At 50.1% G+C, this 71,899-nt stretch overlaps 2 long non-coding RNA genes across 4 annotated transcripts; both read right to left on the reverse strand.

Moving 5' to 3' along the window:
* Positions 1-6,163: 6,163 nt before the first annotated feature.
* LOC308631691 lies at positions 6,164-45,023 on the reverse strand. 3 transcript variants are annotated; one of them, XR_014018302.1, is made up of 4 exons: positions 44,651-45,023; positions 10,490-13,751; positions 6,699-6,816; positions 6,164-6,287 (listed from the first exon to the last, which is right to left on the reverse strand). It is a non-coding gene; the product is annotated as an uncharacterized lncRNA (long non-coding RNA). The 3 variants fall into 3 exon arrangements; XR_014018303.1 differs by having other exon boundaries at positions 6,170-6,816; positions 10,490-10,560; positions 12,732-13,751; XR_014018304.1 differs by having other exon boundaries at positions 6,170-6,816.
* LOC308631692 lies at positions 29,308-32,410 on the reverse strand. The gene is made up of 3 exons (XR_014018305.1): positions 31,622-32,410; positions 30,524-30,619; positions 29,308-30,368 (listed from the first exon to the last, which is right to left on the reverse strand). It is a non-coding gene; the product is annotated as an uncharacterized lncRNA (long non-coding RNA).
* Positions 45,024-71,899: the final 26,876 nt, after the last annotated feature.

Here is a 71,899-nt window from a genome sequence, read left to right on the forward strand (position 1 = left end):
TAAAAGCCGCTGAGGATTCTCAGCCCCAAACTCTACAAGCTTAGGGTCTGAGGGAATGGCAAACTGGAAGAGTGTGCCCAGTCGTTCATGAAAACAGGGCTCCCGGGAGCAGCAGACCTGGCGTGTAGCCAGTATTGTGGTGAGTGGCACCCGTGAGAGGGGCCTGGCTAGAGAAAAAGTGGGAAGTGACTAGACACAAGAGGAGGCCCTAGACACTCAGGATTGGAGACTCGCCCAGTCTGGGAGGAGCTGCTGCACAGTGATTGGTTCCCACGTATTGACAGGAGAAACTTGACCTGGTGGGCACAGCGCCATCTACTGGAAGAGAAGTTAATCAAACTCTAAGACTGCAGTTATTAGGTTTTTTTTTTTCTTTTTCTTTTCTCCTTTTTTTTTTCTTTTTTTTTTTTTTTGATTTAGGTTTTTCTTTCATTTTCATTTTTTTCTTTCTTGTTGTTTTATTAATTTTTTTTTACAAAATATTTTTTAAATTTTTTTTCTACTAATTTTAACTTAAATTTTTTTAATTATTATTATTAATTTTTTTAAATCTTTTTCTTTTTTAGTTCCTATTCTTTTTCTTCTTTAGTCTTCTCATTTTTCTTATCCCCCCTTTTTTCTTGAATTCTACCTGCCTACTCTCATTCTCTTTAGAGACTTCTTCCCTTCCCTTCAAATACCTTTCCTCCCAAGCATCAAACTAATTTATAGGAGTAAACAGTAACTCAGCAGTCAAACAGAACAAGAAACAACATGAGCAGCTTCAAAAAACAAGGAAGAAAAGGAGTACAAACAATGCAGGATAGCCTAAATATTCAGGAGGACCTAGAGTCATCAGAAAAATGGTCATATAAAGAACTCAAGGAACACCTAAGACAGATGGAATGGAACCTTAAAGAGGATACAAGACAGCAAATTCAAGCAGCGAAAGAACACATTGAGAATGCATTTCACAAACAGATAAAAGAAGAAGTTAAGCATCTTTATCAGGAGATAGAGTCTATAAAAAATAATCAAACAATAATTCTAGAAATGAAGGAAACGATAAACCAAATTAAAAACTCAATTGAGAGTATCACTAACAGAGTGGAGCAAGTAGAAACCAGAACATCAGATAATGAAGACAAAATACACCATCTTGAAAAGAGTCTAGCCAACTCAGAAAGGCTGGTAAAAAATCACGAGAAAAACATCCAAGAATTATGGGATAACATTAAGAAACCGAACTTGCGAGTCATCGGGATAGAAGAAGGTACAGAGATTCAAACCAAGGGAATGAGAAACTTACTGAAGGAAATAATTACAGAAAACTTTCCAGAAATAAAAAAGGAAACAGATATACAAATTGAAGATGCATACAGGACACCGAGCACACAAAATCACAGTAGACCAACGCCAAGACACATTGTTATGAAGATATCCAATATACAGAACAAAGAGAAAATATTAAAAGCTACAAGAGAAAGGAGACAGATTACATTTAGGGGTAAACCAATACGGTTAACCACGGATTTTTCATCACAGACACTGAAAGCAAGAAGGTCATGGAACAATGTATTTCAAACACTGAAAGACAATGGATGCCAACCAAGAATTCTGTATCCAGCAAAATTAAGCTTCAGGTATGACAACGAAATAAAAATCTTTCATGATAAACAAAAGTTAAAAGAATTTGCAGCGAGAAAACCAGCATTGCAAAGCATTTTGAGCAAAACACTACACGAGGAAGAAATGAAAAACAATAACCAAAACCATCAGTGGGAAGTGCCGCAGTAAAGACAGAGGGCAAGGGGAAAGACAATCATGGAGAGACAAACTAAATTTTTTTTTTTTTAAAAAAAGGATAAACAAGCAAACATGGATGGAAGTTCAAACCACATATCAATAGTAACTCTGAATGTTAATGGCTTAAACTCTCCAATAAAGCGACATAGGCTGGTATCATGGATTAAAAAAATAAATCCAACAATATGCTGCCTCCAGGAGACACATCTGATGGGAAAAGACATACACAGGCTGAAGGTGAAAGGATGGGAAAAAATATACCACGCACATGGTCCTCGTAAGCAAGCAGGGGTGGCCATCCTCATATCGAATAAAATCGACTTCAAGACTAAGTTAATCAAAAGGGATAAAGAAGGTCATTATATACTGTTAAAAGGAACCATTCACCAACAAGACATAACAATTATCAATATTTACGCACCAAACAATGGTGCTGCGACATTCACAAAACAAATTCTCCTCAAATTCAAGAATCAAATAGACCACAACACAATAATTATGGGAGACTTCAACACACCTCTCTCACCATTGGACAGATCCTCCAAACAAAAGTTGAATAAAGAAACTATAGAACTCAATACCACAATCAATAACCTAGACTTAACTGACTTATATAGAATATATCAACCATCATCAAATGGATATACTTTCTTCTCAGCAGCACATGGATCCTTCTCAAAAATAGACCATATATTATGCCATAGGGCAAACCTCAGTAAATATAAAGGGGTGGGGATAATACCATGCATTTTATCTGATCATAATGGAATGAAACTGGAAATCAAGGATAAAAGAAGGAAGGAAAAATCCTACATCACATGGAAAATGAACAATATGTTACTGAATGATCAATGGGTTACAGAAGACATAAAGGAGGAAATCAAAAAATTCTTAGAGATAAACAAAAATACAGACACAACATATCGGAATCTATGGGACACAATGAAAGCAGTTTTAAGAGGAAAGTTCATCGCCTGGTGGTCATTCCTCAAAAAAAGAAGAAACCAACAAATAAATGAGCTCACACTCCAACTCAAAGCCCTAGAAAAGGAAGAGCAAAACAACAGCAAATGTAGCAGAAGGCAAGAAATAATTAAAATCAGAGCGGAAATTAATGAAATTGAAACAAAAGAAACTATTGAAAAAATTAACAAAACTAAAAGTTGGTTCTTCGAAAAAATAAATAAGATCGACAGACCTTTAGCCATGCTAACGAAGAGAAGAAGAGAGAGAACTCAAATTACTAACATACGGGATGAAAAAGGCAATATTACAACAGATGCTACAGAAATACAGAAGACAATTAGAAATTATTTTGAAAATCTATATTCCAATAAAATAGAGGATAGTGAAGACATCGATAAATTTCTTAAGTCATATGATTTGCCCAGACTGAGTCAGGAGGATATAGACAATCTGAACAGACCAATATCAATAGATGAAATTGAAGAAGCCATCAAAAGACTACCAACCAAGAAAAGCCCAGGACCGGATGGGTATACAGCGGAGTTTTACAAAACCTTTAAAGAAGAATTAATACCAATACTTTTCAAGTTATTTCAGGAAATAGAAAAAGAGGGAGCTCTTCCAAATTCATTCTATGAGGCCAACATCACCCTGATCCCGAAACCAGACAAAGACACCTCAAAGAAAGAAAACTACAGACCAATATCTCTAATGAACCTAGATGCAAAAATCCTCAATAAAATTCTGGCGAATCGAATACAAAAACACATCAAAAAAATAGTGCACCATGATCAAGTAGGATTCATCCCTGGGATGCAAGGATGGTTCAACATACGGAAATCAATAAATGTTATTCACCACATCAATAGACTTAAAGATAAGAACCATATGATCATCTCGATAGATGCAGAGAAAGCATTCGACAAAGTACAGCATGCCTTTATGTTCAAAACATTAGAAAAACTAGGGATAACAGGAACTTACCTTGACATTGTAAAAGCTATCTATGCTAAGCCTCAGGCTAGCATCATTCTGAATGGACAAAAGTTGAAGGCATTCCCTCTAAAATCCGGAACAAGACAGGGATGCCCTCTATCTCCACTTCTATTCAATATAGTTCTCGAAACACTGGCCAGAGCAATTAGACAGACGAAAGAAATTAAAGGCATAAAAATTGGAAAAGAAGAACTTAAATTATCACTATTTGCAGATGACATGATTCTATACCTAGAAGACCCAAAAGGGTCTACAAAGAAACTACTAGAACTAATAAATGAATTCAGCAAAGTGGCAGGATATAAAATCAACACGCATAAATCAAAGGCATTTCTGTATATCAGCAACAAAACTTCTGAAATGGAAATGAGGAAAAACACTCCATTCACAATATCCTCAAAAAAAATAAGATACTTGGGAATCAACCTAACAAAAGAGGTGAAAGATTTATACAATGAAAACTACAGAACCCTAAAGAGAGAAGTAGAAGAAGATCTTAGAAGATGGAAAAATATACCCTGTTCATGGATAGGCAGAACAAACATCATCAAAATGGCGATATTACCAAAAGTTCTTTATAGATTTAATGCAATGCCAATCAAAATCCCAACGGCATTTCTTGTAGAAATAGATAAAGCAATCATGAAATTCATATGGAAAAATAAAAGACCCAGAATAGCAAAAGCAATTCTAAGCAGAAAGAGTGAATCAGGCGGTATAGCGATACCAGATTTCAAACTATATTACAGAGCAATAGTGACAAAAACAGCATGGTACTGGTACCAAAACAGGCGGGTGGACCAATGGTATAAAATAGAGGACACAGAGACTAACCCACAAAGTTACAACTATCTTATATTTGATAAAGGGGCTATAAGCATGCAATGGAGGAAGGATAGCATCTTCAACAAATGGTGTTGGGAAAACTGGAAATCCATATGCAACAAAATGAAACTGAATCCCTTTCTCTCGCCATGCACAAAAGTTAACTCAAAATGGATCAAGGAGCTTCATATCAAATCAGAAACTCTGCGTCTGATAGAAGATAAAGTTGGCTCAGATCTACAGATTGTGGGGTCGGGCTCCAAATTCCTTAATAGGACACCCATAGCACAAGAGTTAATAATAAGAATCAACAAATGGGACTTCCTTAAACTGAAAAGTCTTTTTCTCAGCAAGAGAAACAATAAGAGAGGTAAATAGGGAGCCTACATCCTGGGAACGAATTTTTACTCCTCACACTTCAGATAGAGCCCTAATATCCAGAGTATACAAAGAACTCAAAAAACTAGACAATAAGATAACAAATAACCCAATCAACAAATGGGCCAAGGACCTGAACAGACACTTCTCAGAGGAGGATATACAATCAATCAACAAGTACATGAAAAAATGCTCTCCATCTCTAGCAGTCAGAGAAATGCAAATCAAAACCACCCTAAGATACCATCTCACTCCAGTAAGATTGGCAGCCACTATGAATTCAAACAACAACAAGTGCTGGCGAGGATGTGGAGAAAAGGGTACACTTGTACATTGCTGGTGGGACTGCAAATTGGTGCGGCCAATTTGGAAAGCAGTTTGGAGATTCCTGGGAAAGCTGGGAATGGAACCACCATTTGACCCTGCCATTGCCCTTCTCGGACTATTCCCTGAAGACCTTAAAAGAGCATGCTACAGGGACACTGCCACATCGATGTTCATAGCAGCACAATTCACAATAGCTAGACTGTGGAACCAACCCAGATGCCCTTCAATAGACGAATGGATAAAAAAAATGTGGCATCTATACACAATGGAGTACTATGCAGCAATAAAAAATGACAAAATCATAGAATTTTCAGGGAAATGGATGGCATTAGAGCAGATTATGCTTAGTGAAGCTAGCCAAACCCTAAAAAACAGATACCAAATGTCTTCTTTGATATAATGAGAGCAAGTATGAACAGAGCAGGGAGGAAGAGTAGGAAGAAAAGAGTAACATTAAACAGAGACTTGAGATGGGAGGGAAAGGGAGAGAAAAGGGAAATTGCATGGAAATGAAGGGAGACTCTCATTGCTAAACAAAATTACATATAAGAGGTTGTGAGGGGAATGGGAAAATAAACAAAGAGAGAAATGAATTACAGTAGATGGGGTAGAGAGAGAAGATGGGAGGGGAGGGGAGGGGGGATAGTAGGGGATAGGAAAGGTAGCAGAATACAACAGTCACTAATATGGCATTATGTAAAATTGTGGATGTGTAACTGACGTGATTCTGCAATCTGCATTTGGGGTAAAATTGGGAGTTCATAACCCATGTCAATCTAATGTATGAAATATAATATGTCAAGAGCTTTGTAATGTTGTGAACAACCAATAAAAAAAAAAAAAAAAAAGTATAAATATCCCAAAAAAAAAAAAAAAAAAAAAAAAAAGTAGTAAAACTCCCGCAGTTTTTTCATGAATGACTGCCAAATCACGGTTGCTGTGGAGTATCACCTATTCTATCTTGCTGATGTCGCTTCCCTCAGGGAATATTCTTAATATTGAAAGAGTTACTATAGAATAAAGAAAATAATATGATCATAAAATGCAAAACAACCCTGCATGTTAATAGAAAATCCTCATACATATATGCAAATAATCATATAGTAAACGTGAAAAATTGAGCCTCACTAAATGATCAGAAGAGAAAAAATGCAATATCACTTTTCATTTTGCACATTGGAATTATGGGTTGCTTTTGTTTCTCTATCTATTTCTGTAGGTTTCAAAGTTTCTACAGTGTCAATATTATTATTGCTGCTATCATTAGGAAAAATAATGGTGTCACTTTAGGAAAGCACTGTGGAACAGGTAGCATTTCGGGAACCTCAGGACAGACTGGGGAACCACACAGTGAAATGTCCTTGAACTCCAGAACTTCTCTGCACAGCGATAGCACACTGTTCTTGAGCTCCAGGACCGACGTCAGAATCGCTTCTGCACAGACACAGGGAGCCATGGGGGTTCTAGAGGTGCCCGCGGAGGTTCACCTGCACCTTCAGCACCGTCAGCACTGCTTTCCACCTTCATTCTTTGAAATTCCTAAAACAACCAAGATCAGAGCCAAGGTCACGGAGACCAGAAGCTTTCTGGCTACCTGGGCTGGCCTGCTGTTTCCCTGGCACTCGGCCAGGCGCCTAGGCTCAAGCAGGATTTCCTGCCTTCGCCCAGAGTTGAATTCAGGATGCTTTTTACTTAAAAAGTAATTTGACACAACTGAAAGAATTCTGAAGCCTGCTTTCAGGGAAAAATGAGAGAGGAGAGAGAGAGAGAGAGAGAGAGAGAGAGAGAGAGAGATCCTTCAAATTCTGGATGTAGCCCAAATCATTACCCTCCCACCCACCTGAAGCAGGTCAACCCCTGCTCCCTGTTTCAGCTGGTGCCAGTGTCAAGCTCTGAGTGTGCTCCTGGAAGGCTTCTGGACCACCACTGTGTCTTACAGAGGATCACTTGGTGAGGCAATGAGACTGTTCCAACCCAGGCAAAATTATAAAAGTCAGCACGCTTCCTTGGGTGTGTGACTTACTAGCCCTGGCACACACCGATTTCCTGAACATTCAGCATGGACAGCGGCTGACCCATGTTTAAATGCACCTTGATTTAAATTCCTAGGTGGATGGAAACACGTGTAGAACTGCATTTAGAGCTGTTAAAATATCTAGTTGGTTTGTAACCACTGGTTCCTATTTCTTGCCGTTTTGTGCCAGGTCTGAGACCCCCTCCCCACCAGCATTACCACCCAGCGTGAGCAAGGGCTCTCACAGGCACAGGGCCAGGTGTGGAAACTCTGACTCCCTCTCAGGGCCAGGGAGTCTGCTCCCTAACTGAGGCGCCCAGTGGCCCAGCCAGGGGACTCTTCCTCTGTACCCCAGAAAGCACCAACCCCAGGAACATAAGACAAACACACAGGTCAGAAGTACACCACAAACCATCTGAAATTCAAATTGTCATGGGAACCACAGCCTATAACAGTAGATAAGGAAATGCATGCAGGTGACCACCTTTAAAAGTAAAATAGTTTAAAAGGATTCAATGACTCTGAACATAATAGTCAAAATGCCCAGAGTACAAGAAAAGATGACACACCCAACATACTAAGAAACAGAAAGTCACAAGTTGACTGAGAAAAGTCAAATAGATTGATGCTAACACCTGGGTAAATTAGGTACTCAAATCATCCATCAAGGATTTTAAAGCAACCATCACACAAAAACTTCAACGGGGTGGAGGTGAGTCCAGTGGTGGAGCAGTTGCCTGGCATGCATGAGGCCTGGGGTTACATGCCCAACACCCCAGGAAAGGAAGAAGGGAAAGAAAAACTTCAATCCACAATATAACAGCTCTTAAAACAAATGAAAAGAGGAACATCTCAGGAAAAAAAAATAGAACCCTTCAAGGGAAAAAAACAAAGAGGACTGAAAATCCAATAATGGAAATTTCCAAACTAGTGGAGTGGTCAGAGGTAGGGCAGAGAAGGATGGAATCAGGGAAAAGAATAACAGATTTACAAACACCCCTGCTGACCTGCAAAGAGAAGCAGAGCAGCCCTTCCAAAACAGATGAACAGAAACCAGAGGCTGCACCCACAATAAAGGACTCAACATTTGTATCACACCTTCCTAGAAAGTGAGGGGGGAATTGTGGACTGAAAGAATATTCAAGCAAATGAGGGGAAAAACTCCCCAAATTTGATGCATCCCATAAACACAGATCTTCAAGAAACCAAAGTGAAACCCAAGTGTGAGGACCCCAGAGAAGCCCACGAGAAGGCTCAGCAGGGCCAAGTTGCTGAAAACCAAGGACAATGGGCAACGCTGGAAAACAGAGAGATGACATGATATTCTTCAAGCACCACAAGGACAGAATCATAGCCCATAAAACTGCCCTTCAGGGAGGAAGAAGAAATAAAAATATTCACAGACAAAGGGGAAGAAAGGATGTCTGACTAGTAGATCAACCTTCAAAGCACAGGTACACTTAATCCTGCAGTCAGAGAGAAAGTGGACAAAAGAAGGAAATTGGAGGAGGAAGGAAGGAAGGAAGGGAGGGAGGGAGGGAGGGAGGGGGAGAGCAGATGCATTAGAACATATGGCAGACTATAGTTTCCCTCAAAGTTTTTAAAGTAATATGTGATGGTTAAAAGAAAAACTGTGATACAATCTGACACAGAAGAAAATGATACTAAAATGTGATGAAGGAAAAGTGACCCAAGTCACAGTAAGGTGTCTACCCTCAGTCAAAGTGATAACATGTTAATACCATAGACTATGAGGAGTCATGTGTGTGCATTCCAACATCCAAAGCAACCATCAAAAAACTATGTAAACAGAAACACTCAAAGCACCACACATCAATCAAGCTGGGATCCCAGAAACTGTTGGAGTGATCCACTGGGAGGCAAGAAAATAGGAAGAGGGTGGGGAGGAAACATAAAATAAGTAAAAAAAGAAAATCATACCTAAGGCCTATCATCTTAACAATTATTTTAAGTATAAATAGTCTAAACACACTAAGCAAAAGGCAGAGATTGACACTTGACTGTGTGGATACAAAACATGCCCCAAACATATGCTACTTGAAATCCATTTCAAACTCAAACATAAATTCACAGTAACAGAATATAAAAAGAGATAAAGTGCAGACATTTATCCACAAAGAGTAAAAATAACTACATTAATATCAGATAAACTTCAGAGCAAAGAAATTACTAGAGATAAAGAGGGACAATCCATGTTTTCTCTAATATGTGGATGTTAATTCACAATAAGGCAGGGCACTAGGGAAGAATAGTGTTGCCTTAGATTAGGTAGAAGGAAGTGATGGGAGGGTAGGGGTAGGGATGCGGGGATAAGAAAATAGTAGAATGAAATAGACATTATTATAGATGTATATATGTGACTGCATGACCAATATGATTCTGCAACATGCACACTCAGAAAAATGAAATTATATCCCATCTATGTATGATATATCAAAGTGCATAAATGCATTCTACTGTCAGGTATAACCAATTCAAACAAATAATTTTTTTTTAAAAAAAGGGACAATACAAAAATGATAAAGTTATCTATCCACCAGGAAGACATAATTATCCTACATATGTATATACTAAGCAGTAGAATCTCAAAATTCATTTAATAAAACCTGGTAGGGCTAAAAGGAGAAACAGACAAAGTCTCAGTTTAGCTTGGGACTTCCACACCACATTACATGCAAATTATAATGAAAATCAGTGTGGACATATGTCTAAGTGACTTCAACAGAGGAGCACATACCAAACACTACCCAACAGCAGAATACACCGAAAATAAACCTTTTGTTTTGTTTTGTGTGGTGTTGTTTTGAAGCACTCATGGAATAGTTATCAAGAGAAAATAGCATACACTAATGTGGTGGCCATAAAACAAACCTTAACAAATTGAAACAGTAAATAATATATTCTCTGAATATTTGGAATCCATTCATAATTTTTAAAACTCTTTAAAACCAGGAATACAAGGGAAATTACTCAACCTGAAAAATAACATCTTCACAAAATCTACATTCAACACCTACTTAATGGCAAAAACTCAATGATGGACTCCTGAGATTAAGAACATGGCCAGGATGTTCACTCACTCACTACTCATACTCAGCATGCTGCTAGAAATCCTAGCAACTGCAATAAGACAAGAAAACAAAGTAAATAAAAATCACAGGAGTTAGAATTAATTACCCAAGCTCCTCCTATTTGCAGATTAAAAGATTTTCTTCATAGACAATCTCAAAGAATCTTCAAGAAAACTCCTAGAATGAAAGGCCAGTTTAGTCAGTTTGCAGGGTATGGTATCAACACAGAAAAGTCAACCACATTTTGAAATATTAATAATGAACAAATAGAAATAAAAATTTAAAACTATCATTTGCAATATCTTTCAGTCCAAGGACAATGAAAGATGCAAACTTAACTTATTTTATAGGTATAAACTTAACAAAACTTGCATAGGATTCATAGGCTGGAAAGTTTAAAACACACATGGGAGAAATGAAAGAACTAAGCACATGTAGTATAAGATTCAGTCCAGCAAGATGTCAGTTCTCCCCAAGCTGATCCATAATTTTCATGCAATTTCTATCAAGATCCCAGCCAGGCCTTCTAGAAACAAAGACAAGTTCATTCTAAAATTTATATGGAAAAAGTACAAGCTCTAGAATAGCTGAAATAATCTTGAAAAAATAATAAGGTGGGAGGAATTACTTGGCCCATATTAAGTGTTACTCTGTAGCTACAGAATCAAGGCAGTGTGGTGTTTATAAGGGACAGAAACACAAATTGGTGGAATCAAATACAGAACACACAAGTAAATGCACATAAATAGGCCCAGGGGTTTAACAGAGGTGCCAAAGCATTTCACCAAAAGAAGGATCGTATTTATAGCATTGTCAACAAATTGTTTTAAGACAATTGGCTCTCCATAGGCAAATAACTAAACCTCAATCTACACCTTATGCAAAAACTACACTCTCTCAAGATGAAACTTAAAACATGAAACTCTAACTAGTTTAGAGAGTGAGGTGGAAATGTTCGGGATTTAGGGCTAGGCAAAGGGTTCTTAGACTTAACACCAAAAGCATAATCCATTATAGGGAAAATAGACAAATGAACTTCAGGAAAATGTTCTAGATTTTGCTTGGTGAAAGAGCTTCTTAAGAGAATGAGAAGACGACCTATGAGAATAAATGTTTACAAACCACACATCTGTGAAGTGTCTAGCATGTAGAGTATATAAAGAGTTCTCAAACATCAATAGTAAGGAAGCCCATAATCCCACTAGAAAATGAACCATGTCGCAATCAGACATTTCACCCAGAAGGAAATGCCCGTGGCCACTTAGACATGATGAGGTCCCATAGCCTGAGTCACTGAGAGTCAGCTTCAGACCACCCTGAGCTCACGCGACCCCTCATCAGAATGGCTCAAATAGCCAATGACTCCAAGCCCCAAGTGCCCCAAGTTTCTGTGCAAATCTCACAGAACCTGAATCACGGGAACACGCTGGTGGGGATGAGTAGCTGCAGAGTGGCTCTGGAAACAGTGTGGCCATCTCCAATAAAACTAAATGGACAATCACTGCATGGCCCAGCAACTGTGCCTGCTGGCATTTACCGAGGAAGATAAAAGGTGGCGCCCACAGAAACCTCTGCAGGGTCACTCACAGCAGCTTCACTTGCTCCGTCATCCGCGTCTGTAGATGGCACACCCCTGCCTGAGTCCACACCACCTTCCCTCACCCAGATTTCTGAAAAGGGCTCACAGTCAGCCCACTCCAACCCGCTACCTGTGGGCACTACAGAGGTCTTTCCAAAGTGTGGCTTGGATTCTGTTGCCCTCTTTGGCTTAGGAAAAAATGTGAAAGCTCTTGGGTGAGCCTACAAGAAAAGCACTTATTGTAGCCATTTTTTGTGCTGGAGCCTGAATCCAGTTCCCTTCTCGCGGCACCTAAGGTCCTCTGGGGATTCCTCTCTGCAGTGAGGGCAGCTGGGGTGTGACGTTAATCCAGGCACCTGCTCCTCTGCTGTGCAACTTGGAGAGTCCCCTCAAGGCCAGATCCCCCACCTCCGGATATCAAAGGGCAGCACCTTGCCAACTGGGCTCTGTGTCCTAAAAGGTCGGCTCCATGGAGCCAGAGTGGAAACGCTGGTGGACACAGCGTCTCCACTGCACCCAGCAGCCACCTGGGAGCCAATAGCCAGCTGTAAGGAAAGAAGAGAAATGGGGCCAAGGACCTAAGTCAGGAAGGGCTAGGCAGGGTGAGCGGAACCGAGGAAATGCCATGATGGATGAGGGCAGGAGGGAGCAACGGAGGCAGGAAATCAAAGACAAAGGAGACTAAATGGGAGATTATCACCAGTGGAAACCCCAAAGACCTGGGGAGCAAACCACGGTGAGCACAAATTAGGGGGAGGGAGTCCCTTACAGGGGAGTGAGAGGCGGGGCTGGACCAGGACTGGAGCAGCAGAGGTGTGCAGCAGGCAGCTGGGCAGCACCACCTGCCAGGTGTCAAGGCCTCCTCGTGTAGTCCGCAGGTCTAGAGAGGGCAGCTGTGTGGCCATCTCTTCATCACTGTGACGAAATACCTGTCAAGAACAACTCAGAGCAGGAAAAGTTGATTTTGGCTCATGGTTTCAGAGGTCAGTCATGGTCAGCAGAGTTAAGGCAGAGCATCATGGCCAAAGGGCAGGCAGGGGAAAGCCGCTCAGTCAGGGCAGTCAGGGAGCGGGTGGGGGAGGAGCCAGGACAAGACACAGTCCCCAAGGACTCGCCCCCAGTGACTCGCCTCCTCCAGCCTCAGCCCACCTACTTACAGTTACCACCCAGTAGGCCCTTCCAATTTATTGAGCCATCAAATGGATTAATCCACTGACAAGGCTCCAGCTCTCATGGTCTAACCATTTTACCTCTTACATTAACATGGGGACTTTTGAGGGACCTCATGTCCAAGTCATAACAGTGGCAACCTTTAGTAGGTTGGCAAAAAGTTCAAGTTGCAAGGTGAGTAGTGAATGGCATGGTTATGGTGGGCAGGGGAGGGGAGAGCTGCCCTGTGTCCCTTGGTTGAAAGGAGAAACAGTGCCACTCGGCAGTCCCACGCCCAGGCAGCAGAGGTGCAGTGTGCAGGAGACGGCACAGGGCCTCACAGGTCCCCTCCTGTTTGTAAGCCTTTCTGGGGCCCCGGGTATCGGCCAAACCCAGCTGGCCCCGTTGGCTACTTGCCTGATTCCACCGGATCGCCGTTTCCTACAAGGTTTCCAGCCTCTAACAGAGCTCATCGCACCAGCCCAGAAAAGATTCCAACATTCCTGTTCTCACAATCCAGACCAAGGCGAGCACTGTGGCAGGGTGGGCGGTTGGCCACCTCGCCGGCCAGGCCGCCTCTCGTGGTAATCCATCATCATCATGAGCCGCATTCACAGCAGCTCCTTCTTTGGCATAAAGTCTGAAATGCAAAAGGATTGTTAGGACAGAGAGAGATGGACCAATGAGATAGCGAGACCCAAATGTGTGCTTTGTTAGGAATGAGAATGGAAATATGAGTCCAGGGGAAAAAGGACTCTGTCGCAACGTGGTCCCACGCTCCTTTCAAAACGTGAAAAATAAATTCACCCTCAAGAAAAAGAAGAAAAATGGATCTGACAGACTCATTCTCTCGTATCTTGAGGCTCCTCTGAGCCTGTGCGTCAAGGATCAGGCTGAACAAGCAAGGCCACACCTTCAGGAAGGACGCGCGCTCCCATTGTTCCTGAACACGGGCGCTCCTTGCCAGCCGCCTTTGAACTCAACTGTGATTAAGTGGCTTGTCCCAGAAATGAAAAAAGTCAGTTTCCAGCCCAAACGCAAATGGATTGCCTACTCGGTGAGGATCCCTACCATTCCAAGGATGCACTGCGAGCGTGAGGTTTCGTACCTTTGATCGTATTTCTAATGCAGAAGGGGAAATGTCCACCGCGGCTCACGAGCTACAAGTCCTTTCTCGTAGTTGTTTTGACAGAATGACATGCACTGCACAGCCACAGAACGTGGATGTGGCAAAGGAGCTACAGAGTGTCAGGCCAGCTCCATTGGTCCTGGATGGGCCGCCTGCAGATCAGGAAAATCTGTCCCTGAGGCCCCCAGCCAGGTTTTCCCCAGCTGTGCAGCTGTGGCCACATGGCCCCGCCCTCCGCTGTGACACGCAGGTTCCAGCCTCTCTCTAGCCAGCTCCTACCTGACTTTGATTGCTTTCATCAGAGACTTTGCAAGTACCTAAACTCAGACATGAGCAGGCTGGGCCTAGGATGCTGTCTGTAGTGCTCAATAAACACTTGCTAAACGCCTCCTGGATTTGAAGCAAATGAGGACTCCCTCTGATGACCTCACTAGGAATCCCATCAAGACTAATTCTCAGATGTAAATGGAACCTTGACAATTTTGCTAAAGATGATGATACAGTTTGTCAATTTGTTACAGAATTATCACTATTTTTGGATCAAATTTTGGAATATCAAGTCTAACAGGGGACTTTTACTGATTTATGAACTAATTTATATAAATATTCATCATTTCATTATACTGTTAGTGAATTGCTTTACTGGAAAATTTCTAAATTACTTGAAGTCAGAACTGTCTTAGAAGGTCCAAAATAACTCTAAGCAAGATCTAAGAGCCAATCACAAATCAGAGTTACACAACTTGAACTTTATGGTGCTCATCTTGAGTAATATCCATCTCCAAAGGGAGTTGACTTGGATATTGCACAGCCTCCAATTATACCTCTCTGTGCAGAGACCAGTTTAAAGAGAGAACTCCATAATATAATGTCATTATGGAAGCTGCCGCCCTTGCTGTTCACTTCGTCTCTCTCTTGCGAGGAGGGAAGTAAGGTCCACTTATAATACAGAAGTACGGCTCCGTCTCTCCTTGTTAAATGCTTCTTAGTCTTTGGACCCATATTTAGTATTTATCTTGTCTGACTACATGAGGACCGTGAGGAGCATCTGATGAATGTCTATCTCTGCCTCCTCCTTCCTACTACACCAAGGGTCATCTTCACTTCACAGTGGCCACACAACGCTGGACCTGCAACAAGACTACTCGGAGATGATATAAAAGTTCCAAGATATCCGAAGATAATGCACTGAGAACACCCTTCTTTCCCCCACGCAGGCAGATGAGCTAGTTGATGCTCCAGGAAGCACACACCCAGGAGGAGCATTGCATGAAGTCGAAGCCGTTGCTGTTGCATGAAGTTAGGGAGGGCTTGCCTGACAGGGCGGAGGGGACAAGCACTCCAACCTTATTTTCCAAAGAAAATGGAAAGAAGAAGGAGGAAGGCTTGAGAAGCACTTGGTTCCACCAATTGTCGTTCACTACCTGCATGCGATAATCCCCTGGGACCCAGAGTGTCCCACGGTGGAGGACAGGAACCCAGAAGCAAAATGGAACTATCCAGAGCTTCTAGCTCCAGTGTCCCATGAGTCCTGCATTTGGCATTTGATGCTCAATTTGAAAACATTTGTAAAAAATATTTTGGTGAAGGCAGACTGGCAGAAGATGTTCTGTCTCCACGAATCTGCTGAGTGGACAGCTAGTGCCCACCAGATGGGCCAACTGACCAGCACACACCTCTGTCTAGGAACTGCCACATTGGCCTCCTTTGGAAAGATCCTGAGTGCTTTAGAGATGGGCTAAGCCGACATGACATAAGTGAGCATTAACATGTGTTTTCAATCTTTATTAGAAATGTATTAGCCTGAGACACCGTGGGGACTTCCTGCAGGGTTCCTGTCTCCACTGCTGCACTGTGTACATTCTCTCTGTCTCGAATTTTCCTTCCTTCTCTCTGCCACCCCCCCCTTTTAATTTAACTAGAGAAAATGACATGTTAATTTCAGCTCCACCTTTGCTGGGTCATCCTCAGGTCAGCAGATTAGAGACATCAGCAGAAGAGAGAAGACAGTGCGCTCCGACTGCGGGGCAGGATGACCCAGCCATCAATCACACTGACGGCAGCATTTGAACAATGACAGTCATCTGTCAGGAAGCAGAGGTGGCGTCTCATTAGCACACCACTCACCTGCCCTGAGCTACACCTCGCTTATAATAATATCGATCATTCACCTCCAAGGTGGAGCTTTTTTCTGCTCCGTGAAATAACAGGCACTCTATTTCCTCCTCCCCTGGCGGAGCTCACATGGCTGAGTCGCCTGCAGAGGGATGAAAGGGCAGGTGGGTGGGGGTTGGGGCGGGAGGAAGGTGGCGTGAAGCATAAGGAAGACACCGCCTCCCTGTCCAGTCCCACCGGGCTGGGCCCTCACACGGCCAGGAGGGGTGCGGGCAGTGGGCTGGCGTCCCGCTGGGACCCGAGGCCCTCCCCAGGAGCCCACAGAGGTTTCACCTGGAGAGAGGCTTCTAAGATCAACAGGTCATGAAAAAAAAGTAACTCAAAAATGTGGTTTTATGAGCCTTGGAAATGACCTCTGCTCCCCTTGGCACACCCAGAGCACTTCTTTTTCACAACCACTGCCTTGAGCTGCCACTTTCGTCCATCCGGCCCAGGGCCCCTGCCCACAGGGGAGCTCCTCTGGAGAAGGTTGTGCTGTTCACATGAAGCCACGTTTGGTCCTGTTCCCTGGAGGGGCACTGGCAGGAGGTGTTGGTGACGTGACCTTCACAGCCTGGGCAAGCCCAGCAGCTGGGACATGCTCATCTCCTGATGGGCTTGAACAGGTCCCTTCAAGAGTGTCAATGGTAGGTTCTGAGCTTAACGCTGGGCTACCATCCGGGAGGGATCATGAATTACAAAGCGTTGCTACTCCTGCTTGTAGGGGAACTAAATACACACACACACATACACACACATACACACACACACTGCCAGCCCTTTCCAATTCTTGAAAAGGAAAAATAATAAGAGACTTTTTTCAGGTTGTAAATGTAACCAAAGTCCACAGAAGCTCAAGGGGACCTTGCTGAGTACAAAACAGCCGAGAGCTGCGAGGTGACGGGTCTGAGGGTGCAGACCAGGGAACTTCGAGCGAGGTTCCAGCAGACGCACAGCTCCCAAGAGGCCTGCCATAAAGGAACTGCAGCCACATGTGTGGGAAATAGATCTTGGACTGCAGAGGTCCTAAGAAGTCCGTGGCCAGTGTGCATGGGAAGACAAGCTTAGAACAAATCACAGCAGCACAGAGACGCCATCTCCACACTCAGAATCCACAGCACAAATCCCACCAGGGTCCCTCCTGCAAGCCACGGAGCAGACCCCGCTCACAGCTCATCCTCCCTGGGACCACCGGGGCTGCCCATGCGCCTGGGCCACGGGGTCACCAAGGATGGCGTTGCCGAGAGTGGAGGGGCCGGATGGCATCTTCTCCCGCAGGGAGGGCAGTGTTCTGTGAGAGGCCACGGCCCACACGACAGCACACCGCCTTTTTCTATTAAGAAGTCATCCCTCACAGATGATTACAAAACCCAAAAAGATCGGAACCTGAAAGTCTATGTGTAGCTCATTTTGTGATAAAATCTACCCTCAGCCTAACCAATGGGAGACTTTCTGCGTAGGACTTTTTACGTCAACTGCACTCACCTCTGACTCTGGAGGGCAGCCCAGACTCCACTCCAAGCTCTGCTGAAGCTGTGACCCTATCACGGCTCTACACCCCAAGTGTCTGATGCCAACACCCCGCTGGCCTCCGTGGTCTTGGGTCAGGCATCCTGGTTCCAGCTGTCTTCTCCACCTCGGATCCGAGGGCTCCTACCCGCCGTCAGGAGGTCACCTGTCATTCCCGTGGAAATCGGCATAAAAGGCCTGCTGGATCACAGCCATGAGTTGTACCTGCTCACCCCACAGTGGACTGTCCATCCATCACTGTTGTCCCTTCTTTGCCAAATGGCACAGGAAGGTCTTGGTTAGCCCCGTTCTGCCAGGAGCACTGTGTCCACACAGACTGGGGGGGGGGGGAAGCTCCCTCTGCTACCGGGTTGCCTGCTGGGGCTGCCACCACAGGTCACTGGGGAGACTAGGGCTGAGCCCGGGAGACCCAGGAGGGGGAGTGTCCAGAGAAAGGGCAAGAATTGAACAGGTATTGGCCCCACCAGCTCTTCAGCCTCCTCCTCCGGTCTACAAAAGTCATTATCACAGTTGCCCTAAGCAAAAAAACATATATATATATATATATATATATGTGTGTGTGTGTGTGTGTGTGTGTGTGTGTGTGTGTGTGTACCTTACCCTAGTCTAATTCCCAAGAACTGGATCTGCATTGTCAGTAGTGAAACATGGATTTTGCGGTGGGCTACTGGAAGGAGAGAGGCGGATTTTGACGTGTTAGTGTTAGTCGTCTGTGTGAAAGGAACCTCTGTCACTCCTGGAGCTGCTGTCCCACGCACAAGCACAGCACTTTCCTGCCCCTGGCTGACACCCCTTCCGCGTCACAGAAGCCACCGTAAAGCTCACCATTTTAAATCAACCCCCAGATGTCTGGTAAGACTTCCCAATCAAAGGGACCACGGTGTTTTGTACGACCCAATCCAGATTCACTATGCGGCCCTTTATGTCTCCTTTATTTATTGAAGGCATTGGAAATGCGCACACAACACATTTCATTTTTGAGTAACTTGCTCTCCCTCCCCTCCCCTTCCTGCTTCCTCTCCCTCTCTTTCCTTCCTCCCTCCCTCTCTCACTCCCGCGTTCTCTCTCTCCTTAATTGCGAAGCCTTTACAAACCCATGCCTGCAAAAGAAACACCCGTCTATTGCCCTGTCAAACAATGCCGGGCTGGGAAAGCTATGGGGTTTGTAGAGGAGACAAACATTTCAGGCATGCCATTCTGGGGTAATGAAGCATGGCAACAGAATATACCTGTGCAACATTTGATAAAGATGAGCTGACACGCCAGTCCAAATAGGTTCTTTTGTGTGTCTGCACGTGTCGACCATCATTGCTTTCATCTGGAAACAGGAAGGGAGCAGTAGCAGCAGCAGCTGGCAGGACCGCAAGGGGAAGAGCCGCTCACACAATTAAACGCCGTTTACCTCTGGCCTTTATTTCACTCCCACTACCCTTAATTTATGATACGCTTTCTCCCTTTCTATGCAAAAAAAGGTGGCTCGATTTTTCTCTCTTTCTCTCGCTATCTAATTTCTTTTACAGGGCACTGGAGGAGACAATAGGCAGAATCCCTGGGTGTTTAGCACTGGGTCTTAAGTTAAAACGCCTCTTAGTGGGTTTTTATGGCTTTTATTGTTGTTTGATTAATGTAAAGCAAAATCAAACCCTACAGTTACACATGATACGTCTGCAGGGGAAGGCCGACGGAACTTCAGGCTTTGGTATACAGAAAACATCTCCAGTTGCTTAATCTTCAGAAAAGAACAGTACAGAGACAGAGAAGAGAGACAGACAGACAAGAGAAAGTCACAGAGACGGGCGGTGGGGTGTGCAGCCCGGCCAGAAAGCAAGACTGGACGCTGTTCAGGATCCAGGGGCCCAGACTGAGCGGGGGAATCATCCCTGATCACCCATCAAGTCAGAAGCCCAGCGCTTTCTTTTCTGGGCTGGATCCTTTGTGCTCTGGAGGCAGTCACGGGGCCCTCGGGACATGGCCCACAGGTGTCATGTGTCAGGATAAGCCTGCACTGGAAGCACCCAGGCAGAAGGGCTCTGGCCCGCGAGGCTCCGCAGCACCCTGTGCATGCGCTGCCAGGGAGTAATTTGTGTGCACAGAAGCCACGCCGGAGGCCGCTCCAGTCGTCAAGAGCCTGGAAGTGCCCTGCCTCTTCCCCTGGCGGTATGTTTGGAGGACACCCATGTTGGCAGTGATGCCCACTGCCAGGCTCTCTGACCCCAACGGCCAGAGATACACAGCCCTGGCTTGGCTTTTCTCCCGTAGCCCCCAGCCTCTCCGTCTACCTCCACTTACCCCTCAGTTAACCTCCCAATTCAAGTAGAACAGATTTTCTGTTCCTGCACAAAAGATGACTCCAAGTCGCAAGTACCACGCAAAGCACGTGGGGAGGGGCGGCCCCCCTCGGGCTGCGGGTGGTCTCAATGGAGACCTGGACACAGGGAGCAGAGGACAAGCTCCTGGGTTCACCATTAAAGGACTGGGAAAGGTCTTGTGTGTGATTCTGCTTCCTGTGCATAAAATCAGAAGGTGCTAGGGCTGTCCCAGGGGAGCTGGAGGCAATCGAATGACAATGAACATAGGACACTCCGTAAACTGCAAATGGTACACACTGGCTTATTTCTCCTCTTAGAGTTTCAGAGGTAGTTTATGTAGATAAAAGGACATTCCAGAACTCATAACAGAATAAAGGTGTGTTGAAGCTCAAAAACTTGGTGATGAGAAGGAAAAGGGCAATAAACTTACAAACCATCATGCTTCTGGCTTGAGGTCTGTGAAAGTCCCTGTCTAGCCATAGCATCTACTTCACCCTTTTAACTTGCAAAGAGTTGATGAGAAGGTCCCTGGAGGTTTGCAGGAGGGAGAGCCATCTCATGGAAGCCACTCAGCGTGGTGACTTGTTCATGGAGACGGGAAGCACCACGGACGCGAGAGACGCGTGGGGGCCAAACTGGGAAATCGCACACAACCCTCCTGCTTCTTGCCCACATGGAAGCGGTGCACCTAACAGAGCTCCCGAAGCACATTACGAGGTCTGCTGCCCCCCTGAGCTCCGGGTTTGAAGTCAGATGAGTGGCGGTCTCATTCACAACTGTCTGCTTGACAAGTGCTCACACATGGAACTACAGCCGGAATCCACACCTGTCTGTGACCACTGATGAGCTCTAGGCCCACAGCTTCACATCAGTAGGGTCGCACGGCAGCTCTGGAGTCTGTCTTTGTCACTTAGAGTGACCCAGCTGAGCGTCAGCGCCTGTTCTTGCGCAGCATGGATCATTCTGGTTGCTCCAAGCAGTGGTCCACGGGGAGGGCAGGCCACGGTTAGCTCAGGAGGTGACGGGTGAGTGGGTTGTTCTGGGTTTCAGCAATTCTGAATAAAGCGACCTGCATGTTCACGTACGCCCTGCTTCACGCTTGTTGCTCACAGGGCAGCTCCTGGGGAGCCTTCATCCCCTCAAACTCCGCCTGTGCGTGTTTGTGTGTGGACACATCTGTTCATTTCCCTTAGATGCTGGCCTGGGGGCTAGTTGGCTAGAGTGTGTTTCATGTTGGAGGGACTGTTCCGATGTTCCCCATGGGGCAGTGCGTTTGTAGTCCCAGCCACAGGGGAGAGGGCCCTCTCTGCACATCCTCACCAACACTGGGTAGTGTTCTTTCCTTGGCCATTTTTAAAGGGATGTGCTAGTGTCTCCTTGTGATTTTAATTTGCACTTCCCTACTGACTGGTGATGCTGACATTCTTTCACGTGTGAATTCGCCATCTCCACACCTTGTTTGGCCAAGGAGCTTAACGGACCCTTTGCCTTTGTGTTTTATTACAATGGGCCTCTCCTTATTGAGCTGTGAGATTCTCTCTCAGGTCTAAGTACCAGGCTTTCGTCAGATAAGTGTTTCAAAGGCGTTTCTTTCCAGTGTGTGATTGTCTTTTCATTTTCCTAAGGGAAGAAGTGTTTAATTTTTATGGAGTCTACTTTATCCATTTTCATGTTAACTTATGGACAGTTTTTAGTGCTAATTGGTAATTAGAATCATTTACCAATTACAACACCCTCCTTAAACCAAAAAAAAAAAAAAAATAATAAGAAGTCCTAACACAGCCTCCCTTTCTTCTAGTGCACGTGTGAAACCCAGGTGCTGGCCACACTGGGAGGTGATCCCATTTGGACTCCAGTTGGACAGTGGCTTAGGACCTAAGATGAATCAGGTGAGGTAGCTAATCCTCACCATATATTATGTCCAGTGTTTGAGATTTTGCCAAGTATAAGTAAAAGGACTGAATACCATCTAGATTTTCTGCTTTCTCAGTTCCTGAGGTCCTTCAATATTTTTTTAAAAATGAATTGATTATAAAGAATCTTTAAAACCCCTATGAATGACTGTTAGTCAACTCTCCATTGCTGTAACAAAATGCCTGATGATCAGCACACTAAGGGGAAAGGTTTGGCTCACAGCTTCAGAGGTTCAAGTCCAAGGTTCTTGACTGTTGCCTGGACTTATGGCAGCCCAGTACACCATGGCGGGAGCTCAGGCAGAGGGGCTGCTCACCTCGCTGCAGCGAGGAAGTCAAAAGGCAGGAAGGGGCCAGGCTCCACACCCCACCAAGGGCACCCGTGACACGACTTCCTCCCCCTCACCCCAGGGCTCCACCACCTCCTAGGAACAACCCAGGCTGGGGACCAAGACTTCGACCCTGGCCCTGGGGACAGTCCAGACCCAAACTCCAGCGAGGACCACAGAAGTCAGCTTATGCAGCTCATGACCTACAGCCTAAGGGCTCCTTTTCCTTCTCTTTTTGATTTTTTTTTTGAACAGGACCCTCCTTGGAGCGTGCAGTGCTGTTTGAACCTGGAAGGGAAGATCCTGTCTCACATCAGACCCTCTCGTGGGCCCCTGGTCCACCTGTGGCTCATGGCCTGCTCTGCGCGCTCGTCCCTGGGCCGCCCTCCGGCAGGCAGGCTTCTGCTCTGCTCTGCTGCATTCCGACCTGGCCGTGCCGTAGCCCTCCCTTCCAGCTCCCGAGTCTTCAGGACACCCAGGGGAGACGCTGTCCTCTGACCACTCGGAAAGCAGGAGCTCTTCCCTCTCCCTGGGCAGACCATCAGCTGCTCCACATTCAGCCCGTGTACACGCCCTCGCCCAGCTCACGCTGCTCCTGCAGGGTGCTCCGTGTGCCGGCCCTCTGCCCTCCCCGGAACACTGTCAACACACCTCACGGCACGGCTTCTCTGCCTCCCAGCTCCGTGTGGGCGTTTGTGCCACCTGCGGCCTGCAGGCCAGCATGGCCCCGCATCAGCTGCTGGGGCTGACACCCTCTCTGTTCCTCCCCTCCATCTGCCCAGACACAGTGCTCTACGAAGTCCGAACCCAGCTCACACTTGGCAGAGGACACAGGCGACGCCCACAGCCCCACTCAGAAAGCCCACCCCACATCCTGTTCCACGGAGAGGCTGAAGCCAGGGGCCGGGAACCAGGACTCCTTGTGAAGGACGGGGCCACAGCCCGCACTGCTTCTGGGTAGAGGAGTCCAGGACGCAGGAAGAGCCCTGGATTCGCCCTCCGACGGCTGCCAGGATGCAGCCCTGCTGTCCAGTGAGCGCCGATGAGGACGCTGCAGACGTCCAGAATGATTGACCAAAACGGTTTCGAAATCTCCAGACCAAGGACCATTAATCTGAAAATGTCTCCAAGTCTATTTGATTTCAGTAGAAAGAAAAGACTCCTTTGGAAATGGATAGTGACGGCAGAGTTCAGAGATAAGAGACTGGCTCTGACAGGAGGAGTCCTCAGCGCAGCCAGGGAAGCCCCCTCTGGTGCGCCTGGTCCTTAAGACGGTCAGGAGAACCCGTCCCCTCCCGCTCCCCCACACCCTCCTTGGGAGCAGCCGACATGCTGCAGAGCTGCTGTGGGAGGCAGGACCCAGGGACGAGGACGAGCTGGCGGAGGCCGCGGGTGAGCAGCAGGGAGAGAAGCATCAGGACGGACCAACCAGGAGGACCCTGGACACGAGATCAGTGCCTTCCCGCCACTCTCGTTGCCGCCTTACATGCAAGGGGGCAATGTGACAAGGACAAAAGCACCGCGGTGACTCCAAGGAGCCCAGTGTGCAGAGTGGTGCACGACCCTGGGGAGGAAAGCCCTGGGGTTGGTGTGCTCACACACCTGTGTATCCACCACCAGACGCAGCAATGCTCGTTCGAAGGACAAGCGGACAAGGTCAGGGGAAGTGCTGCTTCGACTCCCCCGTGAGTGGGCAGAGGAATTAGGACTGATTTATGAATGTATTTTCACCATTTGCTTGAAAATCCGTAATGTCTGTGCAGCCTGGCAGGAAAAAAAGGTGAGGCCCGCGAAGGAGTTCTCCTGCTCCACTTCATTGTAAAGTTACCCCATGCTACCTGCTCTAATCCCCGGAAAACAAATTAAATCCTCACTAAGCTGACTTTAAATCAATAGTTTCATTTAAGAATAGTGTGACTTAATAAAAATAAAAAACTAACTGGTCCAGCCAATTTAAGAGGGAAATAAATCATTGCCCAAAGAAAAATAGCAGATTTGACTTGTATATGGGCCCCAGCTCCGCTGCGGGGGGAGACTTCGTCTAAATTAACTCTGGCTGCGAGTGACACTTGTCCACCCTGCTCAGCCTGCTTCCCTCGGCGCCCTGCGAGCAAGGACGCAGTGCTCAGCCTGGACTGTGGGAGAATCACCACCAGCAGAAGACGCTGTGCTGTGGAAGCCCCTCGCAGCCCACCGTCCAGGGTCACATGAAGGACCAAGAAACACTCAGCCACAGCAGACCAGAGCCTCGAGGCGATGAGTGGATGGCAAGCACAGTCAGCACCTCGCATTGGCAAATATCCTGGAAGACATGTCAGGCTTTGGGCGGCTTTTGTCTTTGCAATATATAAGAGGCATAGCTGCCCTCTTATGAAAAGCAGAGGTATCTAGGAAAAAAGATGAAGAATTGATTCACTCTGGAGGCCCAGCAGCTCTGCAGGTGAGGACCGACGGGATGGCTACACCAGGATGCTAGGCCAGAACTTCATCCCGTCTAGCCGAGCACCTCCTGATCAGTCATGTGAATCAGATGTAACAATACCTACATCTGGTGCCACCTGCTCAACACATTTCTGCATGCACTGTGGATGCATGGCTTTGACCAGGACACATCAACATCAGTGTGATCGTCGCCACTAGGGTGTTCAAAAGAAATTGTTTTAAATATTTATTTTTTAGTTGTAGTTTTTATTTATTTTTATGTGGTGCCAGGATCGAACCGAGGGCCTCACACATGCTAGGCGAGCACTCTACTGCTGAGCCACAACCCCAGCCCCTAGGGTGTTCAAAATTTTAAAAATTATAAGATGTAAATGCTAGTCACTCACTGATTCTCATCACCAAAGGTCTTCACATATCCCTATGACACTAACACATAAGAAGCAATGTGAGATTTAAAACAACGGAGCCTGGCTGGGCCACCATGAACTGTTCCTCACACAGTCCCTCTTGGGGACAAAGTTAAATTTAATTTGTTGGCCAGAAAAGTGTCTGACCAGATAACTAGAAGAACTGGCCTGAAGGCAGCGTGTCTGGTGGGAGCTCTGCCTCAACGTGGCGCCCGTGTTGACAGTCCTGTGTGGTCCGTCTAGTACGTGAGGGCCCGGCCTCCATTTATCACCTGTAGAGTAGGTGCTGATACCTGCCCAGTTTACACAGTTCCTAGGCAGCCCCACCTGGGCAATGGACGGAGCCTTGCCAGGCCACACACACAGGCCAAGGAGGCCTGGCCTCCCTTCTGTCCAAAGCCCCACGAGCAAACTACTTCCAAAGTAGGAATGCTGGCTTTCTGTGGCATTGAAGTTCACCTTTCCAGTGAGGTGGGATGACCACTCACCCACCACACAGACCAAAGCACTTCCTGTCTCAGATGCTCCCAGCTGCACCCACTCCAAATTATGCCTCTGGTCAGGACGTGGGTGAGGGTCTCAAGGCATCTGGAGGGAATTTTCTCAACTTGTCTAATTTGAGCGGTCAGCAGAGCCGTGGCTATTTAATGATGTCAATCTTGGCTCAGCAGCAGGCAAGTGACCATGCAAGTGAGCAGTACAAACTGACCATGTGCGCTTCGCAGTAAATCAGAGAGCTTTGCTCTTCTGGGAAGTCGTCTATGCTTTCAGTGCCACTCACGTGAAGACCCGCATGGCTTGCAGGCAGCTCCAGCAGCTCTGCCTTAGAAAGTGCTTTGAGTTCACTTCTGAATGATCCTCACTTTCCTGGGAGGGAGGTGGACATCTAACAAATAGAGTAGCCAAGCTGGAGGGAGGCGCTGGCCAGATCGCAGGTGGACGTGGTCACTTCACCAGTGGGCAGGTTCCTCACCTCTTCTTGCAATTCCCAGAAAGTCTTCCATGTGTACAGAGCCCCCGACAGCCCCACACAGGCCGGAAACTTCAGTACAAGAACAGCTACAGAGGAAGGTACCTGTCTCCAGCTCTGATTCCACTATGCTGAACCACTGCAGGAGGACACTCCAACCTCAGTGCCCCCTCCTCCTTCCAGAAGCCTTGCCTTGCTCTGAGCCTATCGGCCCAGAGTCTCAGAACACGCCCCAAAGGTCAGGAGGTCTTCCTGCTGCCCGACTCCTCTTAGCAAGCAAGCCAAGCACGTCTGTGCCTGCCCAAGTCAGCAGGTCTTTGGTGCCCCACGCTCCCTCTGCTCTGCCCACAGATGGAGGAAGCAGGTCTGTGGAGCTTGTCCCAGGTTCCTGACGATGAGGATTCCGGGGCGTTTGTGAAACTCACAGACCTGGAGGTACCTGCCCTGGAGATTCAGTGAGTGGGGCACAGGACTCTGTACGGTCAGTGAGGGTTCAAGAGACAATCAGCAAAACTGACTGCAGGCCACTGTGGTGACCTGGTCTCCATTGGGCCTGGTGAGTGATTCGGCACGATCTCTGTCACATTTGGGCCACCACAGAGTGCTGGAACACATGGATTCAGCACGCAGGACCCCAGTCCTCAGACACCACAGAGCATCCATCCGGGCAGGACTGCCGGCCCTTCAGCCCATGGCTCACACGTGCCCATCAGCACAGGCCAGCAGGAGCCTCCTGGCCCCTTCACAGCAGCCTCTTAGGAGGCCACCGATGAGGAATGTCAGGAGCGAGAGGCCCACAGAGTCCCCTGCGCACCCAGCCACCAGGGAGCTCCACACTGCAACGCTCAAGAACTCCAGCCGCCATTTGCCAGATGCCAGGCCTCCAGGGAGGGACAGATTCACGAGGAGGAACCAGCCAGTGTGGGAAGGGATCACAGCAAGAGGTTTCCAACCTAGTTGCTTAGCCAGGCCCGAGGTGGCCACTGGGGCTACTGGTTCTGACTGTCTGTGCCGGCAGTTCCAGCAGGAAGTGACCAGGTGGGGCAGGAAACACCACAGCTTTTGTTCTGCTCCTCTCCATCTGCAAGGAGGAGTCTCCCAACCAGCAGAGAGATGCAGAGGCCGCAGCCAGGAGCCCGGGCCTTCCATGCCTTGGGTGCTCCTTCCCCAGCCTGGGAGAGGCCCCAGGGAGAGGCCCCAGGGAGAGGCCACGGCAGGCCGCTCAGGGCAGCAGCCTGAAGGGGGCGAGCGGTGGCGCCCATGGCTTCCCACTGGGGCGGATGCACTTCCTACCGTGTCTGCTTCATATTCTGGGCCTCACACTTTCTTTGTGAAATGATTTTAAAAGCCTCAGGATCCACTGTGTAAAAAAATCAAATGATTAAAATATTTATTGAAACACAAACAACAACAGCAGAAACCCATACAGACAGCATCTGGGCTTCCCGTCTCCCTTGGGGCCCTTACAGCGGCTGGGCCTGCTGCTCCGGAGCCAGCACCAGGCCGGCCCCTCCCTCCCTCCACCTGCTCCACTCGGAGGCTGGGGCGTGTGGACCTGCCCAGCTCAGGTGCTCTGAACCCTGGGCAGACAGGCACGTCCTGGGCCCCTCACACGGTGTAGGGGCGTCCCTGCCCGCCCAGAGGCCTCACCTCTGTGGACCCTGTGCTGCTGCCCCGCAGTCCTGACTCATGAGGCCACCCTCATCTTTATACTAAAATTGAAGCCACAGAGCTCCAGTGACTCTTCCAAGAGCCTCTGGGAACCAGCAGCTGGTAAAGGCCTGAGTCAGCTGTGATGACCTTGGGCAGGCTACAGGTGAAACCACCTGGCCCAGGGACTGTCCAGGGACACATGTGTTTCCTCCGTTTTCAGGACAGTTGTAGTGATGGCTATTTCTGTCTTGTAATTCTCGGCATATAAGGGACTCCCCAGGAAGTGTTCATTTCTTTGACACTAAAACTGAAGTAGCTCACGCCCCCGCTGCATGTGGAACCCTGTGCCACTGTTGACGCCACACCCTGCTCTGTCTAGTCCAGGCATCAGTCCATCCACCCATGGGTTATTCACACGACAAGGAAAAAGAGAGAGGTCAAGACAGAGAAACACCAGGAACACATAAGGCAGAGCCCCCCAAGGAGGCGGTGAGGAGCTGGACCTCAGACCGGCACACGCCAGCAGCCTTCAGCAGGGCGGGAAGCGCCTTCGGGAGCCCCAGGCTCCTCCAGCAAGGTAGGCAGAGGGGCCCCGGAACTGGGCCTGGTCCCGCCTGAGGAGCCCGCAGCTCAGTGCCTGGAACTTCTGAGCTTTCAAGTGATACTCACACCAAACTGGGCCGATTTTGTTTTCTGAGTGACAAAAAGCACAGGAAGAGCGCATACAACAAGATCTCTGAAACATTACTAATGGGTCACCGTCACGCATATGGGGCCACTTCCAAGAACATCTCCAGGGAACTTCTGTTGAAAAATGTCCGAGGGCTGGGGATGTGGCTCAAGTGGTAGCGCGCTCGATCCTCAGCACCACATACCAACAAAGATGTTGTGTCCGCCGAGAACTAAAAAATATTAAAAATTCTCTCTCTCTCTCTCTCTCTCTCTCCCCTCTCTCACTCTCTCTTTAAAAAAAAAAAAGAAAAAAGAAAAAGAAAAAAAAAGAAAAATGTCCGAACACGTGGAGATCTATGAAAACAGTGGTTACAAAAGTGGCACAGCGCTTGCCTAACATGTGTGAGGCAATCCTTAGCGCTGATAATTCTGTGAACAGTTTGGGACGAGATATGATCCACGATCATGTTCACACTTGGCTCTGAGCTTCCAGGCAATCAAGCCGAAGAGAGAACCCTGCTACTTCCCAAAGTACAATTCTCAAGAAAGAAAACCCCTTTTTATTAATGTGAAGTTCCATGTTTGACTTATCTGGTAGCTACGTAATACAAAAGACATCATTAATAGCACTAAACAACATTTTCTTAGAATATAAAAAAAATGCTGATTATTTGGCCACATCCTTTAAGACAAAGTAAAACCACTTTTATTTGTTTTACAAAGCCCAAAATTGGCATATATTGAAAGATTCTTACACTGCAAAAATGCATACAAAAGTAGTGATTTTCTTTTCTATTACAAAATTCTAAGTATAAGCTTATTGAAGATATTCTTAAGGAGTCTTTGCTCCTACAGGAGCTCAGAAACTCATTGAGGCCTGACCCCTGCCATAGCCTCCCTCTGCAGCAGCGTCCACCCCAGGTTCCAGCGAGGCCCAGGTGGGAGGCATTTCCAGACAGCCCAGACCTTACTGCCCAGGGAGGTTCCCTGTGTGCACTGCCCATGTGGCACCACGGACACACAGCTCTCCAGCATGTGACAGGTGTCCAGAGCCACCGAGGAGCTGCCACTGAGCTGCCTGCTTTAAAGGGGCTAAATGAACATTTCATGTTGTATGTATTTTACCACACACACACACACACACAAACAGCCTGAGTGATAACAGCAATTGTAGAAAGTTCACAGAGAATCTGCAAAGGAACGCAAATTTGTATTAAGATGTTGCCAGATCCGGCTCAGTTTTTATTGGTTCATTAATAATATTTTTTAAAAAACAGCTTGGAGTGCCTTTAGAGTCACTCAAGTGATGCAAATGTAGGATCTGTTCTCCTTCCTGTGAAGAGGAGTTTCTTAAGAAGAGGTTGTAAAACTTTGCTCTCAGCCTCTCTCCCCATGGTGGTGGCCACGTCTTAGCGTCCAGAGTGACCTCCTGCACCTGGCGTCCAGTGTTGTCACTGCACCTTCCCCTCCTCCAGGTCGCAGGCAGACAGCGCGTGGGTTCCATGTCCCATAGCACGTGTACCAGAAGTCTGATGCGGAGTGTAAGTAGGAGGCTGACTACTTCCAGACCCAAGCTGCAGGAATACCTCCGTGGAATACGGGCCAATGAGGGCAGACCCAGAGTCCGACAGACACACAGCTAGGCCTCAGGATTCCAGAAAGCAAACACTTCAGTAAAAACACAGGTCATGCTGGGGCCGGGCTCAGTGGCAGAGCGCTTGCCTAACGTGTGTGAGGCAATCCTTAGCACTGCATAAGAATAAATAAGTAAAATAAATTTAAAAACACACACAAGGTAACACTCACAGCAAGTGAGTGCACTAGAGAAATCCCATGGCTTCTTAGTCTACCCACAGTGGCAAATAAGCCCAGAGATTTAGCAGAACTTCATGTTTGAGAGTCACCTTTAGATCCTTCATGCTATGAGCAGAGGTTTTCTCCTCTGATCAAGTAGATGCTTATCATTTGAAAATCACAACCCATCTCTACATGGAATGCACCTAACAAATAAGAGGCGGGGGAGGAGGCCAGAGTGTTAGGGAGACGGCAGTTCCTGGAACTTCTCTTGCCCCAGACAATGGTGTCATTGTCACAACAGGTGGTCAGTTGTGGTAAGAATGCATTTAACTTGGGAGAGAAAGTCAGCTCTACTTTTCTCCGTGGCAACAGACGTTCCCCAGCCCGTCGGGGCAAATGTGATCACCCTGAGATGGAGCTTTCTCGGGGAAGAGACTTTGGCTGTGGGACACAAAGAAGTAAGTCGATGCTAAACAACTCCTGGGAGCCGTCTCAGCCTCCCAGCTAGCCCGGACCTCTCAAAAGGTACAGCAGAGGTCATCTGGAAAACACAGCGTTCTCAACAGGCCTGGAAGAGTAAGTCCCCTCCACAAGATCAAAGATTTGCAAATCAGGGTTCCGGGGCCATAGCACTGTCCGCAGGAGCTGCCGCTTCCTGGTTGTCCCTGAGCATTGTGGGCATTTAGATATAAGTCACTGGCATCCCCTCTCCCCTACATGATAACCCAAACTGTCTATGGAAATCCCCAAACACGTGCCCTGCTGAGAACCTCTGCCTGCCTCAGTTCCAGGAAGCCCTCTTGGCTTTGACCCCAGACTCCAGCCAGTGCCTGTCGCTTTGCTAGATGAGCCAGTGAGGCTGAGCTCTGCCGCCCTTCGGCCTCGGGTAGAGGGGAGGGGAAGACATCCATCGCAAGCCTTCATGGGCTCTCCAGCAGCAGCTCTTGGGAATGGACCTAGGTGTCCTGGTTCCAGGCTCCTCGGGTTTCCTGGGCAGGAAGGCCCACGTGCTCAGACCCTGCTTATGAACAACCGTTTCATCCCCCTTGGGAGCAAAGCCTCCAGCTTTCGGAGGACAGCAGATAGGTTGCTTAATGATCATGGGACGTTGTGGCCCTGATCTTTAACATAAAATATACATGACTACCCCAGGCTGGGTTACTTCTCCTGGTCTCAGTAGCCTCTCTCCTCCTAAAGTAACTTACAGGAATCCTGCTCTCATCGCAGGGCGGGGTGGTTTCCCCTGGCCTCACTTCACGGAGACGCTGATCAAAAGCCCAAACAAGGGCCCATAAATCGCTGGCCTCCTCGCAGGCTCCTGGAGTTCTGGGTCCCATGTGGTCCATCAAGGGGTCACTTGGTGAGAGCCAAGCTGTCGCTTTTTTAATTTCCTCTCCTCCTTCCTTTATTCTCAGAGATGCCACATCTTTAAATAAAGGCAAAGCACAGCTTTATGGGGAATTTCATTTTGAATAAAATGTTTTTGAGTTTTAAAAAGAAAAAAGAGCAGGAAGGGAGAAGAAAAGGCCCCTTTCTCCCGACGACTTGCCTGGACTCCCTGGCTCCCATAACCGGCAGCTTCCCGCGCACTCTGTGCCCTGTGACCACTGGTCACTTTCACACAAGCAGTCCACATAGCGAAGCCCAGGAGCAGGCACAGGGCTCCTGGACGGCTCTTCCTGTGCCTTGCTGCAGAGAGGCAGCTTTTGTGAGTTGCTCTTTCCCCATTTGCTGACTGGCTCTTCACTGATCCATCCTGCTGTGCTGGCCTTTGTGTGAGCAGCCCATTTCTGCAGGTGGTCATTTCCTTCCCGTCTCCCAATGACCCCCTCCCCTCTGGGTCTCCATTCAGCTCCCTCACAGACAGGTGGGCCATGGTGTGGGGATCGTCCCATGCCCTGATGGCTCACCAGCTTCGCTCCCGAAGCCCAGCCACACGTTCTCCTGACAGACAAGCTCTACCTTCAGTCCCCTTCTGTCTATGACGTCCCCAGTGGCTTCATTTGAAGGGGAGCTCACTAGGTCCTCTCGTTTCCGAGCTCCTTCGTGCTTTGGGCTGGATCGAGACAGACCAGTGAAGAGCTTGCAGTGCCTTCTGGAAGAGGACACTGATTCTAGTACACAGGTTGACCGCTCACGCGTGCCTGCGTCTTGTGTCGTTGGGGAAGAACTTCCCTGAGGACCAGGGTTGTGTGAGCTTCTTTCTGCTCTGTTACGGTGCTGTGTAGCTCCATCACTGCGTCTGTCTTCTGAGACTGGGATGTGGATGATAACAGCTCTCATCCTGGTCTGCATTAGCCTCATGAAGGACAGTAGCTCCTAGGTGAGTTTGCCCCGGTGTGTGTGGCTTTAACTCACATTCAGGATGGTGAGGAAGAGACTCTCTGGCAGGTGTCAGCACGGGAGGGGGCTTCTGTCTGCAGAGCACACGGGGAGTTCCTCGCCCACTGCTCACGTACCTTCACCAGTGTGCACACCTTAGGTGGAGAGAATACGAGACCAGCCTGAATTAAAGTGCAAGAGAGCAGTTAGGTGGTCAGGAGGCGTCTGAACCAAGATGTGACACAGAGCTGGGGCTGGGGGACCACAGAAAGCCCACCCGAGACGCCGTCAGTGCTAGGGACCCTCTGGTCCACCCGGCTGCTGTTTTCTCAAGGATTCGAGGACTCATCCCAGGTCTGAAAGTGTCTCGCAGCTCCCAGGAGAATCCAGAAACCAGGAGGTTTGCGCCGGCCTGCCGAAGCCTGCAGACCAACTGCCCGCGGCCAAGGATGGGTCCAGGCCCCACAGAGTGCAGGTGGTCCTGGATGCCCCACCGTGGACAAGAGCACACACTCCCTCCCGTCAGGAGGCTGGCCCAGTGCAGGCTTCCAGTGTCAAAATTAGAACAAAGTCCCCACTGTGAGGCCAGGGAGGACCACATGGGGGAGTGCCCAGGCCACTGGCCAGGCCGGGAGGACTCAGCAGAGGCCAGGGCCCTGCTCCCACTCCCTCAGCAGCACCACAGAGGCCTCCTCCTCCTCCTCTCGGGGTTCAAGTGGGGAACGCAGGCTCCGCCCACCCAGATGCAGGCATCCCCATCTGCCTTCTCCGCCAACGTGGTGACAGAGGGGGCTGCGGACACAGACGAGGAGTCAGTCCTGAGCCTCCAGCACAGTCCACAAGGTGCCCAGGTTTCAGTCAGTAGTCCCTCCTCATAGCAACCCGGAAAACCTCAGTTTCAGTAAGAAAACACCGTGGAGAGACACCAACACGGAGATGATGGAGGTGCCATGAAAATATCAGCAGTGACGATCACCCTGGAGAAACAAAGAGCGTCTCAGCAAAACAGTAGAAGCTGCTAAGAGACTGAATGGAAATGCTAGAACCGAAGAGAATAACCTGGGCTTTATTGCAGACGGGGAACGAGAGGGGAATCCGTGAACTATAGGACGAACAAGAAGACTGTCCCGAGAACAGCGCAGGCTGCCTGGAACGGCAAACGGCCTGCCGGGGACTGCGCACAGCACTGCTGACCCGAGGGCCTGGGAGGGAGCACTGAGGGCTGAGCACAGGAGTGGTCAAACACACAAGAGAACACCCCGTCCTGGGAGAGGCACAGACCTCCAGATGCAGGACGAGCCAGGCCACAGTCAAGCTCTGAAAACTAAAGTGAAAATCTTGAAGAAGCGAGAGTGAGAGGCAGTTACCTGAAGAGGAAAGCAACGAGAGGGATGGCAAAATCCAGAAGGAGCGGCCACCTTTGTCACGTTCTGAAAGAGCAGAACCCAACCTGCGAATCCCCTCCCAACCACACAGGAGAAACCAAAGACCTCCACGTGAAGCAGTGCAAGAAGACATTGTGGCCAGCAAGAAGACACTGTGGCCAGCAGACCCCCCCAAAACACATGGCCAGAGGCAGTGCTCGAAACAGAGACCCTGAATGCATGGTCCCGGAACTCAGGAAGCAAGAAGAGCGTTGGAAGAGCACACCAGGCACAGCAGGACTCAACGCCCCCCTCCTGAGGTCCGAGTCGCGGTTCACTGTTGAGGTAAAGCACTGCCTGGTGTGTTGTCCAGCACCAAGAGGGCGTGCTCGGTGACTCTGCTATAAACAGGAGAGGACGGAGGGGCTGACAGAAGGTACACAGTGCTTCCACTTCACTCAGACCAGTGGGAGGACACCAGTGGGCTCTGAACGGAGTGTCCTGTGATTCCTAGGCCAACCCCTAAGAGAGCTGGACAGAGATGGGCTCAAAACTGCCACCGACACAGCGAAACTGAGTTCTGAGAACTGCCGGAGTTGCCCGTGGAGAAGGAGGAGAGAGACCACACACAGGTGAAGGACTGACTGCCCGGACGCCATGACAATCACATTCCCCAGTCACCACGGAGACTTCGGCCTCCTGTGACAGCACAGAGCACCTTCCACAGAGTGACAGAAGCCAGACGTCTAAAGGCAATCCTGTGACTGCACTTACCCGTGGGCCCTCAGACAGTCTAACTCACAGGGGGAGGGAGTAGGACCCGTTCCCACTGCTGGGAGGGGACACAGGGTGATGGTCAAAGGCAACGGGTCCACTAAGCAGGAGCAGGGGCCCCACGTGCAGCGCAGAGCCTGTGGCCACTGGTGCTGCGTCCTGCACTTGGACTTCACAGACAGCCTCGGTCCTAGAGGGACCCTACCCTAAAAATGGTGCTGCTACCGAGTGGTGCAGGGAGTTCAGGAGGTGGAGGGTGGGCGATGGCCTCGGGTGGTGCTGGTTTTGCAGGTACTTACCTCCAGGTCACATGTGACATGGCTTTTTATATCTCAGCCATCCCCGTACAGTTGTGTAAGACACAGACACACTTCCAGAGTGGACAGACTGTGTGCCCAAGGACACCCTGTCAACAACAAGCTCAGACCCCAGGAATCAACAGGGCTGGCTGAGGTGGAGGGAGGGGAAGACTCGCCTCTCAAACACAGCAAGGACACAGGCAAGGCTGCCTCAGGGTCACACCGGGTGGACCTCAGGGTGAGGACGGGGGCAGGGCCAGCAGGTGTGCGTATGTGGTGAGGAGCAGACACGCAAGAGAGCGGCACAAGCCCCGAGCTGGGCGCACCAAGCCCAGAGTGCAGGTCAGGAAGCAGGACTGCAGGGCCCAGGCAGAGACACAGACCCAAAGCACAGCCGAGACCCCTCACTCCCCTCAGAACGGACACAGAGAGCGGCAGAAAGTCAGTGCCCACTCAGAGGGCCGCAAAGCCACAGCACTCAGGAGCACCCGCCCACCAACCACAGAACAAACGTCCTCTCCAGGGGCACCTGCCAGGGGGACCACATGCTGCACCACAAAATAAACCCGCCATTCCCGGAGAATCCCATCCCCCCGTGTGAGCTCTGACACACTCAGACCACCAGAAGGTAACGTCAGATTGGAAATCAGTCAGCACAAAAGTAACAACAGAGTCTCCAAACACTTAGAAACAAATGAAAAATAATTCTGAATGATCCATGGGTCAAAGAGACCTTTCAAAAGAACTTTAAAAATACACTAAACCAAATGAAAATGAAAATACAACACATCAAAACAGGTATGTTGCAGCTAAAGCAGTGAGAAGAGAAAAAATGTCTAACACCAGATGCTCATTTAAGAAACAGGGAATTCTCAAATCCATCTCCGGGCCGTGTCAAGAAGCTAAACCCCGACAGCAAGGGAACCGGCATCAAGCAGAGGATAGAAAACAAAGAGGAGCAGAGAGTGATGAGCTCTAGTACAGAGAGCAATGGACAGAGTCAACGGAACAATGAAGCAGCTCCTTGAAAAGATCAAGGAAAATGACAAACTTCTAGCACAATTGAAATAAAAAAGAGGAATCGTTCATCGTACAACACTAACGTCAGGTGCACAGCAGAGCAATTATGGCCCCCACCAGATGCCATCTGCTGGCACCTGATCTTGGACTTCCCCGTCAGAACTGTCACAGATTTCTCTGGTTACCCAGTTGGTGCTATTTGTTACAGAAGCATGCAGATGATGACCCACCTATTAGCAGGCTAGTGAGCAGAGATTCTGTGAGTTTATCAATTGATACAGAAAGACATTTCACAAATTTCAACAAACACACTTGTGATCAAAACTCACAGAAAACTAGAAATGTGGGAAGGGATTTTCTCAACATGATAAAGAACACTTACAAACCCCACAAGCCATCATACCTCATGTCAGAATCCCAGGTGCTTTAGACTAGGGACAGAGGGACGATGCTGGGTCTCACCCCTGCTTTCTTCCTCCTGGTGCCCAAAGCTAGAGCAGCACAGCAGACAAGAAAACCAAGTGCAGGCAGATCAGAAAAGGAAAAATAAAACCACCCTGACTTGCAGATTCTCCTAGGAATCCCTGATGTCAACAGAAAAGAACAAAAATTGAGGCGCTCAGGAAGGTCCACGGGAGATGAGCAGCTGTGGTGAGCCGTTTCTGCGGACTGTGGTCGCCATTACAAGATGGCGCTGGCTCCGCTGTGGTCTGTAACAAACAACTCCTTATTTGGGAGAGTTGGCGCATGGTTTTTTAACACCCTATGAGAAAGCTCCACGTGGCAGCTTCGCATTGGGGCTTGAGATGCTTTATTAAGGCTGGGAGAGGCATCCGAAAGAAGAAGAAGAAATATCAAGGACCTGAATAAACGGCTGAAAGAAGATTCCTGTTGTTGCGTCTTCCTTGCGGGCAAGGGGGTCGCGACAAGCAGCGACCAGGAATGAGCTGCTGTCCTGGGTGGGAGCGAAGAACATGTGGAAACAAGGACACAATGCACCGATAAGGGTTCAGAATGAAGCCCAGGAGTTCATTTCAAGATGAAATACTTGAGGGTAAATAGAACAAAAGACGAGAACTTGTACACTGAGCACTAAGAAGGCCGTGGGAATCTGATGGGCTTCTCAGCAAGGGGGAGACATGGTGCTCGTGGAACCAGGACTGGACCCAAGGGGCCCACGCCTCCAGACTGATCCACACAGCTAACCCACTATCAGGATCCCAGCAAAACTCCTGCAAATATACAAAGATGATTCTACCACTTCTATGGAGCGGTGCACACCTGGAAGGTCTGGAAGAGCCGTGAAGATAAGGAGAAGGAAATTATTTTAAAAGGTACTAGACCTAGTCTCTAGCTGCACTAATGGAAGCTGCGTGGGGCAGACAGGGTAGACACAGGAAAACACAGCAAGACCAGCACTGCCCTCACAAGCCCGGCCAACAGAGAGGAGAAAGAAATTGAAGGGACGAGGAACAGTCTCTTCTATCCATTGGCCAAAAATGAGCTGCAGTCTCAATCTCACTCCCTACCGGGAACTAACTCAAGTGCCATGTGTTAAAATGTACCTGAAAAACGACAGAACTTTTCTTAGGAGAAAATCTTCTAGAGTTTTATAGGAGGTCCCAGACATGATGTCCACACCACAAAAGATGAATTTCCATCAACTGGACTTGAATAAAATTTATCTACAAAAGATGAAAAGACAAACTCTAGACAAGGAGAACACACTGGAAAATAGGTCCAGCCCACAAGGGAGGCATCTTGAGCAAAGAATTCCTCGGCCTTCAAGGCAGGGCTAGGACCCGTCTCCTGTCCATCTTGAGCCAAAGACATGGCGTAGTGAAGATGCATTCGATGCACCTGCCCTGCAGGACCTCGGATCCTGCCCTAGCCCACCTCTAACATGTCCAGAACACTTCCAGGGCCCTGCAGCTACGCATCATGTAACCCAACCCGCTTTACAATAAAGCCTTCAACCTCTCAGGTGCTGGCTGGAGCACAGCGCCTGCCAGGCTCAGTACTGGCCAATGTCCTCAGGATGGCCCGGGAGGCTGGGAGCGGCAGCTCAAGTCGCACAGCTGGCTCAGGACAAGACAAGATCCAAGACTTCAAGTCCAGTTTCCACTGGATGAACAGCACAGTAAAGTCAGTGATCAACTCTACATCAACCATGGTACATCAGGACCATCTATATAAAGAACTCTCCAAACTCCACCCAGGACTAAGAAACAATCCCAGTGGACGACAGGCAAAACACATTGACACATGTCACCAAATAAGGATCTGGATGTCAATTAAGTACCTGGAAGATGTTCCCATCACCAGCCACTGACACAGGCCACCAGGACTATGAAGAGACATTACTTCTACAACAGGCAAAACAATAATCAGTGAAAACCCCGAACACTGGAGACAACGGGGGAATCGGCTTGCTCACCTACTGTAAAGTGGAACACACATTGGCAGTTTCTTAAAAAAACACACCTACACTTACCATCTGCTCCAGCTTTACACTCCTGAGCATTATTCCAGAGATACTAAAACTTATGTCCACACAGAAGCCCATACATGGTTATTCACAGTGACTTTATTTTCACTAACCAAGAACTGGAGACCACGGAAACATCCCTCAGAGGACAAACAAATTTGGGGCAGCCCTCCCAGGGAATAGTCCTCTGCTAGGAAGAAGCACAAACCACTCATACACACAACCTGGTGGCTCTCAAGGGCAACGTGCTGAAAAAAAGAAGCCTATTGCCGAAGCCCACGTGCTGAACCACACCTCTTTGTAACTCGCCAAAATGATGAGATTCCAGAGCTGACTCATGGTGGCCAGATTGGGGATGGGCGGGGAGGGATAGAAAGGATCCTATAAAGGTAGTTCTGAGAAGTCCTGGAGGCGAGGGGGTGGTTGGGCATTTCAGCTGTGGTGGTGCCTACAGGAATCTGCAGGATAATCCACACCACAAGGCCATACCCCCACAGCATGCCCACTCCCGTTTCCTGCCTTTGACGACATGAGGTGACCACTCAGGGGAACTGCATGGAGGGCCTCCTCCCGGGGGCTTTTATGGCCTCTCTGTAACCTGTGAGCCAACAATTATTTCAAAACAAAAGTGTCTTTAAAGTCACTCTAGCTTTTAATGGCATCCATGTGGTCAAAAACCAAAGAGCACATGAAAGTATAGAGTGAAGCTGAAGCTTCCGTTCCTGCAAGCCCTGCCCAGACCCGCTCCCCGACATAGCCCCAACAAACACAGGCTGTCCGTGTTGGGGTGGCCCTGTTGCAGCCACGGCCTGACACACACACTCTTAAGAATTCAACCAGGGGCTCCCGTGGAACCTGCCTGCGGTGCAGGTCTCACCGACTCTTTATTCCTATGTCCCCAGGTAAAGGACATTAGTGCAGGGGCCACGCCCTCAGCCCAGGAGCCACAACTGCACACCTGACCTTAAGGCCCCTTGCAACCCGCCAGGGCAAGGGCACCCCTGCAGGCAGGGCAGGACTGGGTGGTGCGGGGCTGCCTTCCTCAGTAGACACCAGGTACCTCTCACTCCTTACCACCGGGCTCCTAATTATTGTATTTCTCATTGCAGCTTAATAAGTTTCCCCACTGTTGTGACACCTGACAGGCTCTGCCTATGCTGGTGGATGATCCAAAATTTGAACAATTCATTGTTGACTGTAACAAATACCTGTCAATTTTAGACTGACAATTTCTACTTATGTTAAATTGCAGGAAAAAAAAGATAAAACACCCCCTCTTATGGCATTATGAAAAGAAAGGAAATATTTGATATGTGCTTTTATAGGTTTGAACAAAACCTAAAGCTTTAGCATTCACAGTTAAAAAAGAAAGAAACGAGGAAGAAAGAGCAGAACAGGGCAGCCTTGCCTTGCACTGGGTGGTAGCTACATCACGGGGCTGTCTTCCCAAGTGCACCCATGTCTACACACGTCTACAGGTGCGTTTTAGACCTTGCTACCAATAAAGGGAGTTAGGAAAATGTTTCTGTCTCCAAAAGTCTACCTCTCAAAATGAGCCCCATTGTTAGGGGTTTGGACATTTTAATCATTTCCTTGAACATTGTGGGTGTGCGGCAGATCCCCTCCTCCACGGGAAAGCCCCACGCACATTCTCTTGATGGCATTGGGGTTCCTGAGTTCCTTTCATTACGTTGTTGCTTATTATGTCCAACACGAGCTAATGCTGCACTAAAACTATTGAAAGGCCACACCACCTTCTCCACCTCAGAGCAAGGGAAGAGAAAAGAGACCAACAAGGAGGAACTTGTTGGGCCCAAAACTCCTAGGAGCACATTTAAAGCTTAAAGTGAGGAGCAAGATGAGATATTACCAGAGGCTAGAAAGAATACATGTCAAACATGGATGAGAAATACCCTGGAAAACATACACCCAAAAAGTAAGCAAGGAATTAGATACCCACAGTGCAGGACTGAGAGGTAAACCTGGTGGCCACTGTGCGGAACCCCACACCTGCCCCTCCGTCCAGCCCGTGAGCTCACCTAGGCGCCATGTCTCTGGAGCCAGAGCCCAGTGCTGAGAAGCATTCTTTTTTTTTTTTTCTTAAAGAGAGAGTGAGAGAGGGAGAGAGAGAGGGGGAGAGAGAGAGAGAGAGAGAGAGAGAGAGAGAGAGAGAGAGAATTTTTAATATTTATTTTTTAATTTTCGGTGGACACAACATCTTTCTTTGTATGTGGTGCTGAGGATCGAACCTGGGCCGCACGCATCCCAGGCGAGCACGGTACCACTCGAGCCACATCCCCAGCCCTGAGAAGCACTCTTACACACAGCACCAAAATCAGGGCAAGCCCTGGAGGGGAGACGGACAGCGGTCTCCACCAACACTTCTCTGTTTTGCACCAGCAATCTAGGCCAAGTCACCTACCACATGTTCACTAATGGCACACCTGACACCCCACCTCTGAGAAGACCCACACATGGAGGAACGCTGTGGGCAGTGTCCTTGCAGGCCACTAGATCAACACTGCAGGCTGACCCAAGTCTACAGAGGAAAAACAAGATCCAAAGAAGTCACCTCCCAACACCAGTCCTAGTGAAGTCACAGGAAGAAAGGCCCCTAAGGCAGTGACCTCCTTGCATGACAGCATGTGGTGACTCTCCCTTGATGGAGACAGAGACATCTGCAAGATCCTAGGAGGGTCTTATTTCTTGAAAGGAGAGTGAAGCCTTCAAGCCTGCTGGCCCACCCCAGACCAGACATGCTGGGGAGTGGGCTGGGAGCAAGGACCCCAGAGAGCCTGGGGCGGGGGGGGGGGGGGCAGGAGTTCTAAAACAGATTTCAAAGCACTCAGAGTTATTATTTTCTTTTCATATCCCTGCCTCCTTCTTGGACTCTGGGTCCTGTTCAAATGTTAGTTTTACTGGAGTGTTTTATCGAGGCCAAATTAACACCCCGACGGGAATTAATGCTCACCTTTGTTCTGCAAGCCTGCTCCCAGCCCGCAGTTAGGTGTTGAACACATTTTAACACTCAAGGACATTTCACACCAGAAAAAGGCATCAATTTACCCTGAGGCCTGAGCCTCAAGCCTGTAGCCCTGGCCCACGCTGGCTCCAGATGCCGCCGGTGGCCTCCCCTCTCCTGCTCGGGCTGTCCCCGCGTGGCACTCTCAGCACGGGACACTTCTGGAGGATGGGCGTCTTTAGCATAATGCTCCAGTCTCCCCAGCATGTTACCTCCCTTTATGTTTAGCCCCAAGACAGGAAGAGGAAAATAAATCTTGTTCCCTGCGGGTTGTCAGTCCCCGCGTCCCGGGGCCTTCAGTCTAGGTCTCCGGGCGCACCGTGCCAAGTACACTGCGGCTGAATACGGGTTCTATTTCATCTTGGCAGAAGCTCGGGCTTTCCACACACAAATTAACATGGTTTCGTCTCGTTTTGACACCGTAATGTCTTTTCCATACACCTGCTCTGACGTGTTCATGAAATCATTGCACCCCAATCAACTGAGGGGGGAATCAGCCTGGTTATGCAAACACGCCGGAAAGTGTAGGCTACTTTTCATGCCCGGGTCTCTCCTGCCAGGGCTGGCTTGGAAAGATAAATTCACCCTGCAACTCAAAATAGGAACATTTGATTTTACAATCCCGCTATTTATGGTATGCATTGTGCAAAATAGTAGCCATCTTGGCTAAAAGGATAACTCTTAAAGTAAATCAAATTTAGGATTTTATAGGAAATATCCCCATCTTCTCATGTTTCAGCATTTTAAAATCATAAAAAAATACTCTGTCTGGTCACTGTTACATTTCAAATAGTAGTTATGGTTGTTGTGATTAATGTAAATGATAATATTCTGTGTTTTTTAAATGCTTTCACGTACCTCTTGCCACTTAAGGTCCAATAAATCCCAGTATGAATACTTTTATTATAGACTGAAATTTACAGGCAGAATCTGAACCTCAAAGATGTTGCCCAGGAAGTCTGTGGCACCAGGTCTCATTAGTGGGAGAGAAGGAAGGAAGGAGGCCAGGACTTCAGCCCTGCACTAGCAGACCACTGCCCCACAGCGCACACGGGGCAGACATGTCCTTAGTGATGTGTGCATGTGCCCCTGTTTCTCACTGCCCCCGAGACAACTTCCTAAATCCTGCCGGTTTTATCTTATTTTTTAATCACCAGTTTCATTTTGTGATCCAAAGAGTAACTAGCCTAGATCATCTATGTGTCGGCCTTGCCCAGGTATCTGAAGGCTTAGAATGGCCCACTTTTGGTCATTTGTCTAATAAGTGGCCACAGGACAGCACAGCATAAAAAGGGCTTTCTGCCTCAAGTCTCAAACTACAGCGCCCTCTAGGTGTGTTGTGCCCAAAATTCTAGGATTTGCTGATAAAGAAAGAAAACGTGAAACAAACAGATATTGTTTTCATCTGTGTAGAATAGGAGAAATGTTTGGTTTGCAGTGCGGAAATGTGCACTCACCAATCTGAAAGTGAGGCTGCTCTGTCTGAAATGCCCAAGAGCAGACCACTTCCACCTGCCCTCGTCCACATCAGGAGCTCTCGCCCTACAAGACCCGAGCCTAATGCTGCTTCCTCTATTAACTCTTCTAAAGGTCATTAACAAGACCAATGCTTAATAACCTTTTATGCCTTCATGTTCTCGGAACCCATCAAACTACCATAATTCACAACACAATTCAGTGATTTCTATGTTAGTGTCAATTTCTCCCCTAATCCACTCCCAAAATTTACCCTGTAAAACCCTCAAAGGCAGGAATAGTGCAATTTTCATTTCTCCAGTGATTGGCACACAGAAAACCTGTTACATGGACACATTTGGTGGACATCTGCCAAAAAGAAATCTCCCCCTTTCACTTCCTAATGATGGCCTTAGATATTTTCTACGCAGGTAAGAAGCTCAACAAAGCTGACTTCTGGGTCCAGTTTCAAGAACCAGTGGGACCCCTGACCAATCACCATCCCCCTTTCCTACCAATGTGACACGTCCTCCCCTTCACAGGCCACTGACCTTGCGGAGCCGTCACCTCCTCTCACCTCTGGTGACTCTGAGAAGCACACACTGGACAGAAGGAATGATACTTTGGTGGAAGTAAATGGCTGATTCTTCCTAAAGTTGGCCATAAATAGGATGCTTTTCTTCAGATGTCAGACCTTTTTTTTAAATTGGGGGTGTTAAAAATGAAGTGTTTGAGCCACTGAGTATCTTCATTCTTCTTCTGAGCTCCAGTGAGGCAGTTTTCTGGGGCCAGGGCTGGTGGTTGAGGCGCAGGAGGACCCTCTGCACAGCTCTCAGACACACGGCAGGACACTGGCTTTGCAGCTCCCCACCTGCCCTGGCAACATGGCATGGTGCTTTCTCAGAAAAAGCCCCAGGGCTGGCCACGTGCTCCCTGGTCCTCAGCCGTTGGGGACTCACTGTGCAGAGGTGTGTGGAGGGAAAGCAGGCCTCCAAAGCACAGGGCAGCGGATCCTAAGGACCCCACGCTGGGAGCATTTGGGTCCCAGTCACTGGTTTTTCCCCCAAAGTGGATCTGATAAAGCAACCATGTCCCCAAAGCCCCTGACCATGTACTCGGAGGGGTCCTACCCCAGTGAAAGGGGCAGAGCCAATTTCTAAGAAAAGAGAGGACTGCCGAGCACAGTGGCACATGCCTCTGTCCCAGCTGTGGAGGCTGATGCAGGAGGATCAAGGTCAAGGTCAGCCTGGTCAACTTAGTGAGACCCTGTGTCAAAATAAAAAGGAGCCGGGATGTGGCTGTGGTAGAGTGCCCCTGAGTTCAACCCCCAATCTCTCTCTCTCTCTCTCTCTCTCTCTCTCTCTCTCTCTCTCTCACACACACACACACACACACACACACAGGAAACACCCTCTCCCCAAGTAAAAGCACGGTAACATAGTCACCAAGGGACACGGAGAGCGGTAAAACCTCCCCCCACTCCAGCTCACCAAGCGTGGCCCAGGTGGGTCTCGTCTCTGCTTGGGCTTCCATTTCCGCATGTCTGAGAGCTGGATTGGCTTTCTAACTCCAGTGGGCGGGCCAGGGGTGACACTGGGCTTTTGGTGACGGAGCACCTCTGCACAAGTGCTCCTGAGACATGGCACAGACACCGACTGGCTGGTGGGCCCCAGTGGGGCTGAAGCCGGGACGCCAGGGTGCAGCCGAGCCCGGTGCACCTGAGGGACACTCTGGAGCCAGCTCTGCCTCAGGGCTCCGCCGCTGGCCTCTCACCCTGCCCACCTCACAGGGCTGGCTCCCATCAGCCAGTACTTAGGGAAGATCTAATAAAGGGGCTGAAGTGGGAGCAGTGCTAATGGCTGTCCTGCGCCCTGCTGAGCAGGAAGTTCTCACAAACCCATCTGGCGCACTTCCCCCCCGACTTCCTGTCAGGCGTCCCAGAGAGAGCACACGTGTCCTTCCCTCTGGTTTCCATCTGTGCAAAACCTCATCAGTCTGTTTACCGGGAATCACAAGCATGGGACAGGCGCGGTGGCATGGGACAGGCGCGGCGGCATGGGACAGGCGCGGCGGCATGGGACAGGCGCAGTGGCACGTGCATGCTGGCTTGGGTCAGCCTGCTTGTGCTGAATTCCCCCAATAGAGGAGAGGCTTACTCCTGGGTCCTCTCCCCAGCCCCTGTTTGCTCATAGGTTCCCCACGGTGAGACGTGACGTGGCCAGAGCTGATGTCCCCTCCTACTCTGGCAGGTGTCTGAGCTGAAACCTGTGCCTTCTGAGGACAGCTAGTGAGAAAGCGACTTACAACAATGTGCCACCGTCACGCTTCCTTCATCCCGAGGACCCGCAGCACCAGGTCGCTGCACGGACTGGAGCAGCTCCTTTCAAAACTGGCTCTTGTCCCTTCCTCAGGTTCAGGTGCCTCTGGGGAGGAGCAGAAGGGGGCAGACTTGGGACCCGTCTCACAGCCTGAATGCAGACAGTTGGCAAGGAGATATCTTGGAACTGTGCGGTAAACGGGGCCTAAATCCCCTGCCTCGGGGAGATAAGTGCTCTGGTTCTGTAAGCTAAATGCTCTCTGCCGAAACCTGATTGAAAACTTTGTGGTGTGAAGACTGAGAATCACGAGGAGGCGCAGGCAGCCTTTAATCTCCTGTTGGATGACAATTCAAGATAGAGCGATAGAGACACCCGACAGGCCTGTCAATAGTGCAGATGGCAGATAGGTGCAGGGAACCGACTCCAGGCGAGCGAGAGGGGCAGCACCCTCACCCACTGTCGTCCTGCCCGTCCTCTTGCCAAGCAGCGGGGGCCTTGCTCGGCTGCGCTGCTCCCCTCTCTGGGTCAAGGCGCCCAGGGCCTGTGATCTGGCAGTCAGGAGCACACCTGTCCCTTGGTCCTGACAGTCTCCCTCAGGGCGATGCCTGTCCTTCTTCCAAGGAAGGGCGGTGGAGAGTGGAGAAATCACTGTACTTCCCCATGAACCGCGTTTCCACATTTTTAGGCAGAGAATTTTCTAGTTAGTCTGTATTTAAACATAGTTTGGGGTGTGTGTGTGTGTTTGTGTGTGTGTCTGTGTGTTTAATACATTGGCAGGAACACACAAACCGACACAAAAGAGCCAGAGGAACCACTGGTTCTGGCCAAATACATAGAAAGCAGCACGGGCAAGGTGACTCCAGCAACGTAAGGGGGGCACCTGGTGTCTTTTCCCTCCGTGTGTGTCTGTGCGTGTGCGCGTGTGCGCGTGTATCATCAGCTCCTGGTAGAGCATTTGCTGCCGTACTTATCTGAAGGGATTTGAGAAGGTATCATTGAACGTGGTTGTCGTAATGGATTTTATTTATTAAATAATTCACTAGGCTTTTCTTCTGGAGAGATTTCCAGCTGTAGCAGAAAGCAAGCCAAGGGAGAGGAATGTCTACAGCAAGGAGGGTCTGGGAAATGTCCCCGCTCCGGAATCTTTATTAGGTGAAACTGTGTCACACTGACACTCCTGCTGCAAACTATTCACTTAATTTCCATCTTTGTGGGTATTTTGTTTTCCCCTAAATGTCAGCATTTGCTGAGGAAGAAAACATTTTTGGTTGTTTCTTTAGAAGCTTCTTACAGTCTGCCTCCACCTGCTGGAAGACTGAGACGAATGCTAACTGCAGGCAGACAGCGCACATCCAGGAGTCACTGCCAATCACAGAAGAAGGAGAAATCACGGGCACACGGGCTCGAGGTTGACGCATAAACATCGCGTGTAAATTGAATATTGCACATCAGCCTACTGCAAAACTGTAATCAAGGTATTTTTAAATATAGTTCGGAATGAAAACAGCTTCATTTTAGGGAAAACAGAGTTTATGTTGATGCAAGTAATCCAGAGTATTTATCAAAATATAGTCAATTAAAGGTGAAATGTAAATTGTGGCATTAAACTTCTGAATGTTACCAAATATTTCCATTTCCCCAGCTGCAGTATATCATTTTTATCAGCAGTTGGGAAGGAGTCTGTGGTTGGTGGGGACACAAAGCTTGCTTTGCCCAGCAGTACCTCCTGGTGATGTCCATGTTCTGTGGCACACATATAAATTCTAAGAATTCATGCAATTTACCTGATAGATCAGGAGCCATTACAGTCTGCTGTATAAATTCATATTTTGGCACTCTTTAAAAAGTGGATTATTATTGACCCAATAGACCATAACAGTTCCAAAGAAGCCATTACTGTCTGTTGTGCAAATCCTTCATGGGATGTGTTTTATTGACGCTTTGGAGCCATCAGGGTCTGTCTTGTCAATCTAGCTGCCATGTACATCCCCCAAATGCATGTGCTACAAATGCCGGGGAAATTGGAGCCGTAGGCAAATTACCCTGTTCTTGTCCAATAAGCCACAGTGTAAAATGGGGTCTTTCCACTGCAGCTTCTTGCTCCGCCTCGAGAATTCCACTTCTCTGCATTTATAAAAAGGATGAAATTTTGAAACAAGGATAAGGAAATGGTCATTTGATTTCAAGGTGAAAAACAAGGGTGCAGAGACAGCTGAGGATGGCCTGTGCTGCCGTGAAGAGACGTCTCAGAGATCAGGGACCCACCAGCTGCCAGGAGGCTGCCCGCCCAGCATGGTTTCTCTACTTTGGGTTTTTGGAAACCAGATAAGATTTTTATTTAACTAGCTACACACTTACTTTGTGTTCTTCCCCTCCCTGCCTTCTCCTTACATTAAAAAGAAAAAAGGACATTAGGATATTTTTCAGAAAAAAAAAGGAAAAGAAAAGAAAAGCTGAGTTATTTGTACCTTCAGCAAAATAAAATAAGACCCTGGGAACCTCCAGGTGTAACGTGACCCTCTGCTCTGCTGGGTGGCAAGAGGCTCAGGGAAGCAGCCTTGCAGCCCAGACCAGGGTGCGAGAGGTGATGGTCAGGCTATTCGGGTTTCGTCTTCCTGAATATTGCCCCAATTCTGCAAATCTGGATTCCCCACCTTCAGAGCCAGTGCACGATCTGGCAATCCAGCTATGTGTGGAAAATGCAGGCTGGTGTCACCGGAGGAGACTGACGCTTGATGTCCCTGGGCACATGGCCTGACTTTCAGGCTAGAGAAAATGGTGGCTAAGTTTTTGACGCTGGGAGGAAATGCTTATAGAGCAGAATGTATCTGCTTAAAGAGACTGAGAGTCCTTCAAGTTACAGAATAAAAAAATAGGAAGGGTGAAATTCAGTGCTACACAAAACTTCCCTTTTTCCCCTAAAATGTAGCAAAGACATATTTTATACTGTTCTTTTGATCCATAATTGTTTTAACTGATAGCTTAAAGTCCTGAAGTTCAGGCAGTGTGACACACGGAAGCAGACTGGGAGCAAACGCCATGAGTTGATTTTTTACTTCTATAGCAAGTCAGAAAATTGGAGAGTTAAGAACTGCAAATTCATGAGGAATCCCAAGTGCGAGTCTTTGGGGAAAACATCATTTATTTCCATTTGCAGGTACCAGCTCACCCTGCAAAGCAACACCTCCTGGTGCTGCGGGGCAAAGAGAAGACGCCTCGGCACAGGACCCTGGCAAATGAGCCTCAGAGCGTCCTCCCGTCCTCTGGGGAGGTCACCGGGACTCATCCCAGGGAGCTCATGTTCTACCCTGAGGTCTCCCATGGCTCCCACGAGAAGAGCCTTGTCACAAAGGCAGCCACTGCAGAGCAACTGAAAGTGGGTGACCCTGCGTCTCCTGGAGCCCCACCCTCACTGGCACCCCTGGGGCCATCCACGGCCTGCAGCTCTGCCAGGAGAGGTTACTTGGTGGCAGCTGCTGGCAGGAACAGCCGAGGCGGATCTGCTGGGAACCCTCCAGCCTCCCGCTGGCGAGCGAGGGCTGCCTGCCTTGCTGCAGTGCGATCCATGTTCAGGGGGACGCAAGGAGGGTTCAGCCCACCTCCGGGGCCCTGTGCCTCCTGCCCTGGTTTGAATAGGAAGCTCCATTTCCAAGTGAAGCATTTTCTGTATTTTGGTAAGATATATATTTGCACGCATGCACACTCACACTCACACACCCTGCCATGCAGACCTCACATGCTGACAATCCTGCTTCTTGCCAGGGGAATCCTGGACAGACACGCTCTGGAAGCAGAAATGCCCTCTTTTGAAAGTCTGGCAGGCAAGCAGGCGGAGGTCACCAAGGGGCCAGCACTGTGCAGTCCCGATGCTGCTGCCCGAGGAGCCGCTGCCCGAGGAGCCGCTGCCCGAGGAGCCCCTGCCGCGGCAGAGACTGCTGCTCTCACTGCACACCAGACACACACCCCCCACCCTGAGGGGGATCCTGCCCACCTACTTCCCATCCAGAAAACAGAACCCGGCTCTTCCATCACATCAAAACAGAAGACCCCTGGACACTCAGTATTGGAAATGAAATGGCACTTGGTGGTTTTTTAGGTCCCCTTCATTTCCTTGTTTCTCATCTGAAGCCTGGAATAGCCCACGTACAGGGACATAGGACCCCCAGCACTGTGAGTTTGGCACAGTGAGGATTTCAGGTGTACCCCCGGCCACCCAGTAGGAGTCCCAGCCCAGGTAGAAGAAGGGGTCCTGGCAGCAGTGCCCATCTCTGGAGGCGTACTGCCCAGGCTGCTGTGCAGCACACGCCCACCTTCTGCACGTGATGGATGTGCTCGCGCCCTCAATCCGTCACGTTGCTAACACTGTGCTAATTACAGGGGCAACAGTGCATATAATAAAAAGTTTATGCCATCCCTGCTCGGCACCCCCGTTGCTGATCTCCAACGTCATGTCTGACCAAAGACATCCATCCCAAACATGCCCTTCATTTTAATGTCACGCATAAGAACAAATCCAGAAATCAAATAGGCGGCTTCCCTTCTGACAGCTCCAAATCGGATTCAACTTTTTGTTCCATTTTCATCAGAGACCGTGCTCCAGCACAAAGGGCAGATTGGGGATTTGGGCAGAGAACAGAATTGTGCAGCACCCCAGTTTTCCCCAGGAAAGGAAAACAGTGGGTAAAGAAGGTTCCCGTGGAGGAGACTCGTGCCCACGTGGGTCCTTATGGGGCTGGTGAGCCGCCCGGAGCTCCCTGGCATACGGCCTACACTCCTGCCAGGAAGCACCCACACGGGCCCTGTCCAGCCACAGCGGGCAGGGAAGAGGGAAACTGGTCAGGGACAGAGCGGCGTCTGGAGCCTGCTGGAAGCTGTGTGTGTGCACACCCAGCAGCTGGCCTGGCCTCCCTCCGGGCCTGTGCTGGGGTTCATGTGCGGAGGCTGCTTTGGCCAGCGGAGGGCCAGGGTGGGGTAAGGAGGAGGGGACACACGGAGCCCTCGGGTTGGAATCTTGGTTTCCTCTTGATAGCGCTTCGGAGATGGTTGGAAGCTGTTCCAGGCCTGCAAGGGGTGAGCCTTTGCAGAGGGCAGAGTCGGAAGGGACAATGACAACAAAGAAGGGCCTCCCACTGCCGTCCCTTAGGGCCGAGTGGGAGGCTCCTGCCCATGGGCCATCCAACGGCTGGCTCTCCAAAGGCATGGTAGCATTTGGCCTCTGATCCCTGGATCCAGAGGAGGCAGGGGCTCTGAGAGGATGGGATCCCACTTGGCTCAGAGACGTCAGAGACACCCGTGCACAGCACAGCAGTTCTGCCTCCGGCATACTGAGCGGCCAGTCAGGGCAGGCTGGGGCGTGGCAGGGAGAGAGGAAGGAGCCGCTGCTCAGGGATCAAGAGCAGCAGGAAATGGGGCACCCTCACTGCACCCTGCCAGGCACAGAGGCCACCTAGCAAAGCTGAGCCCAGGCAGCACAGCAGTGATGGGGTCCCCAGTGGCTGGGGCGAGCTTCCTGCTGGCATCCCCTTGTCTGGAGAGTGGGAGAGGGGACGCAGCATGTCTTACTGCTTGCAGACAGGGAGCAATAAGGGACTCAATGCATGGCCCCTAATTATCTGTACAGCCTTAATGGCCTGGAGTTCATTACAGTCAGTATGAAAAATAAAGGACTGAGTCACAGCACCCATATTTTAGGTTTATTTATTGCCTTCTGGGAGTAAAAGGGGGAAAGACTCTTCAACAACTTGTCCTGACCAAGACAAAGGATTTGGTCCACTCGGAGGTTGACTGAATTTTCAGGGACCCAGAGGACACAGAAATGTTCCACCGGCTGGTGAGGGTGTCAGGATGGGTGGGCTCCTGAGGGCCAGCAGGAAGCTGGGGCCCTGTCTGGGGAGCTCCCCCAACGCAGCCGGGAAGCACATGTGGCCCAGGGTTGGTAACCTGGAGGACAGACAGAGCCCGGGAGGCTGGCAGCAAGCTGAGTGCCGGTCTCTGGCTTCCCTGCGCCCTGCCGCCAGCTGTGCCGGGGTCCCCCACTGCCCCTGCCCTGCAGCTCCAGTCCTAGCCACAGCACTCCCGGGGAGAGTCCGCAGACGGACCAGGGAAGGGGACAGGAGCACGGCTGGACCGCTGCCCACCTCGGCCAGGCCCACGGGGAGACCCCGACTCTTCTCCCAGAAGGTTCCAAGCTGTTTAATCACCCACTTGTCCCCCTCCTCACACGAGGATTCCCAAGGCACAGGTCTGCCTGCCCTGCGCGTGGGCACCAGCGCCCAGCACACAGCGCCCAGCCCGCAGGCCACGCAGCGTCACACAGCGGCTCCTTCCCGTGCGACCCCTTCACCTGAGCCTCTGACCTACTTTAACACGCCGCCCCCCCCACACGTCACCAGAGGATCCTTTTTCTCCATCTGTCTCCCCCCTCATCCTGGCCGACCCGCCTGCTGGGCGTCATTGTCTAGAGAGGGTGGGAGAATCGGGCTTTTGTGAGAGGGAAAGAGAAGACAGTCCTATTGTGATTTTGAACCTGAAGCTCTCTCCTCTGCCTTCTCTCCTTTCATGTTTCCCTGGATCTAACAGCTGTGCCTCGGCACAACTGGTGTTTGACAGACGGGGCAGAAACGAGTGTACCCCTACCCCAATCAGCTTCATGGCGCTAATAACTTCCTTGCCATCCGTGCCTGATTGACAGGGACAGCCCTGATTCATGGTTGTTTGCCCAGTGTCCGATGCCCCCTGCCAGCTCCCCTGGGAGAGCGCCCTCTGGGGCCCTGGGGACGGAACGCCCCCAGAGGCTCTGCCTGTTCAGCCAGCCAGGCAGGGGCCCAGGGCTCCACCCAGGCGGGCAGGCAGCCCCACCACAGACCCAGCCCAGCCCCCACCCCCTGCACCGACCCCCCACCCTTTAAGGTTAAAGGCAGTGCCAAGCCTCACTTCAGCTCAGACATAAAAGCCCTGAGCCTGTGGAGGGAGGCCAGTGTCCATGGTGCCAGATTATGCGTGTCTCGTTTTTGTGACGTGATCTACTGCTGCTCATTAGGGACAGAGCTGAGCCCATCCACTCATTTTTCTTAGGCCGCGAGCCAGTCTGCAGGGAGCCCAGTGCAGAGAGGCCCATCCGTCCTGTGCTCACTCAGCAACTTTGCTCCTTGGAGTTTTTTTCTTTTTTCTTTTTTTTTTTTTAAATGAAAAATTCCATGCAAAATAGAGGAACCAGGCCTTTGACACAGATGTGACTGGATCGGATCTTGCACAAATCAAGACTCAAAACATGGCGTTAGCAATAACAACTTTGAAGCATTTGAGTTTCTGCCTGGCAGCAGCTGTGTCTCCTATTTCACGGTGTAGCTACTGGGTCTGAATGCCCCTCTTGACATGCAGCAAGGGTGTGCACGCCCTGGTCTCTGGAGATGCACATGACACTCCTCCAGAGCCTGCGAGGACCACCCTACGCCAGGGCCTCTCGGCACGGGCTGTTGGCTGCAGCTCCACCAGTCCCAGCACAACGCCTTTCTGGTTCTGAGCAACCAGATCAGGCTAAGGAGAGTCAAGCAACCCAATGACCATTCCTCCTGATAATGGGGCAGCCAAGGAAGGCAGAGCCAGGCCAGGATCGCAAACCAGTCACCCGAGCTGCTGTACCCCATGTGGCAACGTCAGGTGGCAGGGGAGCAAGAACGCCGAGCAGAGGACATGCGGGCAGAGCTGGTGGGGCGCACCAACTGTGGTCCTCGGACCTCCTTCTCCCCAGCCCAGGCCCAGGAGGTGGGCCTTGCCAAGCCCAGCCACTCTGCCTGTCCAGCCAGCCAGGCAGGAGGCCAGGGCTCCTCCCAGGAGGGCAGGGGGCCCCACCCTCTGCCCCGAGCCCCAGCACTGAGCAGACAGGTGTCCTGGCCCAGGGCTTAGAAAGCAAAGTCCAAAGGCTGCATCATGCAGGCCCAGAACCAACAGGGGTTCACAGTAAACACTGGATTGGGTCAAACCAGGCTCATCTCCCAGAAACTTCTCCTCACAGATTCGGCCAACGTACTCCAAAAGAATCCAAGTGAAAACCACCATCAGCCCTCACACACTACGTGTATAAGAAATAGCCATTTCACCCAAATCCATTCTTGTGCCAAGAATGGGGGGCAAAAACCCCTCTTGAAAACCTGCTGTCAGTAGGACCTCGGAGCTGCGGCAGTGCAGGGTGCAGAGGAGGTCCTGGTGGGCATGCAGCTGCCCCTGCATCCAGGACATCAGCAGCCACCGGGCCTGGGAACTGACTCATCCAGTTCCCAAGCTGTTTGCTGTTCCTCATCTGAAGGGTCTGCGCTCCGGGTGGTCGGGACTCTCCGGCTGTGCATGGGCTGGTTACTCCACGCGTTTAGAAAAGCAGTTACAGAAACCTTTAAGGATTAAATCCCCTTCCATTTTGTGCTTTTGCTTGTTGGATGGTTTCTTTTGCAGACAGAATTTAGAGATTGGGGACTTGTTTGCTGGTTTGTTAAGAGGGTCACTGGGCAGAAAAGAGCTCTTTACAGAGACTACTTAAAGAGAAATCACGAGAATGGCATCAGATGGCAGGAGAGGCGGAGCCCATGGAGGCTGCCCTCTCAGCTTGCATCCGATCCTCTCCAGTTTTCCGCAGGTGCAAAGGCAGGCCAGTGCTGTGGCTGGACTCTGGCACCTACTCAGCCAGAGAGGGAGGTGGCAGTGCATCTGTCCTGGGGCACGGTATGCCTTCTCTTAACCCAAAGAAGAAACTATTTACCAAACAGAGTGTCGGGAGCATTGCCTGAAGAACACCGGTCCCGGAGATTTTGTTCCTCCTGGAGACACTGCTGCTGGGCACTGAGAGGAGGACGACCCTGGATTGGGGCAGCAGAGAGGAGAAAAGATGTTTTCAAGGGAAAAAATATATTTTCTGTGCTACCTGGGGCTGCATGTGGCACAACATCCCATGAAATCCCACCGAACAAGCTGGGCGGGGCCGCGGGTGGAGAGTGCCCACTTGGCCCTCAGCACCGGTCCTGGGCGGGATGGAGGGACCGTGTAGTGGGGCTCACCCTGATGAGCATGAGGACCTCCTGGTGGCCTCACCCGACTGTGCAGCCTGCCCACCACACCCAAGCCCAGCCTCAGCCAGGAACTGATCCTTCCTGAGGCTCAGAGAGGAAGGAGGCTGTGAAATGTCCAGGTCAATGCGGTTTCATCTGGGTCTGATGAAACAGGCAGGAAAGGGGGGGAAAGGGGGCAGGAGGGAGGGGGCGCCTCCTGGGATGTGCAGGGCCAGAGTCCGTATTGTTCTGTTTGTTCACTTTTGGTTTGGTTTCTATGTTGTGGTGGTGGTTTTATCTATAAAAAAACAAATGAAACATGTACTTAGAGAAGATATCTTTGTTGTGCTATGTGTGTTCAAACTAGAAAATTTAAGAAAGGACCCTGAATTAGGGCACTAGAGAAAGGGATGCCCAGAAAGGGTTTAGGCCAGCTTGAGTAGCGCTGCAGCTCACAGCACAGAGGGTTCATGAGACGGTGCAAGTGACTTCAACTGCAAAAGTCGTCTTGGCCCAGGGTGATTTTGGAGCGTCCAGAATTCACCGAAGTCTGAATTCTTCCAACGTTGTTAGACAAGCTTGGGTCCCGTGAGCACGGCTCCCTCATGAAGGGTCTCCACAGGGCCCTTGCTCGTCACCCTCCTTCATAGCACCCAGGGGTCTCCTGAAACTTCCCAGCTTCCTGGATATGGCCCAGCACACAGGGCCAGGCCAGAACTGGGCATGGGTTCCTCACCAAGCAGTTCTCACTAAACCCCTATCACAGTGGGTTAACCGGTGGGAGCCCTGCAAGTCCAGGGCATAGAAGTCCAGTAAGTATAGAAGTTCTGTTCCACAGAGCAGAACAAGAGGGCCTTCCAGACGGAGGGGCCACGAACCATTAGTGTCCGACTAGCATTCTGCATGCTAAACCCTCTCACAGAAATGTGGTCCACACAATTGCAACCGGGAGTCCACGGATACAGAGGGGAAGTGCCACCCTGAATGTGGAATTGGGAGAAGGAGGCATCCTGAAGGGGACATGCACCGCAGAGGGCTTCATGTTGGGAGGGAGTCAGATGAGCAGAAATTCCAGATCCAACAGGGACCCATGCCTCTGGGCTTTCAGTAAGCATTGTTGTCTACATGGCCAAGTCCAAAAGCATCAGGTAGGCCTGATCAAGGAAACCCAGGCCCTGAAGAAATAAATTCAGAAGCCACCTGACTCGGGGCAGCACCTACCCCTAGGAGAAGGGAGAAAGTGGGTAAATCTGCCTGAGTCTCCATTACCTTCTCGACACCATGGGGACTTCAGTGTGTCCCCCACGTCCCTCAAAGATGTCCCCCACACAGGGCAACAAGTGTTTTTCATTTTAGTTAGAATTGACCTTGGATATGATAAAAAGCCAGACTGTGCCACTTTGCTGAGTGAAGGTGGCTGGTGTTTTCCATGGATGTGCTACAGAGGAGACGACAAATTGCCCAGGGTCTCCCAGCCAGTGGTCAAGGCCAGGACTTGTCTGTTTCCAAATTCCACATTCTCTTTATACTTCTGTTATTGTTTGTTTAATTGACACATAATACCCATATGTACTGAAGGGTACAGCACGATAGTTAAATACAAGCACACAATGTGTGGTGACCAAATGCTGGGTAACCGTCTTCCAGTCTCCTTACACGCCAGTCGTTTCCTTATGGTTAGAGCCGTCAAATTCCACTTTTCCCAGTTCTTCATCAAATATATATGCAGATATACATATATATATATATATATATACACACATACACACACACACACACACACACACACATGTATTTACATTATGTATTTAAATAATTTTAAAAGTGATCAAAATTCAGTATCTGCCCTTAGTATTTCCAATAATGTTTCATCTCAACCCATTTTCCAAGGGCACCACATGTTGCAATGGATGCCCGCACACTCACCTACAGCTGGAACTCGGTTGCCTCCCTAGCATCCTGAGGCCCAGGTATGACAACTCTGAATACAGGAGAGACTTGAATACCTGTTGTTCCTAGGCCAGCTGGTAGAGCTGGCTCACACATGCTGGACACAGTTGGCCACCTGGTCCTTCCTGAAGCCCTCTCCTCTGTTATCCCTGAAGCCCGCCTCTCCTGCCCGCCCATTCTTTTGTTGTGTGTGCTGGTCTTGATCACAGTCTCCCACATGTCCACTGTGTAAGTGGACCTCCATCCCAGCCTACTCACACACTGTCACTGTCGGACGACTCTTCCCACTCCTGGGTCCAACTCCGCCCCCTGCCCAAGTTGCTATTCCCTTCCCCTGGGCTTCTGCACTGTCCCCCCGGATGAGGCCACACTTTCAAAAACGAACTTTGTTCCCTCCAAGCTGGCACGTCCATCACCCACCACCCAGCTCCCCTGGTGTCCGGTGCAGGTTTCTCTCTGCTCCTTGTATTGGAGCCTTCTCGGTAGCCTTGAGGAGCTGAGACCAGAAAAGGGCCACTATTCACCCTGCATCATCGCCTTCAATAAAGATGCTGCAGAAATTCCTAAGGAAAAATGAGAGGCAGCCAGACTCCTGGGCTGAGCAGCGATGAGGTCGATGCACATCAGGCACCAAGCAGCGCTAGTGACACCTTGTGGCTGGAGCTGGTGCCAGCCGTACTTCGCGCCTTCGCAGAGCTTGCACAAGCTTCCTCACGCACCAAGCCCTGTCATGACTCATACATCAGCAAAGAGACATCTGGGACTTTGATAACTGCTTCCAGGATCTGCTCATGCACCCACTAGAACTTTCTCTCTCTCTCCTTGGCTGAGCCTCACAGGCACAGCTCCTTCACACACCAAAAGCCCTTGGATTGGGGGAATGATTGGTTTCCTGTTAAATCACAGTTGTACCCTTTGGTTAAATTCCTACAAAAAGATCCTTTTCCAGTGTAGCTGTCGGCAATATTTGTGAACCTTGAGCCCATAATGAGAAACTACCGGAAACATTCAGGGAGCCAGCCCAGTGATTTAGAATGCGTCCTCTGAGCCACGTGGAAGCCTGATCTTTCCCAGGCACAGACTGATGCGGGGCCACAGGGAATTGGCACATGAAAGGGACCTCTAGGTCTTCCGCGTCTCCCTCTCGTCGTTTTTCCCTTAAACTTACATTTTATCCAAATTAGTTTGAAGGGTCTTTTTTTTCTGTGTCTGGATACTTTCCAAACCATCGATGCACAGTGCAGTGTAAAATCACTTAATCGAAGTGAACGGCGGGCTTCCTTAAGAGCCCGTCCCTCCAGCATAGCACCACGGGGTACTGAATGCCAACACAATGCTGTGTGAGGTGCGGGCCGCCGTCTTCACCCAATCTGCTTGCCCACCGTCACTCGCGGGGCTCCCTACTCACAGAGGGGTAGGTGAAGCCAGTCCTGTGGTGCCAAGTTGAGCCCTCTAGGATTTCCCTGGCTCTACTCAATGTGCCTTTTAGATAATCTTTCAAGGTCATAAATGAAGATATCACCAGAATCATTTTTTTCAACTGAGTATGCTAGAAAAGAAAGAATGTGTTTTCCTCCAAAGTACACAATTAGAGATACATTAAAAACTACAGACCAGCACCGTCCCCTAAATCAAGTCCTCGCTCCCTCTCTGTCTGCATCCTGAGGGTGATGCTGCCCCACTCTTTGGTGAATCCGTTCTGCATGGAGAGGAGCAGGAGCTGGTACATCACAGGAAAGCTCTACAGATCTCTAAGGATCTGATCCTCCACACATGGCTCCGCATGTGTGGAGGATCAGGTTGTGCACTGTAAAACTGGGGGTGTGGGAACGGAAACACCTTGGTCTGTGCAAATGAAACTCCTGACATGGCCCCTTGCAAACCTGCACATCCCTGGGCAGCAGCCTCAGGGTGAGTCTAATATGGCATCCACTCCACCTCTGGGAACCGAAACCTCTCCCAGATTTGGGCCACACTGAGCCGCATTTCTATCCCAACACCTTCCTGATTGGTCTCAGGTGCTGACTCCAAAATGGAGGATTAAAAAAAATCAACTGCTGGTACCTCAAGAGAATTCTTTCCTATTCAAGTGTCAAAACACAGTGAGAAACAAAGAGGGAAGGTCTGGGAGAAGTCGGTCCTCTTTATGTTGGAAAACACTCAGGCAGCACCCTGCATCCAGAATCGTAAACTCAGAAGCCCACTATGAGCTAAGCTACTCTCTGTGTCCGAATGGGCGAGAAGAGCCGTGTCACCACCCCCGAATGGCCAGCCGGGCGTTGGTGGTCAGCATTGGCTACTAGAGGTGGGAAGATTTCAGTGGATCCTGTGGGCATCTCCTTGTCTTAGCACCTAAGTGAGGTGTAGTCCACATCTACAGAAGAAATCCTGACATTCTGCAGTACGTTGTTGCTTCGTGCACGCAGTCTGCCCGCAGCCTCCTGTCCTGACGCAGGCCGTCTGCCACCGGCTGCCTTTCAGGACCCCAGAGGCCGGCCTCGCAGCGCGTTGACGGTACCCTCAGACCAGCTCCTGCTTTGACCTTAGCTGCTTTGTTACATTTGCAACAGACCCAGAAGGTAGCCGCAGTCTGATTTCTTTCTGCTCCTAGATGTAAATCTACCAATAAGCTGAATGACGCCCTTGGACGAGGCTGGGAAGTGCCGATCACGCTCTTTCCAGGGCAGCCCTCTAAATGCTGATATTAGGCACCAGAGGCGCCCCACGCACCACGCTGCCAGTCCCTGGACCCCCATGCCACTGTGGTACGTTTTGGAGACTGGACAGCACATCTTTTAACTACAAGGACTCAGTGACAATGTTAGCAATGTTAGCAGAATAATTCGCTGATAGAAAATTAATCAAACATCACAAAGTTTTCTGAAAACAATTTGACTTCTCTCTTCTGCTGTCAGTTCCAACAGTGATGACAACTCCAAACAATGATGTTCGTTTCTCAGACGTCCACGTCGTCTGTGCCTCCTCAGTGCCTTGGCACCACTCACGCAGGCCTGACGTACTCAGGATGCTACTCTGGGTGCTAAAAGTGAGGCAATGGTATCCTTGCTCTTAAAAAGCTTGAAATGAGGGGGAGGACGATAAACATGAACTTCTAACCAGGACTGGCAGCGAGAACGGGGGATAACCTTGAAACAGAGCAACAACAACATCAGCGTGTCCAAAGGCAGAACGCGGTCTGCAGGAGCGGAAGGAAGTCCCACCCCCACCCGCGGCTCTGCAAGATGGATGCTTCTCCCTGGGGGAGCGGAGAAGAGAGAGAAGTGGGGAGGGAGGGAATGAAGAGAAGCTTAGCACACCTGACCATGCTCCTAATTGCACGTTTAAAATAAGGGATGATCTCTGCTCTTCCTTCCAGGGAGGACAAGGGGGAGCCGGCTCCAGCCCTGGCTGCTGACCTCCCCCAGCTCTGGGCTGAAGCACAGCTAACTGAATGATAGATGGTGAAGTCACTTGGGCTGTAGCCAGTAGCTATCTCCTTCTGTTCTGAGACCTGCATCCAAATTTGAGCCTGTGAAATGGCTTGGGTGATCTTAATTTGACAGTTGTCAACATTTCAAAATCATTGCCAAGTTCAACCAAATGGAAGCCTTTGATCAGGCACAGCTCTCGGTGTATGTGTGCGTGTGTGCGTGTGTGCCCGTGTGTGTCTACGAGAGACTTGCCAATCTGAGCGGATAATACACCTGTGCACCCTTGCTCAGTCAAATCTCATTAGCATCGCTCACATGACGAATTCTGCAGGAGGGTGAGAGAAATGGCACTTCAACTTCAATAAGGTTTCCCCAAGAAGGAGCAAAATATGTGGACAAAAACTAGGGGGAAGAGGATTAAATTGGACACTAAAATCCAAAAAATTAAAAAAAAAATGATTTCACAGAATAAAAACTTTTACACAAAAAAGAAACTGCATACAGCCATGGACAAAACCATTCAGAGCGAGTAGTTTATAATCCCTGCAATATTTTTTGGTACAAACATCTCAGTCTATGTTAAATTCGAGAATGATGGACCCAGCCCCACGGAGGATAAATAGCAAAAGGAATGCTAATGTTCACGGAGACAGAAGGCTTCTCGGAGACAGAAACACCTCATTTGGAAATGAGAGCATTGCCCAGCGAGGCAGGGTCCCGTGGGGAAGGTGTGAACGAAGAATGCAGGTTTTGTCTTCGTCTTCTTATTGGATATGTTGGGATGACAGTCATCCAAAACTCAAGTCCTGCATACGAATCTGGATGTATGTACAGGAGGCCTTGATGGTCACAGGTCAGGGGCCTCGGCTGGAATCTAACAAATGCCGTCAACAGGAGAAGGACTCCCCACAGGCCAGAGGAACAGCCACGGAGTTCCCGGGAGCAAGGGCCTCGACAGGCAGAGAGGCCACCTCCAGGGGAAAGGCCCTGAGCTCTCCTGCTTCAGACGTCCTGGGATCCCCCAGGTGGCCTCCGTGCCCTGGAACCTGCCCACTGGACCAGTAATGGAGCAAAGTCTGTGATGGGCCCTGAACCCCACTCAGCCGGCCAATCAGGGCCTCCAGCAGCTCAGCCTCCACGAGGCCGGCTCCCGAGTTTGTCCCAGGGGCTTCTCACACCACTGAGGCCACACCAGGTCCACTCATCTGTGGACGTTGGAATCTCCCCTGCCCGCTCTGCCCTGTGGCCGCCCAGAGGTGAAGCTGAGTGACAGGAAACTCTGTGGAACTGCCCATGGCAGCCAGCGTCTGCCCCCACGACAGCACTCGCGGCCCAGCCAGGTTCTGTGGAGACACGGAGGCTTCCTCCCAGCATGGAGCCGCGGCCAGGGGTTGCCCGAGCAGGAGGGGAAGTTCCGTCCACCGCAGCCCCTCCCTGGCCCAGGGAGCTGCGTGACAACAGAAGGAAGCAGGGAGTGGTGGGCAGTCCTGCCGCCGCGCAGCAGGTGGACACTCAGCACCTGGGTGGCCGCTGCTCGCCACCGTCTTCTCCTGCCGTAGCCGTAGGCTGGATGTGGTGGTGAGCGATGATGCTGGGGTCCCGTCCCCCTTACCCAGGCTTCCTGGGCAGTAGCGGAGGGTCAGCAGCAGGACAACACGTCCACCAGGTCCCTCCTCTGTCCTGTAGAGCCTCACCCGTGCCAGCTCACCAGGGCAGCCACGGATCTGTTCCGTGTTTCTAAGCCACTCCAAGAAACCACGCCAGGGAGTCAGGCAGGGGTAGCGGGCCTGTCCGTGTGGCTCCCGTCATGTCCCTGCTCAGGAGGCCACTGGGGGTCAGTGAGCTCAGTCTTGGTGCTCAGTGGGGCCCACGCCCAGCTCCACCCGAGTGTCCATCACTCACCTCCTGACAGGCCACGCGTTCCTTCTGGTTCAGAGTCACTATGGATAAAGCTGCTGTGACCCTCTACTCACAGTGTCCCTGTGACAATGTCCCTGTGGCGCTGAGTGTGACGGCTGGGCTGTGTGGAGAGTGTGTGTGGCTCAACTACCACACCTGCCCCGTGGCTGAGCAGCCACACTCTGACCAACAAGGCCCGAGCGATGGTCTCTCCGCATCTTCACCAGCAGTTGATTCTGGCACTTTTTAAAATGTTGGCCACTTTGATAAATATGCAGACGTCCTGCGGGGGTCTGCGTTTGCCTGGTCACTAAGGGTGTGCCATCTGCCATCTAGGCCCTCTGGGTGACATGTGGGTGGCTGACTTGTCGCCTGTTCCCAGTTAACTGCCTCCTTGGTTTCTGGCCCTGGTTGGCTGGTCCCCCCTCTGGCCTCGCTCTCTTCCCCTGGGGTCTACCCATGGAGCGTGTTCTTCTGACCCTCCTCCTGCTTCCTGGTCTCCTGCTGTCCGCTGGCCCTCCTGTCTCTCTGCTAGGCTGTTTGTTTCCTCAGATTTTCTACCTTCCCCTCATTTTGAGCACATCCATCTGGGCATCCAGGTTTGGTGGACACTTATTCCAATCACTGGAGACCTTCCAGCAGCCCCGCCTCGGGCCCTGGACTCCTCTGCCCGCCTCTGGCCTTCTTTCACTGCCTCTGGCCTCCACTGTCTGCCTCTGGCCTCCATCGTCTGCCTCTGGCCTCTGCTGCAGCCTCTGGCCTCTGTTGGCAGCCTCTGTCCATGCAGCTTGAGAGTTGCCTGATCTAGACAGGACGGTGGTTTGGGGTTGCCACCTGGACGTGGGGGCGTTGTGTTCCCGGCTCTGGATCGTCCCTAAGCCCGTGACGGCAGCTCCCTCTGACATGCTCCAGGGGGGCCCCTCTCTTCCTCCCCGCTGCTCCAGTGCCAGGTGGGCCTCCATTATTAGTGGGTGGCCGTCCCCAGGGGTGCTCTGCCGCCTCTCCGCCTGCGCAGACACTCCTCCAACAGGGAGGGTGCCAGTGAGCGCCCTGACAGCCTCCACTGTCACATGCAGAGTGGCCTTGTCACCCCTGGGCAGTGGGAACTTCTTATCTCTTAGGAGCCCGACTCTGCACCAAGCCAGTGGAGGGGGGAGGAGGCCTGGAAAGCAGCAGGGTCCTAACAAAGCCCAGGTGCGGCTCACTCAACAGGTGTGGCTCCCTGAGCAGTGCAGGCACCTGAGGGCAGGGTGGGGCGGGCACGGGTGGCACCTTCCTGTTCCCCCAGTGACCTCCCCGAGAGAGCTGTTCCCAGCACCGTCACCCTGGGCCCACCGTCACCCTGGGCCCAGGCTGCTGCAGGCCAGTGCGTGGCAGGAGGACCGGCCTGGCCCACACCCCCGGGCAGCTCCCCTGACACCACCCCCACTGGACACAGAAGGGGAGCCCCCCAGCCTTCCCTGGTTTGGGGGACAGTGTGTGTCGTGGTTGGCTGAGGACAGTGGCTGCGGTCCTTGAGTTTCCGGCCTGGGCTCTGCCTCCCTCCCTCCTCTGCAACAGGGAGCAGGTCTGCTGGGCTCTTGAATCGGAACACTTTGGTGTTTCTGGCTCCCAGCTGCCTCCGCTCCACGCTGGAACTCACAAGCCAGACAGAGGCAGCTGCTGGGTCCTCCCTGGGGTCAAGGTCACTGAGACACCGTCTCCTTTCTCAGGCTTCCTCCAGGGCTGTGCTCAGGGGGAGGAAGGCCGGCCAGTGCTCCACGGGAAGAGCTCCACCTGCGTGGCCGTGACCACGGCCCTGACCGCGGGCCTGCGGCTGGGAGTCTGATCCCGTCCTGGAGGACCAGCGTGGCTGGCAGGACCTGCACTTCGCCAGCCTCTCTGCTTCTGCTCCTGCCTGAACCGTTCGCACACTCAGCACCCGCCTGGCCGCTGGGTGGAGGAGCCGCTGGGCTGTGAGCTGCCGCAGCAGGTCAGCCGGAGGGAAGCCAGTAGAGGAGACAGAGCTGGAGGCACTGAGAAACCGAGTGATTGTGGGGCTGGGTGAGCGGATTCAAGGTCTGCAGCAGGCTCCCAGGAAGGGTGCGGTCAGGGAGGACAGCAGAGAGCACTGACTGTGATTTGGGGTCTGCTTGAGTGGCACCAGAACCCTCTGGACAGGGCTTCTCCTGATTAAACCAGGCCTGCCAGGCACGCTCCCTCGCTTAAAGGAAGTTGATGACATCTGCAAAACCCCTGGACTCTAGAATCCTGAAAAGAGGGAAGGACCTTCGGACTCATCTTCCTCTTCGGTCAAGTAAGTGGACAAAGATGTATCGGGCGGCCTCCTGCCCATCCTCGGGCTGATGACATTCAAGAAACCCCTTCACGGCGAACAGCAGACACGAGGGGACAAGCTGTTCTGCACGCTGACTTTCCCACCCTTCCTTGTTCCTTATCATGGACGCGACCAGGACACCACCAGCACCGTTTTTAGAATTATTCAGAAGCTGTGATTTTGTCTCTTCCCAGGGACGGCCTTGTGAACGGGTGCTCAGACGAGAACCATCCCCATGGTGCATCCACAGTGTGCATCCAGCTGTGGACGCCGTGCAGCGGAGGGGGAAGGCCTGGCCACCTGGACAGCAGGAGAAAAGCAGAGAGGAGGCCGCGAGGACGCAGAAGGGCTGCCTGGAGCCAGCATGTCCTCGAGGGTTGCTGCTCCCTTGGGCCTTTCAGTGGGAATCCAGTCCCAGTGGAAGGAGTCTGGGCTTGTTTGATGCACCTGTCCCTCTTTTCAAGATTCTAGGTGTACAAGCGGTGGTATCTTCCCAGATGACCCCTGGAGAGGGTACCTTACACGTCACCGGGACAGTCCCCGCCTCACTGACAGTCAATATTCCCAGGGCACGCTTTCCGTTCTCCTGTAAGTAGGACTCTGGGTCTGGCTGATTTCCATCATCGTGGGAAAGCCTCGGGATGGCCCTACCAGGCGAGCCAGCTGACCGGGTCACCTCGGGCTGTCCTCACACTCCATGGGCAGAGACCACCTGTTCCTTGGGGGTCCCCTGAAACCATTTCCTCAGCTCCGGGGGGACTTAGAAGGTCGCCGCAGTGTGATGTGCAGTGGAGGGCTTCGGGCAGACCAGGGTCAGTGTCCACAGCCCTCAGCTAGAGGCCAGGTGTGAAGAGCTGCACGTGGGCACGAAGCCTCTGCTCTGTCTGGGATCCAGACGCTGAGGGGCTGATCCGTCTCGAATCATGTGCTACGTTCACATGTAGCGAACACCTCTGCTAATGGTCGTTATGACCCTATCAGTTGATCAGCTCTGCTCCCGTCTTATGGGGGAGAAACTGAGGCTGACAAGGGCCACCACTTGGCCAGCCCTGGACCTGGGGGCCCACTGCTGTCCTATAGGCAGACACGCCCGATCAGCACCATCCAGGCAGAACAAGGCTGATAACAGCGTGCACTGCTGCCTTTGAATCAGGGATTACACATTGTCACTGATACGAGAATTCTCCTGCCACATAGTCACCTCGGCTTTTACCGAGGAAAAGCATGTGTGGGCGTTTCTCTTCTCTTCTAAAATTGCTCAAAGTCAATGCTTGTTCAAGGACAGAAAAACCAAGCAACTTGAAGCTAAGTTGCTATTAAGTTTGATTTTACATTTGTTTGTGTTCTCAAACTGGCTATGTTGATATTTTCTCCCTTTCTATAATTTTACTAAGGAAATACATCATAAATGAAGATAAAATAGAGTAAAAAATGCTGATAATAGTGAAAATAAACCAATATCAATGTCTATGACATACAAAGAGCTCCTTCAAACCAGTGAGAAGAGCCACGCTAATGGGCAACGTGTATAAATGAGTTTTCCACCCAAAGGCTCAGATTGCACAACGTTTATGAAAATGTGCTCAGTAACACCGAGACTCAAACTTGTGAGGAAACGAGACCATAAACTCCGTTCCTGGTAACAATGGAATAGTTTACATCGAGCTAACCTCCTACAATTAAGAAATGCAAACCAGGAAACATAAGAGAAATTGATCCAAAGGAGACAGAAACGACAGGCTGTGGCCTGGAGGGGCCTTGCGCGAGCTGAGCGGGCTCTTCTGCTGCTGAGCAGCCCCCGCGGGCAGACGGCGGGCGGCACTGCAGGGCACCAGGCCCGACTCAGGTGGGGAAGGCCTGGCCTCCAGAGGTCAGGGTAGGGCACTCAGATGCTTGAGGAAGCTCCAGGTCCCAACTGAAGGGACAGAAGAGCTGAACAGGAACTGGAGAAAGGAGGTGTGTTCCCGAGAGGGCACAACAGGGCGACCGCTGAAGTGCCTGCCGGGAAAGAAGTCTTCATCAGGCAAAACCCTCCTCACAGGGAGCATGCACAGAAGCTCTCACTTCTTGCTTGATACACCTGCCTAAAAGACGTGCTCCACACGTTTCTCAGGTTCGTGGTGAATAACGCCAGATAAATCACTCAGAAGGAAAGAAGAGTCCCGGAAAGGGCCATCGTGTGGGTGACTAGAAGTTGAGATTTTATGTAGTGCACCCAAGGCATGTGACAATTCAAAGAAAACACTGTAGCACTGCACAATGAATACTCCATGGCCACACAGGTGACACTATCCCAGGCCACACGGGGACAATAGCTGGACTGTGCGCTTCTTACTCATGTCAGTAGCCTAGCACCAGCCCTAAGCAGAGTGCTGTCAAAGATGCAGTAAATTTGAGAGTGGCCAGTAACAAATGACCCAAAGTGCAGTGCTGTCGCGTCTACCCGCCGGCAGGAAAGACGACAACAGCAGGATTCTTCTTTAACACACTTTATTGGAAGCTTCCATGAGGTATAGATGAGAGAAAAAAGGGCCCCGGGCCCGAAAAAACCACCCCTTATATCCTTCAGCTGCAGCCCTGCTCGTACACCATTGGACAAAGAGTGCATAGCAACACAGCAGCAGCCAATAGAATGATAGACCCAGCACTTGCACATAATGCAAGAGACACCCAGCTCCAGCTTGTGCAAAGCAACAAGCACTTCTTGAAAACAGTTTGTTCCAGGAGCTGGACAATTGATACATTGTATTCTAGGGAGTGGCTGAAAACAAAGAACTGGGTCTCAGCCCAAGAATTAGGCTCACGCCCACACAAGGCAGCACAGCAAAATGGCTCTCTACAGTTCCCCCCTTTTGTTTTCTAAAAACAATACAGGCAAGAGTAGAGGTGAATTGCCATTACTCATACTAAGCCTTCAACCAGGAACCTTATCAGACCCAAGCAGGTCAGGACGTTCCCGCATGACCGGTATTGGCTGAATATGAAAACAGACACCACAGATCTTACAAGGCCTTGTGAGCTGGCCTCCTTGACGTGCATAAACTTCAGGGCTGGATCCAAGCCCTGGGGGCCGGGGGGAATCCACTGCCAGCAGTGTTTTCCTTTCGTTTGTTGCACGTCAAAGGGAATCAAGTAGCCCCTGTCTTAGGTCGTTCACTGCCCTTACATTGCTTACCCGTCTTTGGGGAGGCCCCATTCCCCTGTCTTAGGTTGCAGTGCAAGCGTGAAAGTTGCCCGTCTCTGGGTACTACAAGATCAGCTCGTTGTTGCCAAGGCGTTTAATGGTATCTACTCAGCCAGTCATTATTAGGTCTCTGAGGCTGAACTGTGGCTATAAAAATACAACGACAAACAAGTTGGCAACACCCTAAAAGAAAGGCACGGGTCCTAAAGCGATAGAAAAGCACTAGTGTGGAAACCCATCTGCGTGCAATGGCAGTAAAGCCGGCAGAGTGCAAGGGCTTTCCAACACTAAGAGAATAGCAAGAAGAGACATGTCGTTCCCAGTGCAATGTCCGTAAACTTGGGGTGCAACGACCATGTCAAAGATTCACTGTTTAATTTGCGCAAGCCAAACTTGAGGTGAGTTGCCATTTTCTAAAGCTGCAAGAGCTTGTGTGAGCATAGCCTTATCATGAGCACTGCGGGCCTTAAGGCGACAGAGAAACCACAAGCAGAGAACCATACCGAAGCAACACATTGCACCAAAAATGCCTACCCCCACCCACTCTTTAAAAAAGGAAAAAGCTGAAGATATCCAATCGGTGATTTGACCCAAAGTTATGGGATCGACGTGGGTACTATTCAAGACAGCTATCTGGGTTAGTTGAGACTGGATCAGGTCTTCCGCTGCCATGGACCAATTTCCAGCCAAGTATTCGCCGATGATACGGGAGGCATTCCTGGAATCATTAAATCATGAACCGGCATCGGCATTGGCCAAGCCCGTGCCACTGCCCACCACTGCATTGGTGTCGTCTGCGTCATCGGCATCAGCACCAGAGCCAGGGCACTCAGCAGAATGAAGATCCTCATCGCGGGATTGCCGTGGTAATTCTTGTTGCTGAGTAGCTGGCGCCAAGACTCTTCTTGTCAGGCGTTCCGGGACCCACAACGGTTCCGTGCGATCCTGGGGAAAAACACATACGGATCCTCGTGCCCATGTCAGCACGGGGTCAGGGCCGTTCCATTGGCCCGTAAGAACATCTTTCCACTTAACATAGCCAATCACAGAGGGCTGAGGGGACACATGCCTATCGGCCGCAGAGCGACCATGAATATCCAAATTCAAAAAATTACAAGGAGTTCAATCTGTAACTGACTGTGAACAATCAATTGAGATAACTCACTACCTTCGGACCAGCCTTGAGGAACAGAGGAGAGCAGAGGCAGTCCTCTTTGAATGGGCCCCATAAGTTGCATTTGAGCATTAACTGCTCGTAGATCATGCAGTAGGCGCCACTTCCCTGATTTTTTCTTAATGACAAATATGGGAGTATTCCATGGAGAAGTAGAGGGTTGGATGTGACCCAAGTCAAACTGTTCTTTGACTAGAGCGTGGGCTGCTGCCAATTTAACCGAGGGAAGAGGCCACTGAGGCACCCAAACAGGCTCCTCGGTGAGCCATGTTATGGGTATTTGAGTCTCAGCGGCCCCTAGGAAAAACCCAGACCAAATCTATCAAGCTTTTGATGATCTTGTATAGGATGTTTGCGTCCCTGCAAATGTTTTCCTAGTCCTAGACCTGGCCTATACCCCATATTTTGCATAATCTGTTGGGACACTGGGGAATAGTCATTACTAAGAGTAAACCCCATGTCTTTCATCAGGTCACGGCCCCATAAAGAGATAGGTAAATCAAGCACATAAGGCTGAAAAGTACCATTATGTCCTTCCGGGTCTTTCCAGCATAGATGCCTGCAGCTAATCTGAGGAGCTTGGGCATATCCAAGTCCCCTCAGAGACTGATCAGAAGTTTGCACTGGCCATCCCTTAGACCAGTCCTTAAGTGCAATAATGCTACGGTCTGCCCCTGTATCGAGTAAGCCCACAATAGATTTACCCTCTATACTTAATTCCAAAGTAGGGCGATTGCTCATATCTAGTGACAAATAAGCACAATTCCCTCCGGTGGTACCAATCTCATTCCCTGTCCGTGGCCTTGAGTCCGCAGGGAAATGATCATGTAAACTAGGCAAAATTAGTAATTGAGCAATCCGATCCCCTGGGGAGATGGACACAATGCCCTTTGGAGCTTCCACCATAACCTTTACTATCCCTACAGTATCAGGACTTATGACTCCGGGAAAAACATGAAGACCTTGTAAAATAGAGGATGCACGTCCAATTAGCAAACCTACAGTGCCAGGTGGTAGAGGCCCTTTGAACTCAGTTTCCACCAATTGAACCCCCATCTTAGGTGTTAACACGAGTCTGGAGGTGGAACAGAGGTCCAATCCCGCGGCACCTGTAGTGGCTCTCCGCGTTGCATGGGATGGCGTAGAGACGGCCATGTCTCGGGTTCGGGTGTGACATTCTCCACTGCCCCATATATTTGCGGGCCCTGGGGTCGAGGGCCCCGTCGGCCGTTTTTTGGCCCAGCTGAAATAGGCTGTCCATGGATGTCCCTCACTGATCTACACTCTCTTGCCCAGTGCCTCCCCTTTTTGCATTTTGGACACAATCCTGGTGGACGAAGGCCAGTGGAAGGGCCACTGTAAGGAGGTCCAGTAGAATTGACATTTTTGGGACACTCACGTCTGACGTGACCGGGTTGACCACACTGGAAGCATGTCCTGGCGGCAGGACCGCCCCCTTTTGCAACCCGGAGGACAGCAGCTGCAAGACCTGCATTAGTTAAAGGTCCTCCAATCTCTCTACACACTTTCATCCATGCTTCTATGCCTTTGTTCTTATAAGGAGCGATTGCTGCTTTACATTCCTTGGTGCATTGCTCAAAGACCAATTGCTTGACAAGGGGCATGGCTCTATCAGGATCCCCAAAAATCTTTCCAGCAGCATCCACCATCCTTGCTACAAAATCTGAAAAGGGTTCTGTAGGGCCTTGTAAAATCTTGGTCAAATTACCAGATACCTCTCCTCTATTTGGAAGTGACTTCCATGCCCGAATGCAAATGTTATTAATTTGATTATATACCTCAGGAGGGAATCCTGTCTGTTGATTAGCAAATCTACCTTGGCCCAAAAGCATTTCCTTATCCCAATGCGGATGTCCTGCTGCATGGTTTTGGGCGGCTTGTTCTATAGCGCCCTCTAGCACAAATGCTCTCCAGTCCAAATATTTACCGGGGGAAACACAAGCCCGAACAAGGCTAGCCCAATCAGAGGGAGTCATACAGTATCTAGACAGACTCTCCACCTGAGTTAGTGTGAAGGCGGCATCCACTCCATAAGTGCGCACAGACTCTGCCAGGGTCTTCACAATTTTGAAATCTAAAGGCTCCGAAAATCTTCCCCTATTATCATCCTGAAAAACTGGATAAGCAAGACCCATCTCAGCATTAACAGCCTTCCATGTTTGAGCATGGAAAGCTCTCCCCGAAACACTTCCACCATACGGCGGTGGATCCGGTGGATCACGTTTCTTGAGCCCCGATCTATCTTTGTTCCCTTCTCCGACAGCTAAACTCCCTAGCTGGCGAGACAGCCTTCCAAGCTCCTCCTCCTCATCCTCCTCGTCCTCTGACCCACTTTCGCATGGAGGCGTGCGCAGCGCACTGAGATCTGGATACAATCGTTTCCTCCCCTGTGTCTCGCTCCGCACACCTCCATCCTCCCGAGATACCTCACCTTTTGCCGGAGGCAATCGTCTCCTCCCCTGTTTCACGCTCCGCACGCTCCCATCCTCCTGAGATGCCTCACTTCCTGCCGTCTCTGATTTCTCCTCATGTAACTGTTCTAGAACTTCCTGTCCTAGAGCAAGTGCGTCATGACACCTGCCATCTGTGAGGCAACTACGGACTATCTTCCAAAGGGGTATCACTCCGCCCTCTAATATGCCCTGCTCAGAAGCAAAGTCGAGATCTTTGCCTAACTTATCCCAACTAGGTATAGTAAGACTGCCCGAATATGCAAACCACGGTGCAGCAACATCTACCTTCTGTAAAAATCTCTGTAAAGTGCTATGCTTCACTTTCATGCCCTTGGAGCGTAACAGACCATCTAGGGCCGAGAAAAGCGGACTTGAAGGTGCGGCACCCCTGACACAACAACAAGAAAAACACAGAAAACAAAAGACACAGACGACAAAAAGAACACAGAAAACAAAAGTAAAAGCACACATTGCAGCTGCAATAAAATATGAGGCCTACGGGGTCCCGCTCTCGGGGACGAGGGGTCCGCTCACGGACGAGGGGTCCACTCAGGGACGAGGGGTCCACTCACGGGACGAGGGGTCCACTCCGGGACGAGGGGTCCACTCACGGACGATCGGTGCACCACTCCTGTCGACTGAAAGTTCTGATTTTCCCGGGTTTCGGCACCACTTGTCGCGTCTACCCGCCGGCAGGAAAGACGACAACAGCAGGATTCTTCTTTAACACCCTTTATTGGAAGCTTCCATGAGGTATAGATGAGAGAAAAAGGGCCCCGGGCCCGAAAAAACCACCCCTTATATACTTCAGCTGCAGCCCTGCTCGTACACCATTGGACAAAGAGTGCATAGCAACACAGCAGCAGCCAATAGAATGATAGACCCAGCACTTGCACATAATGCAAGAGACACCCAGCTCCAGCTTGTGCAAAGCAACAAGCACTTCTTGAAAAC

The sequence above is a fragment of the Spermophilus citellus genome, assembly GCF_964194105.1.
Source record: "Spermophilus citellus genome assembly, chromosome: 12".
Taxonomy (NCBI): Eukaryota; Metazoa; Chordata; class Mammalia; order Rodentia; family Sciuridae; genus Spermophilus; species Spermophilus citellus.